The 62670-nt window shown below is 41.3% G+C and overlaps 3 protein-coding genes across 6 annotated transcripts; all 3 read right to left on the bottom strand.

The window, feature by feature from the left end:
• Positions 1-18760: 18760 nt before the first annotated feature.
• LOC129832907 (homeobox protein Hox-B2a-like) lies at positions 18761-21794 on the bottom strand. Its single transcript, XM_055897029.1, has 2 exons — positions 20967-21794; positions 18761-20031 (listed from the first exon to the last, which is right to left on the bottom strand). The coding sequence occupies exons 1-2, from the start codon at positions 21385-21387 to the stop codon at positions 19307-19309; spliced, it is 1146 nt and encodes a 381-aa protein (XP_055753004.1). The 5' UTR covers positions 21388-21794; the 3' UTR covers positions 18761-19306.
• Positions 21795-24202: 2408 nt separating this feature from the next.
• Positions 24203-49549, bottom strand: LOC129832908 (homeobox protein Hox-B3a). 4 transcript variants are annotated; one of them, XM_055897031.1, is made up of 4 exons: positions 49411-49549; positions 33624-33690; positions 27209-27809; positions 24203-26456 (listed from the first exon to the last, which is right to left on the bottom strand). In XM_055897031.1, exons 3-4 carry the CDS (start codon positions 27699-27701, stop codon positions 25693-25695), a joined length of 1257 nt encoding a protein of 418 aa, XP_055753006.1. In that variant the 5' UTR covers positions 27702-27809; positions 33624-33690; positions 49411-49549; the 3' UTR covers positions 24203-25692. The 4 variants fall into 4 exon arrangements, with proteins under 4 accessions (XP_055753006.1, XP_055753005.1, XP_055753007.1 ...); XM_055897030.1 differs by lacking the exon at positions 49411-49549 and adding an exon at positions 44084-44340; XM_055897032.1 differs by lacking the exon at positions 49411-49549 and adding an exon at positions 35702-42522.
• Positions 49550-51043: 1494 nt separating this feature from the next.
• On the bottom strand, positions 51044-55337 carry LOC129832910 (homeobox protein Hox-B4a-like). The gene is made up of 2 exons (XM_055897034.1): positions 53754-55337; positions 51044-52781 (listed from the first exon to the last, which is right to left on the bottom strand). Exons 1-2 carry the CDS (start codon positions 54175-54177, stop codon positions 52453-52455), a joined length of 753 nt encoding a protein of 250 aa, XP_055753009.1. The 5' UTR covers positions 54178-55337; the 3' UTR covers positions 51044-52452.
• Positions 55338-62670: the final 7333 nt, after the last annotated feature.

Consider the following 62670-nt stretch of genomic DNA (forward strand, 5'->3'; position numbering starts at 1 on the left):
TATTTGCTCGGTGATACATGCGGGACAAGAGGGACTAACAATACTACGCCCACAGTCATTTGTTACTTGTCAGGAATGTTACTGTTGGGCTCGCATCCACGAGAACCGGACGGTTGCATTGCGTGGCCAAACGTTCAAACCAAGTCGCTTGTTGTTTACCTTAGTGATATCTTTCCTCTCTTAAGAGTATTCCAACCTTTTAGCTACCACCCCTCAAATGTACTTATCGGTTTAGTAGAGCCAACCTTTAGAGTGTCATTCGATATGTTGCCTCACTGCAAAAGTAGTCCTCGTTTTCTAAATATCATTAATGGGTTATATAGTCTGTCTTTTATAGGTTTAGTAGTCTACTCAGTTTACAATCATTTTGTCATTGACTCCATCGGGGAAAAAAAACAGTATTTTGGTTAACCTCAGCGTGTTTCTTCAGAAAACATTGATTGCAAGTAAGTCAACCAGGCCTGTTTTTTCTCAGGAGAAAACCTCATCTCATCCTGCTCACCCCGACCATCCCCTCACGCACACAGACTCAACACACTGCCCCTGACGAGTGACGCATATCATTAGTTGAGGAGTATTGTAACGCCTTACTAACAACAATAAAATCATGCGCTATCTTGCATTTGCTTTCTTGTTTGAGTTTTAAACTAGAGCTTAATACTTTTATAGACTCTTAAAAAGGCTGTTCTTATTCTAAATGGCTTTGTTTTTGTAACTCACAATTTCTTTGTTTATTCAATGCAAAACACGCTAGATTACATTATATTCGTTATCGACTGTCAGACGTCAACTCTAATCTGTGATGTTGTCTTATTCATTCAAAATAATATGTTATGAAATAAAACACCTTTTAAACTTAGTCAAGCATTACAGTCAATCAAATCCATACATGTCTATTCTTCACTTTAATATAAAACATGAATTGGTTTTTTATCCGAACTTCTTTGGCAAAGTTATTCAAACTGGCAATGAAAAGGTTAAAAATGTCCAAGCGCTATTCAATCTACCAATGAGCAGCCTGCAAAACGATTTAAAAGCTAGGTGTAAACGAAATTGCCCACATCAGGCTGTGTTTGTTTGTGGTTATAGTGGACCTATTTCTTACATGGTCATTTTCAATAAATACTAACAATTGTTAACATGCAAAAAAAAAGTAGAACATGAAATAAAAAGCAATAGCCAAAAATCAGTTAGAAAAACCATTACACATTGTGTAATAGGCTACGCTCCAAATAAAACTAAATAGCTATGTGAAACCTTTTTTAAATATTCATTAACTATGGAAATTGTTATTGCTATTTTCCCATTGAATGGACAATTTGCCTATTGGATGGACTTTACGCACGGCCGCATCTGACTATGCGTAGGCTACGAATTCCTTCGATCGTTTGTGTTCGTTTATTTATGAAAATACTTTGTTGGATCATTGAAAAGCAATTTTTAATAGCTAATATGCTCTCCAATATATCCACGTTTGTGAGTTTATAATAAACATATCATTTACCTTAACACAATTTGTAATTTACACTGTAAAGTCTTCCAGGCCATTGAGGAAACAGGCTACATTTCTGCTGTAAACGAACTGTTGTGGTAAAATCACCAGTTAGCTGCAAGGTTAACAAAAGGTCACGGAGAAAGAAGTCTTGATCCATCTAAAGATGAATTCAAATGCAAATGTAAACAGGGATTAGAATCCAACGCTCTGATCATTTCCCCCTTTTTAACATTTCCCAGCGTGTAATCCCTTTACAGAAAACTGCTAACAAACAGAACAGATACGGCAAATACAAGCAAATGGTAATGACACTGGTAGGACCCACCTAGCGGTACGACGACGTAACAACAGGGAGTTCAATTTCTTCTTGGCGATGTTTTCCCATGAGTCCCATGTTTTCCCGATGAGTCCCATTCCAGCTTGTTTTATCTGTTCAGGAGCATAAAAGTTATCTTTGTAGTACCACTCGAAACGATAACAAGATAACATTAGAATCTATTTGATTTCACCTGTAATCATTAATAACACTATCATGACAATAGTAGGCTGGCTATATTAGTAGTTTATAAGAGAGGATAAAAGTAAGAAACAAGAAACAATAAATATGACTACAATGTGAATATACTTTTATTGATAACCCATTGAATTTAAAAAAAAATGTGCAATACTAGAAAGTGGAGAAAGTTGTGTAAATCTCTTTATGTTGTGTTTTTCATATGATTTTCTCTTGCCAAAACATTTCCCCCTGCTTTAGTTGGTCTACTGGTCAGTGAAAGAGTCCAGGGCTGACTCTAGATAAGGAACACTTAAGACCTAAGTGTAAAGAGGAATCTTTGAGAATGAGTCAGGAATTCCTATAAGACTTTCTATTGCAGCTGAAGCATAGCCCTAATACCTCTTATTTTTCCCAGACCATTATGTCTCGTTCACCATGCTCACATGATAAGTAACTTTGCTTGAGACCTGTGAAGACTTACAGTTGATGTCGGAAGTATACATACACTTAGGTTGGAGTTATTAAAACTCCTTTTTCAACCACTCCACAAATTTCTTGGGAACAAACTATAGTTTTGGCAAATCGGTTATGATATCTACTTTGTACAAGTCATTTTCCCAACAATTCTTTACAGACAGATTATTTCACTTATAATTCACTGTATCACAATTCCAAGGGGTCAGAAGTTTACATACACTAAATTGACTGTGCCTTTAAACAGCTTGGAAAATTCCAGAAAATTATGTCATGGCTTTAGAAGCTTCTGATAGGCTAACTGACATCATTTGAGTCAATTGGAGGTGTACCTGTGGGTGTATTTCAAGGCCTACCTTCAAACTCAGAGCCTCTGCTTGACATCATGGGAAAATCAAAAGAAATAAACCAAGACCTCAGAAAAATAATTGTGGTCTTCCACAAGTCTGGTTCATCCTTGGGAGCAATTTCCAAACGCCTGAAGGTACCACCTTCATCTGCACAAACAATAGTACGCAGGTATAAACACCACGCAGCCTTCATATCGCTCAGGAAGGAGACGCGTTCTGTCTCATAGAGATGAACGTACTTTGGTGCGAAAAGTGCAAATCAATCCCAGAACAACAGAAAAGGACCATGTGAAGATGCTGGAGGAAACAGGTACAAAAGTATCTATAGCCACAGTAAAACAAGTCCTATATTGACATGACCTGAAAGGCCGCTCAGCAAGGAAGAAGCCACTGCTCTAAAACCGCCATGAAAAAGACAGACTATGGTTTGCAACTGCACATGGGGACAAAGCTCGTACTTTTTGGAGAAATGTCCTCTGGTCTGATGGAACAAAAATAGAACTGTTTGACCATAATGACCATCGTTATGTTTGGAGGAAAAAGGGGGAGGCTTGCAAGCCGAAGAACACCATCCCAACCGTGAAGCACGGGGGTGGCAGCATCATGGTGTGGGGGTGCATTGCTGCAGGAGGGACTGGTGCACTTCACAAAATAGATGGCATCATGATGATAGAAAATTATGTGGATTTATTGAAGCAACATCTCAAGACATCAGTCAGGAAGTTAAAGCTTGGTCGCAAATGGGTCTTACAAATGGACAATGACCCCAAGCATACTTCCAAAGTTGTGGCAAAATGGCTTAAGGACAACAAAGTCAAGGTATTGGAGTGGCCATCACAAAGCCCTGACCTCAATCCCATAGAAAATTTGTGGGCAGAACTGAAAAAGCGTGTGCGAGCAAGGCCTCCAAATCTGACTCAGTTACACCAGCTCTGTCAACTTTATGTGGGAAGCTTGTGGAAGGCTACCCAAGTTAAACAATTTAAAGGCAATGCTACCAAATGCTAATTGAGTGTATGTACATTTCTGACCCACTGGGAATGTGATGAAAGCAATAAAAGCTGAAATAAATCATTCTCTCTAATATTATTCTGACATTTCACATTCTTAAAATAAAGTGGTGATCCTAACTGACCTCAGACAGGGATTTTTTACTTTGATTAAATGTCAGGAATTGTGAAAAACTGAGTTTAAATATATTTTGCTAAGGTGTATGTAAACTTACGACTTCCAATGTACGTATGTTGGCTCCCTAAGCTTCAGCTTAGCAGGTTAACACTGTTTGGTTGCACACAGGATACCTGGGTTTGTTACATTGGTGGTGTGGCTCGTGTGAGTCCTTATGATGAGGAGGAGAGTCAAAGGGGGGCAAATATTTCTGAGGAGGTTTGGAACACCCACTTGGGTTATTTGCAGTCTACATTCAAGATCTGAATGTGGCCTTCTATGCTGCCCGTGGATACTTGTCTGATCCCCAAAGCAGGCTGTGCCCTGTTGTTTTGTTAGCTGACTTGAATCATACAGATGCAGATGGGTGGCTAAAATCATAATCATTACATCACAATCCTACAAGCCTTGTTTTGTTAGCAATGTCACTGCAGCCAGACTCTGACTCTACAGAGTCGCAGTGGCATCCTCCTCTCTCCGATCCTCAAGTGCCCCGATGCCGCAATCTGGCATTGACCAAGGCTGTATCCCAAATGGCACCCTATTCCCTATATCCCTATGTAGTCCACTACTTTTGACCAGGGTCCATAGGATCCCATAATGCACAATATAGGGAATTGAGTGTCCTTTGAGACACAGCCCAAATGACTCTGCCGAAGTGTTTTTGCAAATGATGATGCAAATGGCACTAAGCGATTTACGTCAGTGGACGCTGCTGTTTTCGTTTCAGCTGGCTGAGCGTGGAGATGCCACCATCCCCGAACCCTTATGGACCCTTATTTTCAAACATGTCCTGCTGCCTCCAGATACGAACAACAATATTTACCTACATGCAAAGCTACTGTCCTTCAGCTCTATCCAAGCAAAGAACGTGTATTTGATGTGTTCTCTCAGGGATGTAAACTCACTCTGTGTACTACACAAATAGCTTTGGCTTTTTGCATTTAGTCTCACCAGCTTTGAGTAGGTGAAAGTAGTGTTGATCAATGTTTTTCAAGGATGGTGCTATGTGTTTTGATATTCAGAATGATATAAATTAGTTATTTTTGTTGTTGTGTCGCATGGATAAGTTAGTCTAGTAGTATTCTGGTGATATGAACCAGTTGCTTTAAGCTCAATATACCAAATCACTAATATAACACTTCTCTAATTTGCCAAATTAATTTACAGTTGTCACGTGCTGACCTTAGTTCCTTTTTTATGTCTTTGTGTTAGGTTGGTCAGGGCGTGAGTTGGGGTGGGTAGTCTATGTTCTTTTTTCTATAATATTATATTTCTGTGTTTGGCCTGGTATGGTTCTCAATCAGAGGCAGCTGTCGATCGTTGTCTCTGATTGAGAATCATACTTAGGTAGCCTGTTTACCCCATTTTGGTTGTGATTGTTTATTTTCTGTGTAGTGTCTGTTCACCTTGCAGAACTGTTTCGTTTTCTCCTCGTTCTTATTTTGTGTAGTGTTCAGTTTTCAATTAAATTATGACGAACACTTACCACGCTGCATTGTGGTCCTCTTCTCTTTCACCAGACAAGAATCGTTACAACAGTGCCTTCAAAAAGTATTCATACCCCTTGACCTTGTCCACATTTTGTTGTGTTACAACCTGAATTCAAAATAAATAAAATTTGTTTTTTTCTCACCGATCTACACACAATACCTCGTAATGACAAAGTGAAAATGAAACACAGAAATATCTCATTTACATAAGTATTTACATCCCTTTTCTATGAAACTCCAAATGGAGCTCAAGTGCATCCAATTTCCTTTGATCATCCTTGAGATGTCACTACAACTTGATTGGAGTCCGGCTGTGGACAATTAAATAGTTTGGAAATTATTTGGAAAGAAACACACCTGTCTATGTAAGGTCGCACAGTTGACAGAGCATGTCAGAGCAGAAACGAACCCATGAAGTCCAAGGAACTGTGCGTATATCTACGAGATATAATTGTGATGAGGCATGTATCTGTGGAAGGGTGTTAATTAAACCATTTCTAGAGTGTTGAAAGTTTCCAAGAGCATAGTGGTCTCCATCATTTTGAAGTGGTAAAAAATATGGAACTACCCAGACTCTGCCTCGAGCTGGCCGTCCAACCAAACTAAACAACAGTGCACGAACGACCTTGGTCAGGGAGGTAACTTAGAACCCAATAACAACTTTGACAGAACTACAGAGTTCCTTGGCTGAGATGGGAGGACCTGCCAGGACAACAATCTCTCCAGCACTTCCCCGATCTGGGCTTTATGGGAGAGTGGCTAGACAGAAGCCAATCCTGAGGAAAAGGCGCATGACGGCAAGCCTGGAGCTTGAAAAAAGACATGAAAGACTCTGAGATAATAAAGCTAAACATTCTGTGGTCCGATGAGAAAAAAAATGTAAAACCAGGCACAGCTCATCACCTGTCTAACACCATCCCCACTGTTAAGCATGGTGGTGGCAGCATCATGCTATGGGGATACTTTTCAGCTGCAGTGACTGGGAGACTGGTAAGGATAAAGGGAACAACGAATGGAGCTAAATACAGGCCAATGTTTGATGAGAACTTGCTTCAGAGTGCTAAGATCTTAGATTGGGGGGGAATTGTTATGTTTTAACAGGACAATGACCCCAAGCATACAGCCAAAGCATCACTGTCTTTTTACTGTTGTTTTTTATTTCTTTACTTACCTATTGTTCACCTAATACCTTTTTGCACTGTTGGTTAGAGCCTGTAAGTAAGCATTTCACTGTAAGGTCTACTACACCTGTTGTCTTCGGCACACATGAAAAATAGACTTTGATTTGATTTGGAATGGCTTCAGAACAAGAATGTGAAAGTCCTTGAGCGGCCCAGCCAAAGCCTAGACTTGAATCTGATTGAAAATCCGTGGAAACACTTGAAGACTGCTGTTCACCGCTGCTCCCTATCTAACTTAACGGAACTTGAGAAAAATCTGCAAGGAAGAATGGGAGAAAATCCACAAATCCAGATGTGCAAAGCTGACACAGACATACCCAAGAAGACTCAAAGCTTTAATCGCCACCAAACGTGTTTCTACAAAGTATTGACTCAGGGGTGTGAATACCTATGTAAATGAGATATTTCTGTATTTTATTTTCAATAGATTTGTTACAATTTCTAAAAACGTTTTCACTTTGTCATTATGGGGTATTGTGTGTGTAGATGGCTGAGAAAAAAATATATTTAATCCATTTTGAATTCAGGCTGTATCACAACAAAATGTGAAATAAGTCAAGGGGTATACTTTCTGAAGGCACTATTATACTATTAATTTACCCTAACAAGCTGTGGTTGATTGATGCAAATGTTGGAGGAATGTGGCCAGGCATCCTGTCACTATGGAATCCATATAGTTGTCTCCACCATTGGCTGGATCTGGTACTGCTGTAACGATCGTCGTAATCCTCCTCCTCGGACGAGGAGGAGAGGCGAGAAGGATCAGACCAATATGCAGAGTGGTTAGTGTCCATGATTATTTAATGAATGCAGACTTAATACTTAACATACAAAAACAACAAACGTGACAAACCGCAAACAGTCCCGTGTGGTGTGACATACACAGACACGCGATACAACCACCCACAGCCACCACGTGAATCACAGGCTGCCTAAGTATGATTCTCAATCAGGGACAACGATTGACAGCTGTCTCTGATTGAGAATCATACCCGGCCGAACACAAACAACCCAACAAGAAAAAACACATCGACAACCCACCCCAACTCACGCCCTGACCAACTAAAATAATACAAGAGAAAGAAAAAACAGGTCAGGAACGTGACAACTGCAAAGGGTCATGTTTTGATAGCTAGAGGTTGCTTGATGTTTTTGATTCTACGACAGTGGCGGCCTGCCCATTAGGGTGGTCCAAAAAAATAAGTAAACACATTTTTGTATAAAAATATGTACATTACCAGTCAAAAGTTTGGACAGCTACTCGTTCCAGGGTTTTCTTTATCTTAACTATTTTCTACATTGTAGAATCATGTAGTAACCAAAAAAGTGTTAAACAAATCTAAATGTATTTTCTATTTGAGATTCTTCAAAGTAGCCACCCTTTGCCTTGATGACAGCTTTGCACACTCTTGGCATTCTTTCAACCAGCTTCACCTGGAATGCTTTTCCAAAGAGTCTTGAAGGAGTTCCCACATATGCTGAGCACTTGTTGGCTGCTTTTCCTTCACTCTGAGGTCCAACTCATCCCAAACCATCTCATTTGGGTTGAGGTTTGGTGAACCACACATGTGGAGGTCACCCGTTCACCTACTCTGCATCTCACAAAGACACTGTGGTTGGAACCAAAAATCTCACATTTGGACTCATCAGACCAAAGGACGACTGTGTCTACTGTCATCAACGCAAAGGGTGGCTACTTTGAAGAATCTCAAATATAAAATATATTTTGATTTTCTTTAACACTTTTTTGCTAACTACATGACTCCATATGTGTTATTTCATAGTTTTGATGTCTTCACTATTATTCTACAACGTAGAACATAGTAAAATGAAAGTAAAATCCTTGAATGAGTAGGTGTGTTCAAACTTTTGGCTGGTACTGTATATTACATCATTCATTAATTATGTTTAAAATGCTCATAGAAGTGTGGTAAATGTGTATATTTTCCTGTTTGTTCAAAACAAGCTGTTCAGTTACTTACTACTCTGCCCCTCAGTGACTGCCAGCAGCTCCGCAGGTGCATAGGCCATGCAAACGTTGCTTGGATTGTGTTGCCAGCTATTTGCTATGAGGGGGAACTGAAAATCACAGAATTTTATAGCACAAATTGTGGCAGCACAAAGTAAATGGACTGTCCTGGGTCGCTCAAATGTGAGTCCCGTCAGAGCTTCTGGGTCTGCTCTCCCAGTGAGAGAAGTAAATAAACAATAATAACAATCATGAGAGCCTGAGACATGATAAACCGGACATCTACAACCGACAAGAGTCGAAGGACAGAGGGATACACTAGAACTTTCTCATCGCAGGTCTGGGAGGACAAAAAAGCATGATGGTGGCTGGTCAATTTTATTATTCATCAGGTTCTACTGTGGGTGAAAGGTCGACATGTTGTGTCAACTAAAACAGCATAAAACCGTTGTAGCGCAAAGGATGATCAAATGAATTAGCCAGCTCCAGTAATTTTGAGAAACATTGAGAAATAGTTCAGTAATTTTTTTTCTTCAAATTAACCAGTTGACCTTTGATAAGCAGCTAGCTAGTTGGTAGCTTTGCTAGCTAGTGAGCTCCCATATGCCAATTTCAAGTCTTTCTAAAGTAATATTTCAGTTACTCAAAAATATGAAGTTATTTCAGAGTAGAAGTTAACTGGCTAGCACATCATGCTTTGTGACATTATGTTAGCCAGCTATCCCAAGTTAGGGATATTGTGTTTTCACTTAGTGCATCTGCATGCTCGTTGAGTTCTCCATTGTGTACTCCTTCGTTCGTGAGCTGGCCGCTCATTCTGAATAGTATGATCTAATCTGTTCAAAACAGTGTCTGCATGTGCAGCAGTGGTCATTCATTTTTTATATTCATGCAAAAGTTAAATAGGTGTATTTATGCTGTTGTTGAAATGGACAGATCGCTTTATACATCTTCTCAAAGAAACTACCGGTGGTTTGAAAACAAGGCATCATTTCTGTCATGCTGCTTTATTGATGACTCCAACCACCCCGCTCCCCGGGTTTTCAGCCAACCAGCGGCTGCCACTGTTCCATGACATCACAATACCCGTATTCCCTAATGTCCTCTTCAAATTGTTTTACTGTGGGAAGGGCGTTCTTGTATTTCTCATAGATTATTTCCCTCCACACCCTCTTCTTAACTTACCCTTCAGATAGATATGTATCTTATTTTGTTCTTTGTCCTTCATTATGTCTTTAAAAAAAGATAGACATAACAGCAAACATAGTTATTCCGGCCTTTGTATCAATTGACTGTGGCTTATGTTGACTTGATTTACTGTAGTTAAACCAGATGGTAAGACATTGAAGCAAAAAAAGAATTCTTCACAAAGCGAGGATAAAGTCAGTTGTGACAGCTAGTTCTTCATTTCATAATGGTACCTGTCACACTGTGTCAATACTTCAGAGTAAGGTATTTCTCAGGGATGATTAGTCAACTGCTGTCACCACAGTTATTGTCTTTCCAGCCACTCAATGTAACAATTTGTACAGTGCCTGGTGGCATCACCATTGTCATGGGTGTTGCAGTATCTCGGGGGAGAAAATGACATCCATCAACAGGTAATAAAACACATTCGAATATTGTGATGTCATAACACATTATAACCAGCGCTACATAGACTACATCGCTATACACTGAGTGTACAAAACATTATTATCACCTTCCTATAATATTGAGTTGCACCTCATTTCTCCCTCAGAACTGTCTCACTTTGTCAGCGCATGGACTCTACAAGGTGTCGAAAGCGTTCCACAGGGATTCTGGCACATGTTGACTCCAATGCTTCCCACATTGGATGTCCTTTGAGTGGTGGACCATTCTTGATGCACACGGGACACTATCGAGCTTGAAAAAACCCAGCAGTGTTACAGTTCTTGACACACTCAAACCGGTGCACCAGGCACCAACTACCATACCCAGTTCAAAGGCACTTAAATATTTTGTCTTGCCGCTTCACGCTCTGACTGGCACACATCACACACACAATCCATGTCTCAGTTGTCTCAAGGCTTAAAAATCCTTCTTTAACCTGTCTCCTCCCCTTCATCTACACTGATTTGATGTGGATTGAACAAGTGACGTCAATAAGGGATCATAGCTTTCACCTGGCCAGTGTATGTCATGGAAAGAGAAGGTGTTCCTTATGTTTGTACACTCAGTGTATATGGCTCTGATAATACCATTATGTATTTAGTTCTATATTTTCCAAATTTGAATATTGAATATAACAAACAGATATGTGTCAAATTGGCTGATTTAATTAGTGCAATATCAGGTTAAAAAAATATGTATGTTGATCTACTGCTTTATTGCAAGTCCGTGTCTACAGTGCAATAACCTGCTATGCCATCTTCTCTCCATCGTAAATATTAACAGTTTGATTCGACCTGGTTAGAGCTCCGTCATTTGACTAAACCCACTTGGTGTGAGACACACTCCTCAAAGAGCCTGTCAGCTTCTGTGAGTGTGAGTCCTTCTACTTACTGACAGTGTATGGGCCATATCATGACACCTAGACCTACTGATTTTGATAAACAATGCCCCTGTACCGTATTGCCATACTGCTGAAGGGTGCGGCTTGTCGCCGACCTATTCCCTAAGCGCTGTGTCATCGGATCCTTCCGTTATACAGAGGGCGGTCTGAGAACCACTGAGCGGGCTCTGGGCTTTTAGACAGTCACATGACCCTCCGGCCCCATTACAGCATTCCTGGAAGCAGGCCCTGTCTTTCCCGAAAAGCGTGGAATGTGATAGGCAACTGGATGAGGAGATTTCCCTCTCGACTGCTGGGTAGGCAGCCTATTACGTTAACACTGCCGCAATGTAGAATGTAGAACCACTCTCCAACCAGGAACCAGGAAACAAACAAGACTAGAGGAGAGAAAAAAGGGTCGGTATATAGTGATATTCTCAAGTGTCACAGATTCTGGGTTTAAACTCTCCGTTGTCTTTGTGTGTTTCCTAATCACGTCAAAGTATGACACAAAAACAAACGTGATTGGTTAGTTTTCTCCCTCAGATGATGTGGATGGCCAAATGGAAGCCTTAGTTTGGATGAGGTCATCTCGTATGGCTGCTCAGGTTCTGAATGAGGTGCTGACAGAGGGGACTATCCTGGCTCACCAGCAGCACGGTTCTCCGCCCATGTTCTAGACCACAGGATATGACCCTCCCCAAATCCCCCTCCCACAACCCCCCTTTCTATAGGCCCCTCCAGGCTGGTTATGTTATAGTCAGACATATTACATTTGGTCACAATGCACTCAGCTGTAGGCTGTTGAAGTTCTCAACTTGATATGTTGAGAAAGACTAAATGTGAGGAATCTACAGTATAATTCCAACACAGTCAATTTGTGTGTGTGAGAGGTGGGGGTGGGGTGCCACTTGCAGGATATAGATATATGCATGCTTATTAGTTGCAACATGCTTTTTTTAATGTAACTACATGGAAACGATGCTGGTAGTAACAGAATCGGGTCGGTTGCCAAATCAAATGTCAAGTTGTCGAGTCTCGTTGCCTGTTACTTCTCTTCAGTTACTGTGTGTGTAGTGCTGAGCAGTTACAGATCAGAGGTTACCATAGTGGTTATAGAGTAACTGAGGGCAATGTAATGTACGGTGTCAAGTGTTACCAATGTTTATCACCGTCTTTACTGTATATTGAGAAATTCCTATTTAAATGGTGGCAGAAACCTCAGTTGTGCTATCCTCTGAACTCTGACCTGATACACGTGAGAGAGTGAATGTGTCTGTGTGTATGGGAGTCTGGCACAGCTGTGAGACTATGGAACGATGAGACACGAAGACTGTTACGGAACAATGGAGAACTACTGAATCAGTATTGTCTCTAGCTAGTCAAAACATGTGGCATAATTCATAGCCATATTTACATGGCTCTCAAACACAGCTTGTTTGTTTCTTTGCTTTTGTGCCTTTTTCTATATGGATTGCCCCAGTTGTGTTTGAAGGACATCAGCAGTCGTGGGCTGAGACAATGTGTCCGCAGGCATATTTGTTCAATGCCACATTGGATTTGTCTTATCTTTGTGAAACCATCGATGATAAGGTTCAAAAGTTATCTGGCTGTCGACCAATGTTGTCACCTCAGATTGCCACCTGGGAAAACACGGGGAAATTCCAGGAGGAGCGATGGTGACATCATGTTCATATACCGTGTGCTTTATAAGGTTAGACTTTATGTTCAATACCATTATAACCTAGGTCACTTTTTATGAGAAAGTTGCCCAAACATCACATAGAATTTCAATTTATTTGGTAATGTAACGGTCGTCCTCCTCCTCTTCGGACGAAGAGGAGGAGTAGGGATTGGACCAAAGCGCAGCGTGATAATTTGACATAATGAAGTTTAATTAAACAAAACGAAAACTAAACACACTTGAGAATTTACAAAATAATTAACGAAGTCAACAGACCTGAACAAAACGAACTTAAATATACACGAAGAACGCATGAACAGGTACAGACGACACAAACGAACGAACAAACGAAACAGTCCCGTGTGGTGCACAGACACAGACACGGAAGACAACCACCCACCAACAAACAGTGTGAACAGCCTACCTTTATATGGTTCTCAATCAGAGGAAAAGTCAAACACCTGTCTCTGATTGAGAACCATATAAGGCTAATTACAAATGACCTAAACATAGAAACACAAAACATAGAATGCCCACCCCAACTCACGCCCTGACCAACTAAACACATACAAAAATAACAGAAAACAGGTCAGGAACGTGACAGGTAATAATTGTGTAAATACCTATTATATTACAATATCGTTATACATTGAGTAGTAATATGGAGTGGAGTGTAACGTGTGTAGGCCTAATGATGATGTATTATTACATGTTAGGCCTACTTTCTTAGCAGATATAATGTAATTCTGAGTGATCGTATTCTGTCTATCAAAGATGTCATCGAGTAACCACATAATAGAAGGAGAACTACATGTGAGGCGTTACCTGTCCTATTGTGTCAAGGAGAGTCCTAGTGTAGTTCCACAAAGTGTACACCGTACAGATATGACATTACGTGTCTCCACGGCATCACTTGAGGCTCTTGCCTACCATTCTCTCTGATGTGTCAGGAGCAGCTCACAGGACCTGTCTTGTTCCAAACTGGAAATAGCTCTTTGATGTCGCTTGCTTCTAGGATCAAACCGTAAAAAGTACCAGCCAAAGTCTTGGTGTCGCTCATTTCCCATCAGTAATCCCTTTGTTTAATTCAGGCAAAACGAGAAGAAATGGGATGAGTTCTCCACTTTTCAGTTACTCTTTATTCCATTCTTGTGTGAGATTATGTTAATCCCTGCATCATACTTTAGTGTAAAATATGAAATGTATGTTGCTATGATCCTAATATGATATTTCAACTGCATATCTACTATAACAACAATGTTGTGGTCATAATGACCCATGCGAATCAAAGAACAAAGTGATGAACGAGGTCAGAGTTCGATACCTTTTACACCGTTACCTTTAGCTACAGTGCCTTCAGAAAGCATTCACACCCCTTGACTTTTTCCACATTTTGTTGTTAATGCCTGAATTTAAAAATGATTAAATGTAGATTTTGTGTCGCTGGCCTACACACAATACCCCACACTGTCAACGTGGAATTATGTTTTTATGAATTTTTACGAATGAATTCAAATAAAAGCTGAAGTGTCTTGAGTCTTTGTTACGGCAAGCCTAAATACGTTCAGTACTTAAAATTTGCTTAATAAGTTGCAGGACTGTGTGCAATAATAGTGTTTAACATGATTTTTGAATGACTACCTCATGTCTATACCCCACACATACAATCATCTGTAAGGTCCCTCAGTCGCGCAGTGAATTTCAAACAAAGACCAGGGAGGTTTTTCCAATGCCTTGATAAGAAGGGCACCTATTGGTAGATGGGTAGAAATAAAAAAGCAGACATTGAGTACCCCTTTGAGCATGGTGAAGTTATTAATTACACTTTTGATGGTGAATCAATACACCCTGTCACTACAAAGTAAAGGTATCCTTCCTCACTCAGTTGCCAGAGAGGAAGGAAACCGCTCAGGGATTTCACCATAAGGCCAATGGTGACTTTAAAACAGTTATAGTTTAATGGCTGTGATAGGAGAAAACTGAGGGTGGATGAACAACATCGTAGTTACTCCACAATACTAACCTAAATGACAGAGTGAAAAGAAGGAAGCCTGTACAGAATAAAAATATTCCAAAACTGGAGAAATGTGTCAAAGAACTGAACTTCATGTCCTGAATACAAAGTGTTATGTTTGGGGCAAACACATCACTGAGTACCACTCTTCCTATTTTCAAGCATGGTGGTGGCTGCATCCTGTTATGGGTATGCTTGTCATTGGCAAGGACTAGGGAGTTTCTATTAGAATAAAAATAATTGGAATAGAGCTAAGCACAGGCAAAATCCAAAACATGGTTCAGTTTGATTTCAACATACACTGGGAGAGAAATTCACCTTTCAGCAGGACAATAAACTAAAACACAAGACCACATATCCAATGGAGTTGCTTACCAAGATGACACTGAATGTTTCTGAGTGGCCTAGTTACAGTTTTGACTTACATCCGCTTGAAAATCTATGGTAAGACTTGAAAATAGCTGTCTAGCAATGATCGACAATCAACTTGACAGAGCTTGAAGAATTTAAAAAGAATAATGTAAAAATATCTTACAATCCAGGTGTGCAAATCTCTTAGAGACTTACCCAGAAAGACTCACAGATGTAATCTCTGCCAAAAGTGATTCTAACATATTGACTCGAAGGTGTGAATACTTATATAAATGGAATATATATATATATTTTTTTAATTATTTGAAAAACATTTTTCACTTTGTCATTATGGGGTATTGTGTGTAGATGGGTGAGAGAAAATATATTTAATCAATTTTGAATTCAGGCTGTAACGCAACAAAATGTGGAATAAGTCAAGGGGTATGAATACTTTCTGAAGGCACAGTACATACAGGTCAACCTAGTCAGGTTTCCAATGTGAAGACAGTTTGTGCATGCAGCTTCTGCTTTTCCTGGCCTACCTCCTCTCCTACACAGTCATGTGAGGCCTCATAGCCAATCAGACAATGTATAGCCAACACTCATTAGGCTCATTCAAATGTGATTGGCTATAGCGAACACTTACACATCCCACTTTTAGGTGTAAACATAACTATGTTAATATCATACTGGAAAATCTTGGGCAGTGACATTCCTCTTCATGAAATAAATATCTTCCTTGCTCCGCCTTACTAGCCTGCACCGTCCAAGAGAAACACCTCGCAAAAACTTCACAGCAATGGCCACTCTCTAAGAGGGAAATAAACAAACGTCTTGATTCTCGCTGATTGTGAGGGAACCCGACTGATAAACTCTCTCTCTTAGTAGTGGCAGGAGTCCAAAGAAAGCAAATACAGATGGACAAGCATAGACGCAGGCGCCACACCTCAAATGATCACGCACATAAACCACATCAGTCGGGCCATTACTTCCTGCTCCTGTGTTTACTGATCTAGTAAGGGCTTCAGGGCATGACTTCTGTTGTCTAAACAATGGCTGGCGTCTTCCTCGTGCTTATGTCTGCGTTATGGTCTGGTCCCAGGTAGAGTGAACTAGAAGTACCAACTGATGTTTCACATGAGAAGCTGAATGAACATGTCCATTCCCATAGCGACTCACTTCAGGAGGTTGGGAAGTGCTAGCTTGAGCTAGCTGAACTTGAGCCAAGAAGCGACTCTCTGCTGAGATGCAGCACTGAGGATACAAGTTTGGACAGTTTAGATGGTCTTTCTTTTGGTCGATAAGACACCCCAGTTGCCCTTTTCAACCTTAAACTTGACATTAATCGTAATTCTTCGCCTTCCACTAATGCTAATGTGAAGTTTACGAATGCTCCTTCTGTTAATAACATCTCACTTTGTCTCAACCCGTGTTTCAATGGCCTTCACAATTGATGTTGATCAGCTGATATATCATAGAAGGGATGAAGTGATTCTCACCCTCTTCAAATATGAACGCACACCACCTCAACCCCCACACCCCTCATCCCACTCTCCTCTATCTCCGCCACATGCACACACACCAAGGTACGCCAGTGAACTGAACTGACCCCATTCATTCCGGTGGTTATTTGAATGTTCAATTGATTCATACCTGTCACTGCTAGGGTCCCAGGGTTGTGAGTGTGCTCCGCCATTGACCAGGCAGATAGGGACCTCTGAAGTTGGGATCGATCAGGTGTCTTTGTTTTTCATTGGGGGGTGGGGGTGGGGGGGGGGGGGGTGCAGTGGAGGCTGACTGCTGATAGGCAAGTGACGATTCCTGCCACAGCCACACACACTCATCTTGGCTGAACCCTGTCTGGCCCACTCCACTTTTTTCCCTCAAGGCCCCCTGAGTTTGGTGACTCCAGAGGTCTGTGACCCGGTTCTAGTTCTCAGTTTCCTCTCCTTAAACTTGATTCCATGAACACTAGGAAGCCATTCTGGGTCTAGCTGGTGCACACTATACATTTGGTTTCCCCACCAGGAGTATAATGTAAATGCCATTACGTTGGCAGAGACACAGTAGGCTAAGTAATTGCAGTATGAAATAATGATAGTATTCATGTTTGATATAGGAAGTTAATATCAATGTCTTTAATAAAATAACTCCCTCTAAGTCAAATAATAAAAGGGAATATTGGACTAGCTAGTGAGTTATGTAGTGATGGCGTAGTAATACTGCTTGATAAGATAACATGTATGTGTGTAGACTATGTGATTATGGAGAGGCGGATAGACAGGCAGTGGTAAAGGTGACAAGGAGGAATAGTGCTTATTGGAACACCGATCCAGGAGATGCATTTCAGATAGATGGGTACAGTAGACAGGCTGAGCTTAGAGAAGAGTTTCATTTATGTCTTAGGAATACACACTATTCATTGTGAATTTTAGGCCTGCTATAATGCATGACTATTAGGCCTACCATAAAACAACGCAACACTGCACATAATAAACATTATTATAATTATTTGCATTATAATCATTCTTCTTCTTATTACGTTATTGTTTTGGTTCTGACCATGTTAATAACTGAGGGAGTAGCAACAAAAAAAAAAGGTAGAAATTGTCAATAGTCCTATACTCCAGGCCTATCTCATTAACATAAGGGACGGTTCAATTACATAACTGGTTTGTTTTTATCAATTTGGCTATAGGCCTGTGTACTACCCAATTACCATTGAACGTGTTGCAAGAGGCTGGGCTGTGAAGCCACATACACCAAATGTCCGACAATGGCTGCCGCATTATTGTTCATATCGCCCATTGTGTTCTCAGCGCCATTTTGCATCAGCATGACAGCAGCCATGAGCGCCGTTACCTCAGTCATTCCCTCATGCTACAATGCTAGCTAAAGTAAGCTAAGCTAGGTCGGCTAGCCTACCATGCACCAAATTCCCACCAGGCTAGGCTAGACAAAAACAATAACTTGGTCAACACATTGTGTTCTTTGTCAGCTCTTGATTATGACGATTTATGTTGGCAAACGTCTTCACCCAAAACGTTTTATCATACATTTACATTTTACATTTAAGTCATTTAGCAGACGTGTTGTGTTTATTTTTGCACAGAATTAATTCACAGTAAGAATGCATTTGCCCCAGCAATAGCTTATTGGAAGATAATGAAAACATGTCAATGAAATTTAAAATCGCAAATGATTCGTTTTTGTATCTGTAGTACCCCAAAATCTGAAACCAACTTTGGAGATTTCATGTGTTGCCCTATAATAGATGAAACCATCACAACATGATTGTGTGGAAACAATATTAACGACAATAATAATATTACTTATTATTATTATTATAACACGCTGCATTTTGAACATATAAACTGTGCAATAGCAAATGATGCATTTTCCAAGACCAGTAACAGATATTTGGTAGACCAATACATCTCAAACAATCCCTATTTGCATTATTTCTGTATTTTTCTTATCTGAAATCACTGTTTGAATTATCATCTATCAAAAATAATTGCACTTTTCATTTACTAGTAACTACATAATCAAAAACACTTAGGCCACATTATAAAAGTTTGTTTTTATTTCAACTATGAAAATAATGTACAATAAATAATTTGAAATTTACTATTAAAGAATCTCAATAAATAAACTAGTTCTAAACCTCATCAACAGGATCAACGCCCGTCTTGAGATAATTTCTAAAAGCAGTCCAACTATCCTTTAGGCCTATATATCTGATAGGCCTTCATTTCCTGAGAATTAAGCGATTGAGCTGCATTGAACAGTTTTGAAACATTAAGGAGACAGTATAGTATTTTACTGTAACTGCCAATTAATACTGTCAGAAAAAAAGAAGGCAATAAATACCTGAAATTTGAACAAGGGGAAATCCGTATGTGATTTCGATGGAGTAAACCAAAATTATAATGCCAGGAAAGGACATAATCGCTCCTTTTCTATCTCAGGCTCTATGTTATCTTCAAAATAAACCCAGGAATCTTTTTCATAAATGTGTTTCAGGAATGTTGCCGAGAAGCATTCATACCATTGTAATACGGTGGGACATTCTCCTTAATTCGATTGTTCTGTATTGTTGTTTTTGTTGTCGTTAGAACTGTAAATGTTGTAAATCTATTGTACAAAGTGTGCTTGTAAATAAGTCAAAGTCCGCCTCGGAGAAATCTACCGGGCTGTCGAGCGAGCTCTGCAAGCTGGGCGATAAAGCGTCAGAAATCTGGAGGCAGGAATCAGCAGAAAAGAAATTCAAATCGGGCAGGGAGGATGCGTCCTGCTGCTCTGAAAACGAATGATCCGGGCCAGATGCGCCACCGTCGCCCATTGTTGCGGGGTTATCTGCAGTGGGCGTTGGGAACCGGGTCGACCGCACAGTTGTGTCAGAGACTGATGTGGGCTCCTGGCAGCTCAGCTGGCCCTCCTCAGGCGTGGGCTGGTTATTGTCACTGCTGTTCGTGTAGGAGGCTGCCGAGTTACACGTCTCCCCCTCAGACGCAGCCGAGCCCGAGGCTTCCAGTGGCTGGCTCGAGTAAGGCGAGGACGCATCGGCACCTTCCAGGGGCTCGAACCCGCCGGGGTCGCCCTCTTGGCCTTCCCTGTGGTGTGTCGTTTGCCGCTTGTGCTTCATCCTCCGGTTCTGGAACCACACTTTGACCTGTCTCTCGGTTAGATCCAGAAGGGCAGCTATTTCCACCCGCCGGGGCCGACAGAGATATTTGTTGAAGTGGAACTCCTTCTCCAGCTCCAGGAGCTGCGTGTTGGTGTAGGCAGTCCTCAGCCTCCGGGATCCGCTGCCGCTGTCCAGTCCACCCTGCGCCTCTGCAAAAGCCCAGACAATAGAACATAAATAAGTCCAAAATAGCAAGCTAATAGGGTTGAGCCTAGACATTTGGCACGCAGCTACTGAAAACCATAAAAATGAACGAGGCGTATCAAAATCTCAATAGGCCTACCCCACGTGCATTGTTTTCAAATGACTGCAGTGCTTCTCTGATGTCAGTCTATCAGGTTTGCAGAGAACACGCGTTATTCCTCTAAACCCCATATTTTGTTTTGTCCCATTGCCTCCACATTATATACTGACATCCAAAATGGCTACCCCAAACCCGGAGACATGGTTATGAATATATATCATTAAGACAGCACTGACACTGACTGCGATTAAATCGTTATTCCAGGACAAGATTTGCAATCTGTATCTTGAGAAAGGCAACTTTATCAGCAAGAATACACACACACACACACATCCGCATTACGCATAGAATATCTGACACATACAGGCATTACAAAGACTTTGCAATATAGCTAACATATAGCCGCTTATGTGTAGGCTATATATCAATGTTTAGATGCCTGACATCAAATCACGCAATGCAAGAAATGGATATGTTACAGCGAAATACAATCGAAAATTGTGTAATAGATTAGTAATAATAAGGATTATGACGGGAAATAGCTAATTCAAAGCAACACTGCAGCATAATGCAGGTCTCTGTGACTCCTCCATGCACACGACACAGAGCAGAAGGGCACTCATATTTCAGAAATAAACGCATGCTTTCTTGTCCTTTTATTAACATCAACATGAGACAAATGCCCTGCAAAAACGATTGAGAAAGATTAGGCTTCCATAGCTGTGGCTATGAGGTGCAGCATAGACCAACATGCAATGGAACCATGCAAATAAAGAAAATGGAAAAGAAAAGAAACAGCAGAACAAATGAATAGCCTTGTCTTTTACATCATGTACCGACCTGTCGGTGATTCAAGTCCTGCAGTGGCGTACCCGGAGGATGCAGGAGAGGGGGAAGAGGAGGCTACCGTGGCATTCCCAGATTTGGGTCCCTTTTTCGAGGATTTCTTCTCTTTCATCCAGGGGAACTCGTGTGCCAGCGGGCCAGCCGTACTCGCCGGCGGGGCTGGGCCCTGTTGCGGCTGTGGCGTCCGAAGCTGGAGGCCATTGGAGGTTCGCTTTTGGCTCCTCGGTCGCGCCTGGCTGCTTGTGCAGGGACTCAAGCTGGGGATGGTGTGCTCGAAAGGAGGAGGAATTACTGTCGAGTCCTTGATTGATGAAGTTTGAAATGACTCCAGGACAGCGGGAAAAGACGTCAGGCACTCTGCAAGGGAAGGCTGGCTGTTTATGAACCCAATCTCCCTCTCAAATTCAAAATTCATAGCTTTTCTTAGTCCACAGGCGGACGGCGAGATCAAAACGAGCAAAATAAAAACAAAAACGCGTGATTATTAGCTCCCCGCTGTCCCGTATTTGCGGGCTTTAATAATTGTGTATATTGGTGATATTACTAGCGTATGGGGACCTTGGTCTACTAAACTGAAGACTATGGGCGAAATTGCAGCCAATTCCTGGTCACATGACCAGATTCAACCAATGGAAAGCCGGGGCCTGGTGGCTAAAGAAAGCATTATTTTCAGCAAATGCTCAAAAAATACCATAAGATATTGGTTTGTGTTAGCAGGGGGTATTATATTCGAAGAAAAAAAAGTGTTCGGTTGCCAACTGTCTCACCTCGCTGTTTCGAGTGGGAGGTTATGTGAGGCCCTTCATGTCAAACAATGGAGATTTGCATGCAGATATTCTGCCTGGACCCTGGTGATGTAATCCAGCAAAACGTGGTTATTGTTAAGAGCACATTTACAATATGGCAAACGGGGTGTTTATACAAAAGAGGCCCATTAATCTTAAAAGTTTGACAGGAGAAGCAGACTTAAGGTAAAATATATCTCCACCCAACCTAGATGGGAGATGTCTCAACAGAAGGCTGAGATTCGCTTGGCAAAATACTGAAGAACGGTTTCCTAGAGCCTAGCATAGTGCAGGTTAGCAGCCTGCATGGTGTAATAGTAGACTGTTATATTTTTGTTTTCATAAAGAGAAGCTACAGAGTGAAGAGAAAGGTCGGTGTGTGTAAGTGTATAATTACATTATGTTATCTCTCTATAACTGCTAGCCTAGCTCTTGATCACCTTGCGGAGAGATATGCTACTAAATTATATATTGTGCGTGTGTGTGTGTGTGTGTATGTGTGTGAAATGGTCCTAAAAATATGCAGCCCAGCAAGGCCTTCCACTGACTGCTAGCTAGGAGTTTTCTCTCACAGTGTAAAAAACGGACGGCTTGTTTACTGAGCCGACTGACTAAAGTTCACAGCGAGGTCGCGTGTACAACTGCGAATCCTAGCTTCTTAAAAACTAAACACTTAGGCTGCGTTAACACTAATGCCCTATACGAATTTGTGTTTATTGATAAGCAATAACATAGTATATTGTGTATAGGTCTAGGTTACATGTATTGATTTTGAAGGATGTTGTAGAAGTTTAAAACGGATAGTAAGTACCCTAGCTGCTAGGATATTTTTGGAAACGTAGAATTTGTGAAAAAAAGAACTGCGGTGATCAATCTTTTCCCAGGCAAAGCGCTTGACAGCATCCAGCCTCAAGAATTATTCTCTTTCCTTCAAGATCGCAACAAAGAAACGCTCTCTCTATCCCCCAGAATCTAGGCCTACTGATTTTTACGAAAAAGCCAGTAGTCTAACAAACCAAACGCAGGCCTTAGAATTGTTTTCCATTGCGCATAAAACCCTGGTGCTGAAATAGGCATCGGCATTATCTCAAAAAAGAAGAAAAAGGACCAAGATTGCAGTGCACTATTCGACTCAATTTGACTTGACTCTAGGTTTTCAAAACAAAGACGGGAGAAATGTGCGTGGGTGTTTGGCCCATTTAAAGCTAAATGCAAAGCAGTGAGTAGGCCGCGTTTCTCCCATACATGCAGGCTGTAGAATATGGAAAGGAGGTCAGAAGCACGAGCTCTCTTTGCTTATATTGGAGCTGACTGTGCAAAAACTGGGACAATTTAAGAGTATTTCTCACCATCAGGAATTTCATTTCCATTTTTTATGACTATTTGTTTCGAATTTTGAATGTGGTTTGTTTGTGCCACAAAAATCTTTACGCTTGCCAGAACATGGACTTGAAACGTTATTTGTTTATTTATATATTTATTTTGGGGGAATGTGCTCTTTCATATTTGGAGTGTGATGGGAGTGTGCTCTTTTTACTGCCTTTTTTTACAGCTAAGCAAACAATTCGAAAAACGATTAACAGACTTAACTACTGTTTAACAGACTATTAGCTAGGCTATATGTTGTCTTTTTATTATTCATGGTGGGTGATTAGTGTTTTCACACATTTATAATTAGGTGTAAGTTGATTTGGCCATTTTATGACAAGCCAAATGTGTTTTGAAGCGTAGAATAAACAGTGTATTTTATTACTATTATTATTATTACTGTTCTGTTGTTAGTGCTACTTGTGTTATTTGTGTGAGTACTGCTGTATTAATCAACTTCCTCAGTTGCAGTTAGTTTTAGCAAGAGTATTAGTCTTGCTGGTTGCCTTTCAATATTTAACAGCATCTGAAAGGGAACTTAATTGCACGGAAATGTCAATGATAATGAGTATTTTCGGTAGCAATCCAAGCTATTAAACTATATGTTCTTGTATTTAGGTATGGGCATATTCCAAGATCTGTGATTGCTTGTTTGCCAATAAATTAGATTTCTATGAAAATAAATGTTATTTTCTATACGTTGATTGTCTTTATACAGTAGGCCTACTCTCGTTAAAATAGGATTAGGTATATGAGGCGATCTATGTGTAAACGATGTACAAAACTATTTAGCTTTTTGGCAAAGATTGTGTTGCCTTGGACCACGTGACCAACCCAAGCGCATACCCGAGGGCTCTTTCGGTAGTCTGGCACTAGCACGAGGAAAGATGCTCCCAAGAAGCTGTGTGCGTGCGTGTGTGTGACTGAAAGAGAGAGAGGGGAATAGAGCCAGCGAGGGACCAATATAGTTTGTGCACGTGTCTACTATACTAATGAATACCTCTGCGTTTTTTAACAACTTTAAAAGTATGACCCTCGTTTCGTCTCAGGTGAAAACTTGAAATGACCACATAGAACTGAATAACATAACATTTTATTAAAGAATTGTTCAACAGACAACTCTTAACAATGAAATAAAAGGAGCTACAAAGGACAAAGGAAGTTCTCCAAAAGTGTTCAGCTATATTTCGTCTAATTCTCGACTATGCAGGAACGGTCTGATTCCGTCCTCGCTGACCCCTGTACAAGTCAAGACATTATTTACGTACAAGGGTAACATAAAACTATTTATTTCTAAAATACAATAACTAAAATGTATTCGTTACAATGACAAGAACACAACGTCTTTATAACAGGTAAATACTAAAAAATTACACTTTTTCTTGATATAAATACATGGGGGATAAATAATACAAAAAGAAAGTATTTAAACTGGCTATAACAAATAAATATATATTTATGAATGTTCACTTGAACATACATTGAGAAAGACGCTGATTGGACGTCTTCCGTTTCCAAAATAAGATGTATTTTTTCCCTTAACCATCAAAATGTAAACTCTAAGTGCAACAATGATGCCCAGACGAGAAAGCATTAGTGTAAACCTACACTTCAGCTTGGTTCCCGGACATGCATTTTGTTCAAATATACCCTGTTTCCACGTTAAGTCAAGACATGAGAAATTGTGAGCCTTTCGCATTAGTCTTGGCTAATGTAAGTGAACCCTATAGATTGAACGAGAGAGAGTGATAGAGAGTTGGGAGAGCGAGAGCAGGGAGCGATAGAGAAAAGGGAGAGAGCGGTGGGGGGGGGGGGAGCCTATCATAGTTGTCAAAAGAGTTCTCAACTCCTTTTTACCCTGTGATGATGATATAACAACGTAACAAATATCAATTTAATGTCCTCGCGCGTGTGTTTGTGATTGTTTATGGACGTTAGCTAGCATAGCATAGCAATGTGAACCTAAACACCATAAGTGGGGGGTGTAGGCTTACGATGCATCTGCGCGATGCTGAAGGAGCTCTTCCCTTGAAGCCACAATGTTTGGCGAGGACATGTAAAAAATAAAAAAAAATGTCACTGCACAGTGGGTTAGTGAGACATTTCCAAAGAGAGGTAATATGAATAAGGGAAGTAATCGAAAACAATCCAGTGGTTTGCTTGCACCAATTGAAGAATGCATATTGACGTCAGTCAAGGTTAGCCATTTGTGCTGACTGCAAGGACGCAGGCTTAACATAAATCCACGTTGACATAACATGTGTTTCGCCGAGTCAAAAAGGTCTGACAGTAATAAACCCCCTGCCGTGTTAGCTGTTCCATTAAACCCAACGATTACTGTTTCATTACTTGTTTTCGAGGGAGAGCTCCATATTCAAGGAAATAAAACGTTAACCAAAACGCAATTCAAGTGAATGTTACTAATACGCACAATGATAAAGACAACAGACAATACTTTTTTGGCCATGGCAAGAAACCACTGGATCATATTTTTTTTCAACCCCATTGCAGCGTCCCATGGGTTAGTTAATTGTAGTTGTCATTTAGTTTTTTCCCCAAACCTGCTACTACAGATGAGTTAACTTGGGAGCTTCCTGGATTCTACCCTGAGAAGGATGGTGGGCTGCCAGCTCTGTGTATGTCGGGTGGGGGTCGCACGGTCCGTGGTGTTGGCTTGCTGACATCTGCGTGGCACCGTTGTAGTCCATGTTCCCAGCCTGGTGGTGTGGTAGATGATTGAGGCCGTACATGGACGGCCCAGAGGTGGGCATCGACTCCACGTAGTTTCCTCCCACATACACGGGGCTGCCCTGCATGTTGGGAGTTCCATAGTTGCCACTGTTACCCTGTAGCCCGTGCGGGTCGTATTCTGGTGCTGTGTTGGCATACTTCTGTTGGGAGGGGCAGCTTTTCATGGGGTTTTGGTAGGCTGAGGACATGGCATAGGCGTTTTGATGGGACTTGTTAAAAGATGGCGGGGAGGGGGCGTCGTAGTTGCCTGCCATGGAATGCATGGAGTTCATGAAGCCAGCTGAGGACTGCATGGGTAGGGGTGGGCTTCCGGTTGGAGAGGGGCCCCCTGATGAAGAGCCCAGCCCTTTACATTTCTGATCCTTTTTGTACTTCATACGCCGGTTCTGGAACCAAATCTTGATCTGGCGCTCGCTGAGGTTGAGCAAGTTGGCCATTTCCACGCGGCGAGGCCTACACAGGTAACGGTTGAAATGGAACTCCTTTTCTAGCTCCACCAGCTGCGCGCTCGTGTACGCGGTGCGCGCTCTCTTTGAGGCTGCGGAACCCGGGGGGCTTTTTTCACCTCCGCTGCTCTCCGCTGGGGTGGGAATGAAATAAAACATAATTACTACATGCGGAAATTGAATGCATCATTTCCTAATAAAGCAGAGGCCAGGAAACGAAACTTATCCCCTTGATATTAGTTGTCAACACTTCATAACTTTGGCATTTATTAAGAGACTCGAGACCCTACATTGACCGTGTACGTAAATTGCATCATAGACAAAGCCCACAGCCAGAACTGTAGCCTTCTATATTTGAAGGAGCTGGACATGAACTGTTTTCACTTCAACTGTGTCACACAGATCTGAGGTTCAATTAAATGTAAATGCATTGGGTGTGTTTGTGTGTGCGTGCGTGCGTGTGTGTTTGTCTGTCAATATCTTCATACCAATAATATTTGACAACCTACAGTTTAGATTAAGCATTGCTCTTAGCTGCAAATGAACAAGCACATTCGCATTCCAGTCTGATGAAAAGATACACAGTATATGCCGAACACTGCCATGTTTTAATGTAATTGTTTCAAATGCTCATCAATAAAGGGAACGACTGCTTTAATCGAGGTCTCAGTTACCAAATTAATATGGTCATGACTAGAGTGCTTTTCCTAACAACCTAACTAGGAAAAAACACAGGCTTTAAATATATAAATAATAAGTTAGGTCATTAGATACAAATCCATGATTATGTTTTGTGACTGTATTGTAATTAAGCTATCCAGCTTTGAATGTGTATATAAGGGGCATGAACAAGGTAAGGGGAATTGGGGAGGGGGGGGGCACACACCGTTAGCTGAACTTGCGCTTGGAGAGCTGTTTTTTTGCTTAGTATTCTGCCTCGACTCTTTCATCCAGGGGAAGATCTGCTTGTTGAGGGTGGGGTTGGTGGACAGAGTGTACGTCTTGGGCGCTGATTTGGCGGCCCCGCCGCTGCCTCCCGGCTGCTGCGCGGTGGCACTGCTGCTGGTGGCGGTGGCACTGCTGCTGGTGGCGTTGGCGGGGATGACGGGAGGGGACACCTGGGGGGGTGGTTGGTGTTCAGGTGGCAGGCTGGGCCGCATACAGCTGCCATTCAGCTCTTTCGTCTTGGCATGCTGCTGGGGAGGAGCGCTGTTGCCACCGAGGGACTGCAGCGAGCAAGCGGACCTCTGGTAGTCGCCTTCGAGGTGAGCCGCGGACTGGAAGGCCGGTTGAGGAGCATCATAGCCGAAGCCGTTGGCCCCTTGGTACGAGTAACCTCCGAAAAGCGTCGAGTTGTCGTAGTAGGTCGTTTTCTGCATTTCCAAAAGTGGAGTTACCGGCTACCAGGGTCCTGACGACCTTCTGGAAGAACATTGGCACCAGATGTCACGTGACGGTCTCTTTCCAAATGACTCTTGGAAGCTGACCTGAAAGGTTATAAGAAGCACATAATAAGAAAGGCGCAAAATAAATCCATCTTCTACCGCTGAAAGGCGCCATGACATGAATAGCGCTTTCCCACAACACTGCTTGCAGATGCCATGTCAGGCCACGGTGCACTGGGCCTACTCTATCTCACTATGAGCAGCACTCCCCCTCTCCTAACTCTCTCTCCCTCTCTTTCTCCCTCTCTCTCACACACATACACGCAACTGCACACGAACACAAACAACATCCAGCCAGTCTCTCTTTACTCGCACCTGGGAGCAAGGACACGATTGTCTTCAAGATGTTGTCCTTGAATAAATAACGAATATAACCTCCCAAATGTGTGGTGATTGCATTGTTTTGGGAGATATAACCCATGATTTGTGCATATTGTCCGGATTTTCACATTAGAACATTTTGAATAATGTTTCAGCGTTGGCCTTTGTTATTTATACGATAATAAAACGTGTTTTCGTTATAATTGTTTTTTCATACATTGAAAGTCGTTTGAATTGCTATAGAGCGATTTGTTCGTTTTCATACGCAGGTTGCAAGTTTGCTTGTATTAAAATACTATCCTAACATGTCTTGTGTTATGGTTGTAATAGAAAAGTCATATTTATTTTCACAATTGAAAGATAAAGACAGAAACATTCTGCGTAAAGAAGGTGCATTTCGGTGTTAAAAACAAGCTAGGCTATATAATGGCTTTTATTCTTGTTTGCCTTTATTATGAATGAAAACGAGCAATATACAATTAGTGATGTTTTTTTAAAGAATTGTCTTAATAAAATGCTGTCTGTAAAATGTAGTAGAAAGCTATGAATGGGCCTTTGCCATGTTGTTGGAGGGAAATCAGTGCATATGTCGCTCTTAGTTCAATTTCCTGTCAGGATTTCTCAGGTTACACAATATTGTATTTGGGCAGCCATTAAAACCCAGAAAAACCGGCACTTGAGACTCTGTTGTGAGCGTTGCTGCACGCCCCAATAGAAGAAGAATGAGATAGGGTCCCCGGAAGCTTCAGGCGAGTTTGATTCATAACCGTAGCTCGGCCATAGAGGACTATAGCCCCTAAAAAAAGCTCGAGACCGTATATGTGCTAACTGCTGGGGTGGCCCAAAGGGCAGTGTGCGTGGCCCTGCCAAGCACCATAATGCACCTGGGATTAATTTCGTTTGGACCCTTGAAGACCGAGGTAAAACGTTGGAAAATAGGTTTGAAAGGACCATGGAAACTTTGAGTATTTTTTTTATATTTTTTTTTGTAGCAGGCAGCCTTCAGTTAGAAAGCCAACTAGCAGGTTCACTTACATACAAGTCAAAACAAAAACACATGCTTTGTGTTTGTGGTTACACTTGGTATTATGATGGCAAATTCCCCCAAATAAACACAGTCAAAAAGTGAATGTAGTTGTATCAATGGAATTGTTCTATTATTAGGATTTTTGCATAATAATATGGACATATTTTATGTTATTACCTATTAATATCTGTTATAAGTTACCCAATAGCCTACAATTACAAAAATGGTAAACTGATGACGAAAATTGAAATGATATAATCCCTAGAAAATCCCTGGACAACAATAAAACAATACTATTGCCTAAAAATAAAAGAGACAACCCGAATAATCCACATAATAACCATTATACACATTTTTTAAGGCTAAAATCAGTTACCCATAAAAACAAGATAATGCTTACATGCTATTCCAAGAAAATACAAAGCTTGTGTTCATAAAGAAATAATGAATCTTATTGTATGTATATCCTTTGTGAGACGTATAGCTCATCCTAATTATATAGGCCTACCCACTAAAACGACCAAAAAAATGGAATAGGGAGACATTCTCCAATTTGGATAAAAAGATTTGTAAGAGGTAAGGAATAGGCTAAATGAGAGGAGAGCAGTGCTATGTCTGAGAGAAGGAAGGGGATCCTAGGCTACAGCTTTACGACACCAACTCTCACCACGTCACAAATGTCGCTCATTTATCTTTCCAGTAGACGGCTGGAATCCTAATTATTTTCTCTAAGGCATTGTTCGAGGGAGAGACAGGGAGAAAGAAGGGGAAAAAATGGTTACAGGAATAATAGATATTAAATCATATCGCAATGCCATTAAATGGAACACGTAATGTCCTGGCCTGCTTGTAACACTAACGCAATAACGAACTTTCCTATAGATTCGCTCTAATACAATTATGGGGTCCAGAGCGAATGGGGGCTGGATAAAAAGCGATCCCACACAAGGACGTTAACAACAACAACATGGAGACGAGCTAGACATCAGTTTGGGTGTCCAATTTGTATTTTAGCATGGGTAAAATTACAAATGGCGCCGGTAATACACACACATAAAGACATTATGTATCGAGACATGTGTTAGCCCATTTACAGATTGAAAAATGGCAATTATTCCACCAAAACAACAAATGAGTAGTGCAATGGTCTCTCATGTAGAGCCGTCGTCATTCGCCCATTGCCTTCCTTCAATTAAAAACAATAGGCCTTCTACGTCTGAATGGCATGTCATACGAAAAACACTTTATCAAAACATTTAGAAAGATGGCCAGATAAAAGACAATCTGAGATTAGTTTAGCACGGCAGTCCAATAACATGGGGATCCATGCCTAAGTACTAGCTGAAAATAAGCGCGTACCCATGTCTGAACATCAAAGCCCACGAAAACAGATAGCCCAAAAATGATTTCCCCGCTGCTTTGTAAATAAATATCAGAGGGGAAAATGAATCCGTTGGAGAGAGATTCTAAAGGAAAAAAGGGGGGCGTCGTGGAAGGAAGCATAAAGCATTGTGAACTCTTCTTGAACCGCGATTGGAGTCATATGGTCATAAATCACCGGGACACACTCTCCGCCATTCACAAACTGATAGCCCATTTCAGACCAGCTTACCTTAGCCTCTGACGAAGGAAGGACGGGCAGGCATCATATATTTTTCACATTCGGCCTCGATGCAATCAATAAAACGGGAGCTCTCCCCTTCCCTTCAAAAACTCGCAGCGAATGTAAATCCGCCGGTATCTCGAGGACTGCTGCCCCGAGCCTGAGTCCGGGCGCTCCTGCACGGATCCCCTCGGCTTGGGAAGGGGGGAGACGGTCTGGCATGAAAGATCTGAGGAATGCTAGGGGGGCTGCGAATGGACAGGCAGCAAGCGCCTGGCTGCCCTGTCGACTGGTACGCCCTGCTCGCTGATAACAATGGCCTCAGATTTCCCTTTCTCTCACAGCGCAAACCTTAACATCATAATCCGAGCAGAGCCGCGGCTCGCCGCGAATTTTCCTCCATTGCATTTCCCCCAATGCGTGTGTTTCTCTCGGTGGTTATTCTCGTTCTTCGTAGCTCTTTCGGTGGGTTATTGTATTGTCAACACAAGGCCTTGGTGCAGCTATTTGTATATAGCGGGGTTGACTTGGAGCGCCAGTCGCGGCTGTTAATCCCCATCAAGCAGCATCACCAGTGAAAAATTATGCTAATTGCAGACGTGCTGGACAGGACAGGGGCCTACAAGCGGAGAGACAGCGCCAGTACTTTTTGATTCACGTGTTTCCTGGTTAGGTGTCAAGCCATGGTAATATTGTTAAGTATATGCGAGGAGCCTCTGTTTTTTACTCCACTGGTGCAGCCTATATTAAATGACCAGGAAGTGGGTTTCCACAGCCGTCTCTCGCTTGGCTCGAGGCAGAAACCGAATTCTGCCTGTAATTGTTAATGTTTCAACACATCTCTCCCAACACACCCAACTAGTGTAATAACTAATGGGAGAAATGGAGGCTGGTGGGGGGCTCAGGGAACAGACAACAGGCGCACTTAAAAAAAACGAGGGAGGGGTGTAAAAACAAATCAGTAAAAGGGGAAAAATAATAGAAAATCTGTGATATTTAACAGCTAGGATGAACCGGTGCTACAGAAACTTCTTAGAAAAACTTCGATAGCGAGTCCATGTTAAAAATAGAAGAAAGGGCTTCCTGTGTTTTTACTGTAAGCTATGTAGGACTTTAACACCAAACGGAAAGAGAAAAGTAAATCAGCAAGAAGGAAAACTGAGAAGGAAACGAGGAGAGATCAACATGGAAATGAAAACACGCAGCCGAAGGTGTTTTACAGGTTTTATATTCTCTCTCACTACCTCTCACCATCTCTCCCCCTCCCTCTTTCTCTCACTCTCTCAATGTTTCACTATCTTCTCTCCCTCTCTCTCTATTTTTTATTATTCAGGACACTACCCCCTTCGTTTATGGCTACGTAAGATTTATGACTTCTACCACACAGGACTAGCTGTAAACAGCTACTTTAAAAAGATGCATTTCGTGTGGGAACTGGAATAGAGAGGATCACCAACGGGGTAGGAAGAAGGTAGGAGACAAAAATGTAGGTGTCTGCAACTTTTATCTCCCTGACATTGTTCTGGATTTGCAACTACTGCTAAATGGACAAATGCAACCCACTTAAAAGATTACTAATGAACTAAAAACCCAAACGCTCCAGTATTTTGTATTTACAACTGGTATTCTTTTCACGACTAAGCACATACCGTGGGAAGACAAGTTATTATTTCAGAGTTATGGCAAGAGAAGGGTCTATACCAACATGATTTTTGTGGTTACAACATGCCGGTGTTAGAAGATTGAGGAAGAGTATTTTCGTCATTTCCATAGGATGACAGAGATGCGTCACCTTCCTGATACATTGGAGTTGGCTGAGTCATGGATATACTATTTCAACGGTGGAATATGTGGACAGATTTTGGGATGCAAGGTTTTCCTTTTTTTCCCGCAGTGAACATTGCAACCAACATATTACATAAAGAGACCACAAACTCAATGATACATTTCGTCGGAATTTCCTATTTTGTTCATGAGAAGGATAGCTTTTTAGGTGGAAAGTGTTTTGAATGTTGTGTATGGTTTTCTCAAGGGTAAATGCTTGTGTGGTGAATATGCCATTGAGTGTGAATATATTTCATTTAAAATGTATTGCGTGTTGTCCACTGTATTCATATGACAGACCCCTTACACTGAAAGACATAGCCTATCTATGTATATATATTGAAAGTGTACGTTTTCCATTTGGACAATAAGACATTGCCACCTCTTTGCCTATTTGAGTTAATCTATGATTCTTCTGTCACACATATGCCGTAAGAAGAATGCTGTTACATGGCTAATCTACATACCGCCACACACCCATACATTCATCATCCATAATATCCATCATATTTTTTCCCAGATATTACACTATGGCATTCATTGCATCATCGAAAGAAGAGAACACAAGGACACACACAAACAGGCACCACCATTTTGACAATGATTTCGATGAATATGTGGTGCTTTATGCATATAGGCAAAGAGATGTTTATTTTGTATTTATATATTTATATATTTTTTTAAAGCTCAATTGAAAAGCTCATACTTATATTCCAATGCCTCAAAAATATATCACAGGCCATTCTCACGGGCTACATGTATGCCATATTAGAGAATATTATGATACACACTCTTGGCCTAACGAAATGTTTACCGATTATGTGAATGTCATATGCAGACTAAATCATCACTGTTGAATGTATGCAATGTGTGCATACTCCATTCCAATAAAAACATATTTACTTTCAAATATTTCAAAGTACGTTTTCTTCTGTTAAAAAAATATTATTATTTCAATGGGATAATGAAAATATTCATCGAATAGATGACATTCAATAGCACATCCGTTATTCATTCATATTCATAATAACGAACAAATCATCATTTGCAATGCTTATATACTTGTAATAGGGTGACTTACCGGGATTATGTTGTTTCTTATAACTGAATTTTATGCAAGAATATAGCTTCCTGAAGGCTTGAGGGAACTGCAGAGTGGGGAAAAAGAGAAATATGCAATCAAAGGAGGTCGTAAAAAATCCAATACAGTGCATATGACCTCTTGTCTACAAATCGAACACACAGGCAACCTGAGAGTTTACCACAGGTGACAGATATCGTTAACCTTAAATTATTCTCGTGGAACCACGGAATGAATGCAAAACCAAAGGATATAATCCAGAGTGTTCTCATGAGCCCATTGTATTGATTTCAATTATCTATCAGATTACATAACATATTTCCCATTATTTATTTTGGAGATTCTGTCATCTCGCGCACTGGGCCTACATATGGAGCAAGGCAATCAATCCACACGACAGTGAGGTTCATGTTGAATAATATAAACAAAAATGTTCCCGCAATGTTAATACGTGGAAAAGCAATTGTGTGGATATTGATGTAATGTTATTTTCCTTCACGGTTGCTCGTGTAGCAAGCATGAATGAAGAATACATCAAAAAATCATCCATAATAAGTAGCCTAGTTGTTGCTATGTTGACAATTACTAATTTATTATAAATGTAGCAATTAAATAATAGCCTACCAATCAAGGCAAAAGGGATCAAAGTAATGACAATCACATTCTAATAGCCTAATAACAACAACAACAGCAATAATATCCATAGGCTAATTAAAAGGAAAATAATGAACACAATAATAATAGGGGGGAAAAGTATAATTATTATAATAAAGATAGCTTTAAAGGTGAGAAATAGCTTACAAAGTCCCAATAAACGAAACAGTTCAACGAATGAAATCGAAAATAAACGAAAGTGTAGCGTCCATTGAGAAACACCGTAAATAAAAGCCCCACCATTCTGGGAAAATAATCCCAAAGTCTAGGTAAATGTAGCACTATATCCAGTTCCAGAGTAAAAGTAGACAGAAAATGGCTTTATCCAGAGACAGGGCCGGAGCAGAAATGAAATCAAATGGCCATGATGGTCTGCATAGTAGCTCTTATTAAAAGTGGAATAAAAACGTTGGACGCTCTCGTTCGCCGGCTCCTGACAGCTAACCCAAACACATAAATCAAAACGAGGATTCCCCGACCTCCCCGACTTTGCGGCCTATAGCGATATAAAGTTATTTATTGCATCCCCGCACTCACGCACAGCATTGGCTCGCTTCCATTCCCGTTGCCCCGGTTTTTACTCCACTGCTACCCTGGTAGTTTTGAAGATTTTCAGCACCGATAGCTCGCTCGACCCGGAGCCCTACTGGACTAACGTAAAGTTACCTACAAAGTGCAGGGTGCTACAGCCCCCGCAGCCAGCAACGCTGCACGCTCAGAACAAAGGGAGGAGGCAGCTACAAACAGAAGAGCTGATGAGCCAATTTTTTTTGTGGAAAAGGGTTGAAAGAAGCCACGGGGCGAGGAAATTCAGAAGAAATGACGACTAACCAAGCACTAATTCAACGAAAATCATCCAAAAAGCCTGCCATGTGCTAAGGGATATCAGAATAACGGAGACAAACAACATAGCGATTTGGCTGGTTCGTTTCTGCACGGGTTGCAACAAAGGGCTCCTGCATAATTGATCAAAATGCATATTAAGTGGGTGCACAGGCATTAGGGGAATGGGGAATGCTTGCCTACTTGGTAATTTTATATCAAATCTACGCCAATGATCAAATCCCACAGCCCTGTAGCTCCACACTAGTGCCCCAGTACACAAATAGTTTCTCTCCAACTTTATTATCAAGTATTTTTTTCTCCCCCCCCCCCTCCCCCCTCTCTCTCTCCCCTCTCAACACTCCGTTAGCGGTCCTTTCACCAGCCTGCGTCTGGCCATGTTTCCCTCACACCCTCCGTGGCCATTCGTTTACCGAAAAACGGTTCTCCACCATCACAACTTCTACGTGCACCGTGTTAATGAACACGAGCTGGGTGCAAAACACCCGAAATGAACAGGCATGCAGCGGGGCTACATCTCGATGTGACGGATTGGCGTTCGGTTTTCCAAGTGACCTTTGCGTTGAAGAGCAATAACTCACCAGATGAATGATCAATCACCGGAAGAAGTCTACTTTGGAGTCCTCTCTTAATGTATTATATTTATGTATTAATCCGGGCCTTGCTGTCCAAGGCTTTCAAAGAGCCCGCATGGGCTTCTGGAAGTCAGCGAAACATCAACATCCCATTTGTTGTGTAATTACCAGGCAGTTGTTTAACAGCAGAGTTAGTGACTGAGCGAAAACACAGCCAGCAAGCAACAATAAGGTCCTTTCCAAATCCAAAATAATGCCCCGGTATCTTGCGCTCACGTGATGCGCGTAGCTCAACATACTCTGGTTTTCATCGAATTGTGGCTACTCTTCCCCCCTTGTTTGATGCCTCCAAAACGACGGAGAAATATATTTTCCTTCACATTTTCCGGATTGGTTGCTTCTCTGACTTTTGCCTCATTTTGCAAGGCACCACCCACCCCCAAAATTATAATTTTTCTCCCAATCTCTGGGAGGGTGTAGTTTTCATCGGGTCCATTCTCCGAATTCTGCCACCTTGAAATGCAATGAGGTCTAACGACTGGCTTCCGAAATGGCAAATGACAAATTGTTCTAAACGAAGAGAGACATGATACATCTTATTTTCTCTCCCATTCTGCCGGATGACATGAGACTTTCAACACCATGGACTTGGTGAGAGAGACCGGTGGGGATGAATCTTTGGGTGATAAAAAGGGTTTCTGCACCGCTCACTGGGCGACGGGTGGAGCAAGGGGGCATGGTTTTACACCCACGCAGATAGCGCTCCACTAAAGATCTCCGGATTACAATTCAACTCCCATTTGAGGCCCGGTGACCTGAGCGTTACGTCTGTATCCCGTGGAGCTAGTTGTGATTGCGCAAGGGAACCTACGCAAGTTCAGAAGTGGTGTGCTAGTGTTTGAATAAGAAACAATGGCAAATATGTTTATGCAAGATGAGCTCGTTGTGCTTTTAGAGTGAATGTCATTAGGTTACGTTTTGATGGTGGTGTTATAGCTACATTTACTAAGTGTTTATTTCATTTGTTCACCTCATTTGTTGAAGGTGCGAATGGAGAGAGAGAGGTGCCAATGGGGAGTGAAGAAATGGATGCCTTGCTATGGCATCAGTGCCACTGACTTCTCTGCATATGAGGGACTTTAGCTTATTGTCTTTTGGTTGCAGAACATAGAACATCTTCATGTTCTAAATGCTCAACCAGGAATCCCTTCCATCAGCTAGTTTCATTGAGAGATCAGGGTTAATCTTTATGAGAGAAGGGCTCTAGGTGGTAATCTTTAACCGAGAATTCAAAGAGGACACTGACTTGGAGACGGTTGGGGTTGGGGGCCTTTATAGGTCACAGGACCCTTTCTGTTCCAGGGAACTAAAAAGTGCCAACCTCACCAATTTGACATGTGAGGATGGGGTGGTGTGACCAGGCTTTTAGTGAATGAATGGTTAGATTTAGTCCTACAAGGTTTTACTGGAACCTGGACCTATAATTCAATAGAAAAACGACTTCAATTAAACGTTTAGATTTTCATAGTACCTTTTTGACATTTAATATGCTTCAGAGATGATGCTAATGATTGTTGTGTTGCAGAGTGATCCAAGGCGTCTTAAGCAGATGCCACTATAGCAAATAACTTGCATAAAGGTCATATGGACGCTGTCCACAGCTGTCAGATATTATATACTGACACACAGGAGTTTTACTGTCCCTTTTTCCATTGGAGCTTGCCTATATTGTCAGTGATGTATGATAAAATCAATTAAATCATGGCCACTTAGACTTTTGTGGTTTCATTCAGTTTTCCATCCCATGACGCACAAACTGCCAGGTCATGATTTCCACCCGAGCTATCCAACTAATGGTTGATATGCAGTAGAGCCTATAGACAAAGTGAGTCCATAGAAGTAAATGTGTTTTATAGAAGTATCGTGGTATTGTCAAAACATGGTCGTCATGTACTGAGATGACCAATGGACCAGGTTCAAATCAAAGTGTATCGGTCGCGTACACAGTTTAGCAGATGTTAGAGCGGGTGCAGCGTAATGCGTATGTTATTAGCTCCCAACAATGCAGTAAAATGTCAAACAGGTACACATAATAATGAAAAAAAAAGGAAAAAAACAAACAACAACAAGAACACAGGTGTCCCACATATGTGGGTGGCTATTGTCTGGCTTTCCTTTACGCGCAACTACTTCTTGTAGGTTAAAGAAGCAATAGTTGGCGTGATGTTCGTGTAGCGTCATTGCTTCCTATATAGTTGCAAGTCCACGTGCCTTGTAGAATGTCTTTCCCTGACACCTTGCTCGTGTTCATCTCGAGGGTAGTCTAGATAACGCTTGCATAGATAATGTGTTTACAACAGTGTACTTGTAAAATGGCAGTTGCAGATCATCGGTTTACAATGGTTTTACATTGTGCAAAGTTGACATTGCATGTAATAGTATGATTTAATTTACTGTATCTCTTGCTGTACTAAGTCCTTTAACACCATTTATTTTCATATTCTTGTAACATTAGCACATGTTGTGCGCCATATGCCTTTATCTATCTCAATATTTCGCGGATGTGTAATTTAGAACAGAAACAATATATTTAATCGACTCGAAGTATTTGGTGTTTGCAGATGTTCAGACCGAGACGCATGGGAAGCCAAATTAGCAATTACGGTATAGGCTCACAGAGGGCCTCTAAATGCCTATCTTACTATTATCAGTGAGCTCTCGAGGTACTCTGAAGTCAACATGTTCTATTTTACTAGAACACCTTCTATTTTACACGCCTAGAGGTTAGCAGTTACAGTATGAAAGACAATATCTCTCAATTGCCCATGAACCCTCCAGGTCGTGTTCGAATTAATAGCGCTAATCTACGTTACTTCACATAGTCTAAAACGCCATGCGTAGGTTTGTGTGGCGCACAGGTTGTTCCACAAACAGCAATAATGAAAATAATAACAACGAGAGCCCGTCGTGATGGGCTTGATAGTACATTTGGATTCCTAGGGAGACAGAAATGCCGAGGCTAAATTGGGAGCAGCTAGAGTAAGCAATCCCTTCACACGGTCATAAATCAGGAGCACATGCATCTTCTTTTTACACCTAGCCATCAGATCCATTCACGGCTCACCCCACACCGCGAGTCCCCCCACTCCACTCTCTAAACATTAGATGCACCGCACTTTACGCAATGAGTCAACTTTTAAATGGGGGTGTGGGAGCCCAGATATTAATGCTTGACAGAGAAGTAGAAAGAAGAAGAAGGGCGACAGGCAGGGAGAGGTAAAAAAAAAAATGCACTGAAAGGGAGAGAATGGAGAGCGGGTGAGGGAAAAGAGAGAGAGGGGAGCGAGTCGCCCTTTAGCCTTCCTCGGTTACCTATTCGAAGGCATCTGTCTTCGGCTATTCGAAAACACAAAAGTTTGCGAGCTCAGGCACACCCAAAGATGGGTCACACAACGGATAATTAATGACTTGTCTACAGAGAAGCATAGGACACTGGGAAGATCCCAAGCATCCGGCGTCAGTCGATGCCTGAAAACCTTACCTGACTTCCAGCACTTCTCTGGGTCTCTCGAGCTCAGTTTGACCGGCGTTTGCGGGATTATCTACTGTAAACGCGCCTGGAATATATCGTTTTTTGCTTTTTGGTGACCTTGGATGCGTTGTGCGTAATTTGGTAATGGTATCTTTCCACTAAACTAAACAAAATAAGAGAGTTTACATGGCAGCTTTGGAAAGCTATAAATCCTCAACCGCGAGCAGGACGTACTGCTCACAACACACATGCGCGCGCGCACCCATCAACACGACGGGGTCTTCCGAGCCCGAGTGCTCCCGAACATGGAGCACCCTTTGCACTTCCGAACTCTTGGAACCCTGCATGCGATACCTTCGGGCTTAGCAGTCAGCAGCAGGCGATAGATTCCACCTCTACCCTCTCCCTCTTTTTTTCCGCCTATAGCTGCTTGCGTGGAGCGGGGTGGATTGACACGGTGAACTACTGAACCAGTGGACTGACAGGACACACAGGGTGGAGAAGGCAAAGGGGTTCGTCTGTCCAATAGGGATCTGACTGCACGGCTGCGAGGCCGACACGCGGGCCATATGGCGATTACAACCTGCGGGCTTCTGCAGGGGTGAACGTGGTCAACCTCATTCCGATACTGCCATTTTGTTGTCAGAGTTAAATTCATTTTTAGGCTGGGGGTGGTTGGCGGATAACGGATAGTATGTTCTTCACGAATGAAATAGGCGTGCATTATAGCGGGGGATATAAAAAGACATGATCTCTATCTTGATGTGCTGTAAAGCTCTCACCCTGTGATTGTTTTTATTGCACTAACGTTTGTACATTTTGTAAAGATCGTTACGTTTTCGAATTTGTGACTATGTCGGATGCACTTGGCTTTGTTTCTTGGCTGATCCTTTTTTTGCGTCTGAGTGTTATCTGCCTACGCTCAGACAACACAAACACACACACACACAGAAACACACACACACAGAAACACACACACACACACAGAGAGAGAGAGAGAAAGAAATGGAGAGAGGGGAATAGAAAGAAAGGGGGAGAGAGAAAGAGATACAAGGTATGGAGAGGGAGGTACAGATACCCACACGAATAGTGGGAAGTTCAATTATACTGATGCAAATGTGCCACGATAGTATCCGAGTTATTTTGAGTCCTGCATGAAAACCTTGCCTTTCTTCTGAACATTTCCGGCTTAGTACTCTTATCGCTCCCCTGCATGCTCTTCAACCGAGTGAAAATTCTCCTTGCAGCCTCTGGATACGGTTTCACCGGTCATTTTTCATGCGCTTTTGAATTGCTGCTCTTGTAGATCATTATAAATTAGCGCGGGGCTTCATATTGATTTATTTCCGAAGGGGTAATCATTCCTGCATTACTGGAGGCCGGGGAAATACCTACCTGGCCAACCAATATCTACATGGCCCTCTGAAAAGAATTAGGAGATTGAAATAGACTACTCACAAGGATAATAATAATAATACTGGTAATATAACTTAGGGGAAATAACAGCTATTGTTTTCAAGTTTAAGACTCAAGTTTAAGACTAATCTGACCACTAGATTGATATTTTAGCTGTGTTTTCACCTGCTTTTAATAGATGGTTTGGGGAGCTAAATTATTGTGTAGCTTTTGGGCAAGTCGTTGAGTAACATTACATCGAAAATGTATTAGGCTACGTGTAATCTATTATGTCAAATTTCTGCTTAATATCATGGCTAAGGGTGGTCAATGTGACTGAAATAAAGAGGACACATATTACGCTTATGTTTTATAAGTGCAAGATATGTTAGATGGTTAGACTTCCATTTCGTAAAACTTAAACTAAAGCTTTCGATATTTGTTTACAATGACAAATATTGCAATTATACAGCTAAGTTAGATCGAGGTTAGGACAGGCTTTAGAATGAACAGTTCTCTCTTGTTTGGATATATTAAAACAATCCCATTGCTTTTTTGTGGACCTCTTGTCCTGGTTATTATGTGGTAGATACATGTGTTACTTATTTACGCGCAAATGAATGATTAATGGTACGTCTTTTGTTTTTTGTCCACAGGAAAAGTTTTGTGTTCTAGTGAATCTTTTGTCGCCTGCAGTGTTATGTACCATACATTCCGTTATAGTTTTTATACTACAATGAGTGAAGCAAGCAGTGTCGTCGTAGTCTATCTATAATTGTAAAAAGGAAGTGCAACAATCGAATTTAAGCTACCTCCAAAATACTATTATTATAGAGCCACCATTTTCTTTATGTAAACAAATGGCAAAAAAACCCGGATGGAAATACATTTATCTCGATGTGTTTGCTGTAGCACAACAAAACGAATACTTTGAGGTAAGCGAGAGAATATTCTGGAGAGAAGGGGCTATGCTTATGAATGGTGTATTCTTGGAGGGTCGCGCCTTTTTGTGAGAGAAGGGCTCAATATGGCTGCCATATATTTGTATTGTTCCCACTGCTGTTGAGCGGGAAGATGCGCTCGTGCTGCCTTGTTTCTTACGCGTGGGATTCTAACGACCTTGTCTGGGACACAAATGATAAACAATAATCAGACACACCTACGCATACATACATAGAGCCATATAGAGATATACATATACAATCTGGACGCCGTAAATCAGTTGCAGCTTGCTGAAAAGGTTTTGAAGTGCAATAGCCTGTCCTATAGAATCGAACCAAAGAGCCATTCAAACAAAGGGCCCACTTTCAGCTTTCAACCTCTAGTTATGGCAGGGAGGGGAATATAGACCATTTGTAATAGTATTATACTGATGCTATTATAGAAGCCTCATACCCCACTGTTGCTACCATTACATGCTACTTACAAGTGTTACTAATAATCTATTTGTAGCCTATGTACGTGTATTAGACCTGTGCGTAATGCTAATAGTTCGTTTTTTTACTATATGCTATTAGCATTTGTCTTGGCACCATGATTATGATGCACAATTGTTTCCAACATAATCTGAGCACCCAGCCTAGCTACCCGTCTGACTGGCATTTGCAATAATTTTTCCAACGCTGGGCTGTCACTGAAATCAGACATGAGGCGGTTTCAGTGAACAACGGTGATCTCTTACGCGCACAATGTCCCCGTTCTCATTGCCCCCTGAGCGTCCACCGAAATGAGCTGGAATATTGTTTTTGACACAGCGCCCGACAACAAGGAGCGCCGCTGGAATAGACATTTTGAAAAGTGCTGCCCCTCGCTGCTATGCCCATTAATATTTGATGGGAGCCACCGAGTTGTTCTAATTTTGTTACACAAAGGTTTACACTAGCGAGGCGAAGGGGAGGATTGTGGAAGGAGCCAGCCATGGGAATGACATTTAAGCTGCTTTTGTATTCATGAATAAAAGGAAGCACTGTATAATAAATATGTATTATTATTATTACGCCCATTATTATTATTATCCTACAAAATACTGATTTCATTATCTGTATTGTCATCCTTTTCACACCAAAATGTGAGTAAAACATTTTCAAGTGGGAAACTGCTGCAGTCTTTGTCTGTCTTTGTAGTTTCCTCTTTCAATCGCATCAATGCGTCATACAAATGTTATGTCCACACCAAAACAACGTTAGCGCGTCATATACAACATTTACTACGGTTAGCCCAGAAAATAACATACCCCCCCCCCCCCCCCCAAATGCTACCACAACCAATAAAAAGGGTGCCTGTGCTATATGACACAATAGTACAGTATACCAACAGTACACCAAATAATAAACAATACTATCTGCTGTTGACTAAATTCAGAAATATAAGCTACTGACATAAGTCATCAAATCTTGCATCATTTCAAGGTCGAAGAAAATCCACAGAAATTTCAACGAAAGAAATCTGTCGAAAAATATTCTAAAAGAAATCCTCCAGTCCCTTTAGCTACAGTGAGTCGATACTATGCTCGGTCACGCCACCCCTCTATACAACACTTCCCATCTAGCTGAATTATAGCCTACTCTTCTTCTAAGTTTGTATTCCAATTAAGTTGTGTATCTTGTCCAAAAAACGTCTGAAGCTCAGGTATTACACCTCTGGCTATGAATAGGCCTATGCTGGCGAGCTCCGGTGCTTTTATGAGATTCAAATGGCGACGAGTCGTTCCCGTTTTGCCAAATTTAAACAAATCTTCCCTGAATTGGTAATCGCATATGTAGTAACTCAAGACCTCGAGCTACTTAGCCTTCATATTAGTTGCTGATCCATTGCCGTAAATCGCCCGCGATAATCAACTGCGGGGGGAGAGAGGAGTGTGAAAAAGGCTAAAGCTTTTCTCGACCGGCGAGAGACAAGAAGCACCAAAAAAGCCAGAGTGAGAAACGAGGATCCAGGAATCTCTTCCTCATTCCCGCGTATCATCACTCGCCAATCATTTTCCCCGAGAAATGATTTATCGTGGAGACGGCCATAAACAACACAACTCCCTCACAAACACACAATGGCAGCCCGCTGCCGCTGACACACATATCACTATAAATCAAGCGAAGAAGCTGGCTGAAAAGAAGAGAGAGGGAGAGAGAGAGTCATGCAGACATGAGGAAGACCGAGATGGGATGGGGGCGGATGAGAATAGTAATACGACTGCTTTTAAAATATATACATCGCTATCATTGCATTGCAATACAGTGCAGTACTATGACATGTAACGGCGAGTATCGTTCATGTAACCAAGGCTGAAGTCAAACGATGGGATGATGGGTGCAAACACATGCATGATGTCAAAGTACGGCAAGATGAGGATTTTTGACATATTTACCACAATATAACAAACAGCATATAATTCATTGACGCGGGTAAGCCAACAGCGCAGCAATGCACTTGCGTGGAAGTGGCGTCCCCGTTTCCGCTATACTCACAATGTCCACACCACGAGAGGCTCCCGTCCAAATTTGTTTTATTGCAGCCTCTGTGTGTCTCTCCCCTCTCTTTTTTTTTCTCCGCTATAGGTCTTGTTTTTAAAAGGACAGTTGAATTTCACGTCAGACACAGGGAGACCATGTCTGCGATATTCCTGACGAATACATATCTATTCTGCAACCTCTGCATTAATTATTTAATGAATCACGTGACCAGGAGGGGGATGGGGTACCTCTCCCTGCACGCTCGCGGGACCACTCTGACCCAACACTCCAGAGCCCACGTTCCAACTTAAATCTTTTCCAGAAATATACAAGAAAGACTGGCCTATAGGCCTACACCGTTTACTCTACAGCTCTTTGTGAATGGGAGAAATACGTCTTAAGCTACGTGTGTGTTATGTAGGCTACTGAAATAAGTTATGTTAAGTGGCAATACGAGAGAGATGGCATGATACGAATAGAGGAGGGATAGTGAAACTCTTGGGTGCGTTCGTTTTGTCTTTATTCATTACCATCTCTTTTTATGTATTTCGAGATAAGGGTGTTTTTCTTTCCCTTGAAAAACAAGCACTCCTTACTTAGATATAGATTTATGCACAGAAGGCGTAGACTAAAAGCCACTTTTGTAATAGCTAAACTTGTTTGCTTGGTCTATTGTTGAGATTATTTATGTCCTATTATTCGTTGAAGTCCTTGTTGGTTTGCACAAATCTTTTGTTTACACAATAATTCAATACATTTTTGGCCATTCTGGAAGAAATGAAAACGATGCATACACTCTTTCACCCAGAGTCAATTTCCTAATAACACTATTGTTACTGGTGGTGATTCAATATGACACAATTGCTAAAAGATCAAAGAAAACAACGACCTTTTGTGGTATCCTTATTTTCGAATGACTTCGACAGGAATTGTGAAGTGATAGCACACAAAGCTGTGCCGACGAGATCTCTAAATTAGCAACCATCTAATTATGAACAAATTTGGTGGAAGCCCGTGGCACGAGGGTGATTCATTTTTTTGCAGGGACCGTTGTGGAGCGAATTAAAGACAGGTAGCACGCGGCAGATAGGAGAGAGTTGTATTGGGGAGAGACCCTGCCGCAAGCACTTGGCAACAATGGTACCAATCCTTTGGTGTGCTCTGCCATTGCACTCTCTCAGAACAATAGACCTGGGGCTGTGTCCAACAGACCCATGCAGCTATGTCTAAAGGAGAATCCTGAAGGTCAAACAATAGCAGGACTTGGTGCTGTGCCTGCGAGTAGCAGAGAACAACAGAACGCTGAAGCTGCTTCCCTTTTCCCCAGGAATATCGTACACAAGAAAATAAACAGCTTGAAGGGAAAACGGCACAAACTGGTTTGATATCAAATGTAATTACCCCGAGGAATTTAGGAAAGAAATCCACGCTGTATAGTATAGCTATTTTGCGGTGATAACTTTGCCCAGCAGGTTCGTTGGAAATATTTGCGGTCGGGGGAAAATGTGAACAATGCACGCAAGATAGGCCGAACTGCGGATGGCAGAGTAGAACAACACAATTGTGCATGTCAGATAAAATCGTTATTGTATCATTATTGTAGCTTTACTCTCTTCGATAAAAGCACAAGGGAGACGCAAAGGGACGACTGGGAAACACAGAAATCCAAAACTAACAACACATTTCAAGGAGTTGCTAAAGATTTCACCCATAATTGAAATCAAATATTTGCAGGGGTGATAGCACTGTTGATGATGGCTATAAAGTATACTAATCACAGTAGGCCCATATAATCGCAACATAGTTGACCACAATAAGAACAACAAACGAATACTACTCACAAAAGAATGACACCATATTCTGTAGGCTAAATATAATAGTAATATTACCACCACCAACAACACCAATGACTTAATGAGCATAATAGTGATGATTGGACAGGCCTAATAATAGACTATTTTTTTTATTTTTGGACGAAATACATTGCAAGAAAAGCCTTATCCTTGTAAATGATTAACCTAATCACTCTAGAATTGAATAAAACTGCACTTAAAAACTGAAGTGTCCATTAAAAAAAACTATTGAAATACTGTGTAAATAAAGAATAGCCTATCTGTGGCTTACTTTTGCTTACAGAAGACATAATAATAATAATAACAATAATACTAGTCATCATCATCATAATAGAAGTAAATGGTCAATAAACAATAAATACTCTCACCAGAAACAAAAATCAAACAGCAGTCCATGAAATTCAAAGCTGGAGTTTGGCTATGTAAACACAGCGTTTTGCTAAAGGCTAGGTTTATATGGGGAAGCAGAGATTGATTTACGAAGCCCAACGTCCCGGACTTTATTGGGGATCGTAAATCTGTCAGATCCGGCAGGACACACACAGCCTTTAAAAAAAAGAAAATTATGCGAAGGACATGGACTCCATAGGACAACATTCAGCATCCAGCCAGCATGTAATATAACCTGACATTACACTTTAGTTGTTTTAGGTATGTTTCAATCAATACTGTAAGCTTCTGATAAAAAATCTAAATCTATGGACGCCAGTCTGAAATATGATAAAACATGAAGGTGGGCATACATGATGAACGGTATCAAGCTATTGGCTTTGCGATAATAATTATAAAGATGAATTATGGATGCTGTTAGTGTATGTACAGTAGCCTTTGTATTGTATTTATGTACTATATAGCTATATAGTTTGTCTGAATGTAGGCCTATAATTATTTGTGCTATTATCATTAGTAGTATAATTAAAGTAGTATTAGTAGCAGTAGGCTATAATAATAATAATAGTAGTATCATTAAAGTAGGAGCTAGTAGTAGTAGCTAGTAGTAGTAGGCTATAATAATAGTAGTAGTATCATTAAAGTAGTAGTTGTAGTAGTAATAGTAGGCTATAATAATAACAACAGTAGTATCATTAAAGTACTAGTAGTAGTAATTGTAGTAGTAGTAGTAGTAGGCTCTAATAATAATAGTAGTAGGCTAAGTAATAAAGAGTAGCAAAGAGGCCAGCTAGAAGTACGATATAGATAGGAGCAGTGCTATTATTTATTGCATTATCCATTAGTTATCATGCATTACTACCCTTGAAACCGAAACTTATTCGCTAAAATAGTAACATGGAACTTTCTGTTTATTTTCACATTCCGCATTTGGTGATTATATGATGAAACAGCATCATACTGAGCCACACATTCAGACATAGCCCATGGGTCCACAAAGAAAAGGGAAAAGACTCCAAAGAGAACCATCACTATTCTAGGCAGCTTGTGCAAGTTATTGCGTGCAAACATTTATGCACAGTGAATGTAAGCTATTTCGGAGGCATTCGTGTACACAAAAACAACACCCTACACAGGTAATAAAGTAAAATGATATACTGTACTATGTATTAGTGGACAGTGGGGTAGAATGGGGGGAGGGTCGTTGCTGGCAGCAGTAACAACCGTGCTTTGCTTTACTTAATATCTCCTTTAAAAAAAAAAGGGAAAAAAAGAAAACCGCTTCCAGCTTTTGCACACAAAGTGCGCGTGCGTTCGCTATATATCTCTGTGACTACATGGCGCTGACCTCCGCTCAGTGGCTTTCCACAATAATAATTCATCAATGCGCGGAGGCTATTTGTTTCGCAATTAGCGGGGTGATCTAAAACAGACACCGCACCACCGCAGCTCTCCAGGCCAAGCGGTAGAGGCTTCCAACAAATCTTGGAGAGGTTTTAGGTCCAAGGAGGGAGGGAATGGGGCTGGAGGGGGACTGAGGGAGAATGATACAATGCAAGGCGTTGGCATACCATATAGTAGTCATATCTGGGGGGGGGGGGGTAAAAAGCCCCATGACTTCCTGTGTTAAGCTGAAGCTGCTGAAATGTACAGTCTCACTCATAGCGAGGCCTATCAACGAGATGTGGGACACAACCCATACGTCTCCTATAGCAACCAGAGGCTTAGCCTATATATTTGTGAATCTGAGGGGAACGAGAGAGAAAAAAGAATCCATGCAGCTAGATAGCTCTGGAGAAGGGTATGGCTGTCTGTTTTCTTAAGGCCCTGTTTGGTTTACGTGGGTGTCTGAGAGGAGATAGCACCGTGCCCCGAGGTTACAGTCACCTGGCCGCGGTGTTATGACTAACTCGCCCTGGGTCTTTGTTGGAAATGTAACATGGAGCACTGTGCAGTCTGCGAGGGGTCAAGGGGTGCCAAGGGTCAGTCTGTGACTTCGCAACGGACCTAATCGGTCAGAAAACGTGTCCCCTGGTTGAACTCGCGCTCGGCCAGGCCATTCTGTTGGCAATTCCACCCATCGATTTTTTTTTCTCTCTCTGCCTCTCCCTTCGATAGCAGTCCCTATATTTTTACCATTTGTTTCTGTTACTTTAACACGCATCATGCCACGCAGGCCCGCAGAGGGAGCAGAAGCCATGGCGCAGAACCTCTGGCCTTTTTTTTTAATACCCGCAGAGATTGATTTGGAGGGGTCAAGCGGCAGTGAATGCACTTCTGAGGCATTCGTGCTCATGTAAGCAAACTACTAAATGCAATTGCGTTGCAGAGATGTGCTACAAGTCGTTTATTTCGAGGTAAATTATTTTTTTAGCGATCGGTATCCCCCCACTACTCGTTATTTTAATTTTGGTTTGACCAATTGCTCATCGAATTACTCATAGCCAAGCCCCTGTTGCATTTACGCACCTGTATAAAAACGTTAGGACTTAGGCTTCATATTCAAATTCAAATCGAACTGCCAGTAGCACTAAGCAAGTATCTTCAGGAAGAGAAATAGGCCAATTATAGCACATTATTCTAAGAATGTAAATATCCCAATCCTGGAAGAATGCAGTGCATAGTCAAGCGTTGAGAACAAGGACGTTGTCCACTCCAAAAGGCAACCTTACGCATGGGTGTGTAGGCCTATTACAAAGCCTATATACCCATATCCATATATATATAATGTGCTAAAAACATAGGCCTATTGAAACAAGCAACACATAGAGAGAGCGAGAGAGGAAGAGGGTGAGCGAGAGAGACATTTGACATGTTAATACCATTTCAGAGGTGACGCTTGGAGCCCAAGAGAAGTAAACAGTTGCACAAATTCTCAGGAAAACGCAACTTCCTTTCTACCCTCCACACCGATCATGGATACACAACAGCGGGAATCCAAAAGTTCCCACACTATATCAAAGCGACCATAAAACCTATATAGCCCTCCCCCTCCCCCCGACCGCAACAAATGCGCCTGCTACCCGGCTGTGAAAGCAAGGGCTTTTTAAAGCAATAAAACTCCAACCAAAGCAAACCAACGAAACAAAAAGTCATTACCTTCGTCGCTGCCATCCTCGGTAATGCGAAGATTCTCAATGTCGTTGGAATTCTATGATGATTTTCCTTCAAGAAAAAAAAGTTTTCTTGTGTGCAAGACTTGGTCAAAAAGAAGGTAGTGGGTTGAGAAGGGGGGGGGGGGGGGGTGTATCTTCAAGTGTCTTCCAAGACTCCTCTCCCCTCCTAGCAGAAGGTCCGTGCAGTTGTGCCGCTGAATGACAATAGAGAGGAGAAGAAGTGTTTAAAGAGAAGAAGTGATTAATGATTTTTCTGTATAATTCTCACATTTTTCTTGGCTCTGTCCGCTAATAATGGTGGTGAACTTTTGGGGCCCCTTAGAAATCTGTTCGCTCCTATTCACCCTCCGAAGGCAGAAGGCTTCTTTTTTTAAATAAAGGATAAGAATAGAATTCTAAGGTGCATATTGTATGTGATGTCACACGCAAATTCATTTATTTTACTATGCAAGTGCTTGGGGGCTTTTTCTGTGTGAAGACACATATGCGTGGGGACCAATGATGTCTATTCAAATAAACGACGTTTGAACTGTTGTGAATATCACAACATTTGGACATAATATCACTTGCCATCTGAAAAGTATAGAGACACTGCCTAAGGGCCCTATGTGTGTGAGCTATAGACTTAAAAAGGAGCACATTCAAGAATACTGTGAACGAATTCGATAGTAGCCCTATCACATTGTATGTATTTCAATGGTACCGTGTGTGTATATTTGACTGGACTTGCTTCAATGTCTTGAGGCATAGCATAGGCCTGTAGGAAGCTGGAGGTTTTGAAAAGGCATTTCAGAAATATATGGTGAGAAAAAAATCATATAAATGGATTGGAAGAGGCTTTATGGCGCAAGGGCTTACATCAACCAGCAAGTAATAGAAAATCTCTGTTCCACGGAATGCTAGAAGACCAATTTGAGCCCACACTTTTGTTTAAAGTTCAACACCCAAACAGAATGTTATTTTCTCCTGCTCTATATTTTCGATACCTGCTCTAAGAGAAGAAAATGAAAATTAATACAAGAGCCGCGCCTTACAAAAGAAGCCATTTGTCTTCCTGATTATCTATTTGGTTGTCAAGGTTTGAGCTATGGCACCGGCCCGCTCGTTTGTAATATAAAAAACCCCACATCGAGCCAGCAAACACAGAGAAACTGTTGTGCAAAAATTAGACTCATTAAAGCATTAAAAGCCCACGAGCCGAGAACCTATTTAACATTTTTTTCAAAACGAGGATCCATATTTTCAGGCTGTTTTCAGCACGAGCGAGCAGCGGGTGTGTGAGCACCGTTAAATTAACGAGAGAAGAGAGTGAAACGAAGGGGTTCGTGATTTAAAACGAGATTACAAGGCATAATATACCAGGATCACTCATGTCCACAAGATATAAATCACCACGGAGATATTCAGTGATTTTTTAAAGACAGGCTACATAGAAAGGCAAACGAAAACCCACCATGGGGAGGGCAAAATTAAATTGAATCATTTTAGTTTTTTTTACACATCCCTTGCTATTAAAGGAGCTGGTCTGACGAGAGCGACTTATCTCAGTATCTTTTGGACCCAGAGCATGGGGGAAACAGCGGCAGAGGGAAAGGAGGACACAAAGAGGATAGATGGACGCTTTTTCAAGCATTTATTACATTTCTATAGCTATTTACAAATAAAAAGGTAGACACTGAGGAGAAAGAGCAGAAAAAAGAGCAACATTCAAATATAGAGGAAGAAAAAAATAACAGTTTGACATTATCAGCGACAGGACTGATCTTTGGAATGTAAATAAAAGGAACACGTACAAAGAAAATACCGAAAATGGCACATGGTGAGAAGAAAGCGTGAGAGAGAGGGAGAGAGAGCGAAAGGGAGGAGGGAGGGAGTGTGTGCGCATGTTTATGTGCCAAGAAAGGATACCAGATAGATAAAAGATCAAATTAATGTGTATTCAGTCATGCAATATACGCACCTTTTTTCTCTTTACAACCCTGGCCAACAAAATTGCTTAAATTATATTTCACTTACAAGAAATGAGTACGTTCGTATTGCAGATACTTGCCACAAAATTCAAATGAGCTTAACCTGTCACTTCATAACACAAGGCAAGATAATAATGAACATAAGTACAACTGAGGTAATTATAATAGCAAGGTAGTACATTGTAGTGCTGTTTCTATTTTACTTAGGTAGGTTTGTACCAGATTTTGGTTCATATATGCTTCTCTAAGTCCAGCTTTCTCATTCCACTGCAACTACTATCCTATGTTAATACCGTGATGTACCATCTTTTTTTTCCAAACGCACCCTGTCTCTGCTAGAAACAAAGAAGGGAAAATGAGTCCCTGTAAAAATGAACTAGCAACGGACCTCACAATCGTTGTCAGTCTTAATTTAATTGCATTTGATAAACATAGAATACAACTGAGAAGCAGCTATATTTTCTCTTACAAAAAAACCTTCATGTTCGGAGAACATATTCGGTGTGTTTTTTAGTATTGAGGAGAGAAAAAGGAGTAAGACAACGGCTCTTGACGAAACAAGGGGGCTATGTATTAAACAGAACGTTGGACGTCGAGGTAATGGGAAGGCCCCACGGTTCACCCTTTGTACTGCAGAGTAAACATGACAAATGGGGCCGAGTTTGGCATGATTAAAGATGAAACGCGGATCCATCTTCACCAAAATCTGAAAAGTATCTGCCGCCTTCTGTCCTAATGGAGGGGGGGGGGGGGACGAGAGAGAAGGAGAGAGAGAAGGAGAGGGGCACGGGATAAAAAAAGGGAACTGGATCAGGTTGTGAACACATCATTGGAAGTGTTTGTGTTTGAATCTTCTCCCCTTTTACATTTTTTAAGATACACATTTTCTCTTCGTTTTTCACTCCCCCTTCTCTTTCCCCCCACATGTTATATCCCTGTAATTGAATTGAAGAGGGGAGGTAAAAACATGGTGGAATCCATGTATCCCACTCCAGAAACGGAGGTTTCAAAGTGCATGGTGGGTGGGTGGTGGATGGGTAGGAGAAGGGGGGAGGCTATAGGCTCGGTGGAGGCCCGCTGGTTCGGTTCTGAGAGCTCCCCAGCGCGAGCCCGCTGCTTTGCGAGTTTGTGTTGTTGGAGATACTGTTGGAGCGGATCTTGGTGTTGGGGAGCTTGTGGTCCTTCTTCCATTTCATCCGCCGGTTCTGGAACCAGATTTTGATCTGGCGCTCGGACAGAACCAGGGTGTGGGCGATCTCCACTCTGCGTCTCCGGGTCAGATAGCGGTTGAAGTGGAACTCCTTCTCCAGCTCCAGGACTTGCTGTCGCGTGTAGGCTGTCCGCGAGCGCTTGGGCTCACCCACCCCATTGTAATTTGGGTTCACTGTGGGACAGAGAGCAATATATTACAGGCCATCACCAAAACACACATGTATTGCATTTGTAGGCCATTATTAATACACAGATCAATACATTTGAATATTATATTAAATCTGCCTCAGAACGTGTCACGAAGTAGGCCTATATAGACATAACCTTGCTGGATTATGTTATGCAAAATTCTACAAGTAAGCCTACATCCATGGATGCTCGTAGTATTTTATATACGTTCACTGTGAATGAGGGTGTTATTCGAGCCTGAATGGGTGCTGGATAATGATTAAACTAATTCAAAAATAGACAAAACACAGTGGATAGTATCCACAAAAGCCTAATAAAATACCTAATAACCTATCTAAAAGTAAGGCCCTAACTCCTTAATTTTGAATTTCTGGCGAATGACGCTGGCATTATGCACAGGGCAATGTCTTTAAACGACCACTTTACAATAGTCGCATTTTGTCGTTGTCTGAACGCATGCTCTAGTTCTCAAAGCACACACTCTCATCATTGCAGAATAGTTGTGTGGGTCTACAATAGAGTTCAACTCTTTGCCTTACCATTAGTGTTTTATTGTAGTCTCCATAAATATGAATGTTTTCGCTTCCATACAACTTTTCCATGAACAATAGAGAGGTGACAGAGGAAAGTACACGTTTGTACATCCAACCACTTAAAATCAAATTACCAAAGCATAAAACTTAACTTATGGGATAGTCGAGTCCTCTTAAAACCAATCTTGGGAAGAAACGAGAAGGGCTAGGTTACATAGACTTCAAAGGTACTTGGCGAACAAGTGCACTAAAATTTTATGGAGGATGTAATTATATTGCCCTGCAAACAGCCGATCGTAAATCTAGACCAGGGGCTACTTCACGAGGGGAGAGATTTAGCACCGAACACTAAGCTTCCCACCTTAGGTAAACTGATTCAGGCTCACAAAGACGCAGAGTAGGGAGAAGTCAGCAGCACTTACCGATGTTTACGTGGACTTTTTTCATCCAGGGGTAAACCACAGGATCCTTGCGAGAGCTGTCCGTGGAAGGGCTATGGTTGAGGGGATTCTGGCCACACGCGGGTGGAGGGCTTGGAGTTACGGAGTCGCAATGGTGGCTAGGCTCCGGGAGAGGGGTTGAGAGTCCGGCTGGGGGGAGGACGTGACCCCGTGGAGACATCACCACCGCGGGCTGCCCCGGACCCTGGCACGTCGTGTACGGCGGGTCGGCGCAGCCCGACCGCGGGTGGTAGATTGAATCATTCTGAAACGCAGGCTCTCGCCTCTGGGCGCTGTAGTAGTCCGGAGAGTGACTGGGTAGGTAGTCATTCTGGGAATATTCCTCGCAGGGTGGAAACTTGGGGTCGACATAGTTGGAGTTGATCAAATAGGAACTCATGGCCATTAATTTCTTTGAATTGCACACAAAATATACTAAAATTTATATCTATCGCTTTACTCGTTTTCCTGTTTCGTAGAACCCTCCTACTTTCTGTCAAGTGAACAAAGTTAAGAATCCATGTGACAGCGAGAGCCAATGGCGTGGATCCTGACGATTCCCGGATAAGGAAATGGGATTAGGCATAGCAGAACCCGCACATCATCCTGGCATAGTTTGTGGCATTCGAATGTTGCATACTTTTTTACACACTGGCCCGCTCCGCGATAAGCACGAATCAAAACAATAACAACCCGAAGCAGACACGCCAGAAATACATACCACCGGAGTTTTCAAACGGTCTACAGAGCAGATCAACTGGCTAACCCCCTCACCTGCCCAATTCGCTATACAGTACATAAACAAGAAAAGTGGTGCGTCCCAAACTTGATAGTCAAGCTATATTCATTTGAACGATTTTTTCTTCTTCTTTATGCTGGAGCGTTTGAAAACAAGGGCTGGGAAAGTGATGCCGCGTGCTCGTTCTTGCCAGGCTTTTAAATGCACTCGCTAATAATGGTGAGAGAATACCCTGGCGTGCGCTGCGTGCAGCAGAAGCCTGTCAGAGATGAATCTAGGCTTGTTTAGGATCGATAGAAAATTCATCAACTAATTCAGGTTACAAAGCCTCCTAAATCACAGCTAGACCTTTGCGTTAAAGCGAGTCACCGTCAGTCCCCCCCTAAACACCACGTTTATCCTGCACACCAATTTACACACCTACCTTGCATAGTAATTGAGACCATGCGCCCCTTGCATTGCTAACCGAATAATAGTTTTGGTCCTTATCAGGATTGCATTATCCTAACCCATGCAATGTTATCGTTGGAATAAAGCTCCATGCATGGTGGGTGATCATGCGATAAACCTCCTTTGTTGTCAAAATTGACTGTTTCTCAATCAATTTTCAGTGGAAGACAAGCAAATCACGGCACTTGACAGATTATCATGGCAAATAAAACCCATTATAACTTTCGGTTACCTTTTCTACTGAAATGATCAACGTTGAAAAACAATATCAAAATGTCTCACCCCATTAGCCTACATTGGGATAATAGAGCCTAATGGTACAACACAATTCAAATAAACATCAACTGGCAGTCGTCTGTATCCATCGATGGCGTGTAGTGTATACGTCAACTACATACTCCCTTAGACACGAATTTGTGACCGTGAGTCTGTTCACACAAATCCGGATCTACAGGGTATATATAGATGACAGGTATTCTCCGGACAGGTATTGAACTGGGCTTCTCACCTTGACTGCGTCATGTGAGGAATCAAGGTGCTACGCCCAAAGCAGGCTTCCTTCAAGTGTGTCAGCAATGTGCTTCAGCACTACTTAATGAAAGGTGCTTTGCTCGCAAACATAGCTCGTGATGTGTAGGGACCAACTTTACACATTCGCATTTGTTTCTGCCATGCATTTATGCTTTGAAAAAGACAGCATGACTCGCCAAAATATATTGCACAATGGGTGAATGGCACAGTGATTTTCGGTAACCACAAAAGAACAGTAAGAGCAAATCAGTGTAAATAATAGGGTTTAAAAAATATTACTATTCAGGGGAGACTGGAGCTTAGCTCACACTTCTACACTTACAAGAGAGGGAGTAGCTCGTTTATAACCGAAGCCAGCAATCTATCTGACAATGCAGAGCGAACAAACGCCAAGTGAATAAACTTGAGGGTGTACGGGATGATAAGATAGCCAGCTCCTTATCGACTACTGTACACAATATTGACAAGCAACGATACACATAGTAAGACAGATCAAGTGAGTCAAACTGCAGAAAGGTCAACCAAAGCTCGAGCCCATGCTGTATTAAAACATTCGTTTTTTATGGCAGGTCATTTTTGTTTACAAGTCGCCGGCAAACACCACTCAAACGGCGATATCCGGAGGCAGGGTATATAAAACAATAAAATATGCACGAAGGAAGAAGTGGCCAACTCCTCTCACATCCTTAAAGCAGCACAGCAGAATTTACGACCTTTTTAACAAGTTTCCCCCTCACAACAATCACAGAGTCTCTCATTTCGATTTAAAACGTCCTGGGAAAAAAGCACATATACTCAGTCTGGCTACTCAAGACTACAACCTGACGAAGAAGCAAGCATATTGACCATATACAAAAGGCTAAAATATCATCCATACTATCGAGGTAAGACCTGTGTACGACAGCATTTAGAACCACAATAATCTTCTACAGAGGAGACCATTTGATATCGACTTCATTGTGAGAGCTAAATGTTTAACGTGTTGTGAACAATACCTAATAGGAATAGGTTGCGTTGGCATTTAATATCTGTAAGTGACTTACAGAGTTATATTAAAATGCATAACAAACTGCGTCGAAATATTTCGGGTAACCTCTGATAATGATTGGCCCAGGCTACGTGTCAAATAGCCTCCGAGTATAGCTTTTGCTTTCCAAAAATTAAACAATGCACACACACATTCAACAAAGGCCTTCATCTCTAATCAACATCAAGGCATATTTCTCAAACCATCCTCTATAAGAGACATTTGTAATTAGATTATTATACAATTTTTTTTGTTTTCAATAAATTGAAATATTGATTAGGAAAATATATTTTTCCATATTCAAATAGGCTATTCATTTAATGAGGAAATATTATTTAATAATCGAACATGATACCTGTGATAGTCGACTCCTATGATGGAGAATTAAAATATTTTGAAATATCTTTTATTGTGCCATTATTTAATAGGCTACCAATAAATTAGAGTAGTAAAACAAGCAAAAAGTAGGCCTATTGATATTTATTAATCCCATGTGTTCATTTTAGTCTAAATATATTTATCTCAAAGTGTTCCTATATCAATGGGTATAGGTTATTCTTTGGATGGGTCTTTGTTTAGAAATCGCAACGGTTCTTTTTTTTAATGGAATTTGGGACCAAATTCAATTAAAGAAACTATTACTGAGCAAAAGCCAAGTCATTTCAGAAAAACAAAAAAATGGAGATGGAATCGAAGTGAACCTCTCTATACCAGAATTCTCTTTGTTCGTTTCATACTTTGTAATGAGGAAAACAACAAACCAAATCTATATTACGAAATCTTTAGCACCCCTAGCGTTTACATATTCGTTCATTCACAAATAGGCCTTAACAATGTCCTGAACACTCAAATCGTCCCATTCTTGCATTGTCTGTCTATTCTTCTATCTTACCCCTCAAAACAACTGGCATTCTTTATATCACGGCTGAATTAATCAATATACAATGTGGACAATATGAACAAATTAATCCAGCTAGTCCTAATCATACCTGTATAAGAAACTCATGTCACGCGACTAAATTCTAATGCACAAAATAGGACCAATATGTTTTCATAGCATAAGGGAGAAAGTCCAGCCCTAGTGTCCACCCTAGCCATTTCACCCCCTGGAGTCCACGACCTCGCCTTCACCCCCTTAACTACCCCCTCTGAACGGCATAGGGACCCCTGAGCCATCTGCCCCTTCGGGGTTAATGTGTACACCGACAGGCATTCAAGGAGAGCACCCACAAACTATAGCCAAGGTAAATATTCACCCCAAAACCCCACACGGTGCTCAGGGTCCTGCGCCTCAATGGGCTGAATTAAAGTCATAACTACTCGGAATATAAGGAGGGGGAACAGTGCCACTCACCGCAGTGCAAAGCACGTGGTCCGCCCAGGCAAGCACCTGCTCAATAGAGAACACCGCAATATGTAAATTAAGCGACAATTTCTTACTTACTTCGCTCCTTGGCACATTTCATCTCGTCTTCGATTGCCCCCTTTCCCCATCTCTCCTGCTGCACACAGGACGCGGTCTTGCTCCGGTTATTGTCGATTCTCCAAGCCTTTCTTTCCGTTTCGCCATACCGTGAGCCCTGAAGCGCCCTTTACCTTTCTCTAACGCCACAGGTTTAGCCCGTGACCTCTCCGTGATACCTTTCTGCGTGAAACTCCCTCTCATTTCCGCGATGTTCCCCTAAACTTCACTTCGGTAGCATAGGGCAACAATGGGCAGGCGGACATTATACTATCCAAAGGGCGAAAGCCAATCTCCGACGCGTAGACCACACACTATAAGAGGAAGAAAAGAAATACGATAAAACAGCAGGAAACCGACTTCATCAGTCGAACGAATGCGACATATTCGCTTTAACCTTGCGGTGAGCGACAAGAGATGGCTAGTCTATCCCCCGCGCAACACCACCGTATGCCACCTAATACATCTAAAAAATAAAATGCACATTACCCCTCTACTGTTGTGAACGCGACAAACCACCGGGTGCTTTAATGCATTTTTGTTGTGGACTCAAGTTTTCGTATTAATCTCGCAGTTTGGCAGTCTTTGTTAAACAGCAAGGCGTGTCAAGAGTCCGAGGACATTTTAATATTTGTTAGACGTGCTGACCTGCGTTTCACCCCTTCTTTGGGTCTCTCCCACTCGCAACTTCTATAGTAATGTATGCATAGCTTGCTCGGTCATATTGAATTGTGCCCAGGTCATTACTTTGAAGAAAAATGGACTAGGAAGGGGGCTCATTCAAAAAGGCTTTCCAAGCCCGAAAAACAACTCAAGCATAGTGATTTTCATTTTCTTTGTTGCGTATGTATAATGTCCCGTACACAAAGGGGGAACCAAATGTGCAGTTAACAAACCGCGATATACAATATTGTTGATGTAGAATCAAATTTAGAAATCTATCTTGTTTAAAAAATATATATATATATATTTTGTTTAACATTTTGTAAATTGTTCAACTGATTGTTAGTTGATAGCCTTATATATCACCACATAGGCTACATGTCGATTTAAGCGTATCAAGTAAATGCAGTTGAGGATATTCGATACCCTTTCCTTACAGTAGATTTATTGTGTATTGTGGATCTAACATGTGTGCTCACTTTTTGTCTTATTTTAATCTATATGTATAATAGGCCTACGTTGAACATTTTAGGGACGCACGCATCGTGTGTGGGCTCAAAATAAATGAAATAATCTTTGCTATCATTCGATGCTCATTCCTTTGACGTACTGAAAAGTGTGAAGCTACGACAGATAAATTCATTCTTGTCTTTCTCTAGCCGTGTGCAAACTGCAGATATTAAAATTCACGGCAATACCCTGCCAGGCAACCGCACAAGCTACAATGGAATTGAAATTAATTCAGTGAACTCCGGATGAACTCCAATAGGGACATGTTTTCTAATACAATTATTCACCACTTATGCACTTATTTGTTTGGCAAAATACCGACCAACCAGAATTATATCATCCTAAACTCTACCATTAGGCCAAATGTTTCTGTCAATAACGAAATTATTTATTTACTGAATTATCAATTTTCTCGTTTCTCCCATCTATTTTCTCCCCCCAACATTAAGCATACCTCAATAACGCACGTCCAAAGTCACCAATTCAACTTCTCGACGTTGATAAAGAGGTTTACGTAAAGAAAAATGGAGGCCTATTTGTTGATGAATTTGCCGAAGAACGGTGTTATAGGGTTCCGACTGGCAACCAGGTTGCATGATATAGCCTTATACCAGGTATGCTACTTTGATATTCTTACTTGGGAAAGTTGTCACCATGTGGATAAAACGTTGTCTTATAACATCCGTTTTCTGCCAACCACTATCCTTTACCCATCCTTTCACAGTGAAATGAAAACTGTTGTTCTCCTCAGGGTGGGGGCACGGGATGTTTTCCTTGTATTTTCACTGTTTACCGCAGTGCTTTGTGGAAGTGACAAATTGACATTTTCAACAGAGGCTGATTTCCTTCTTTGGGGTATTGAAATGATGTGCATTGCAATACGCCTTTCGTAGCCTACAGACTTTGTTGTGTTTAAAAAAAAAATGTTTCAGGGGTTACAAAATACTTTCTCATAAAATAGACGTAAACCAAAACAACCCAACACATTTGTGAGGGGGAAACCGTCATCTTCAACTGTAGCGTCTAGAAATAGAATGAACCTGCTCCATAATGATTCCAGCCTTAACTTCATTTTAATATGCTTAGAGTTAGTATGGAGACCATTGGCGAAGGATAGGAACAAACAGACGTTTTTTTTAAACTGTTTTTTTTTTTTTTTTACATACCAGTATAAGTGTAGTTTGTAGCTTGAGTGTATCCCCTTAACCTTAACCTTATTTAGAATGCCTAAAGACTCATTTTTCAAGATGTTGGTTCTGTCTCCGTGCACATTATTTTTAAGCGGGCAATCAGATAAGGTGAGTGATTTTGAAGATGGTAAGCAAGATAAAGATGTTTTTTTTTTTGACGGCGTTATGCTGATAAGCACAGCGAGAGGAAGGGAGGGCTCTGGGGTTCACAATCGCAGGTAGCATACAGGGATTTCAGATATTTCAATACATTAAAGTTTAACACAACTTCTATTATTAGCCCTATACTATAGCCTATTACCTTTATAGTTCGACCTCCGCCATGGCAGTAACACTAGCACCATCATTCTTTACTGCACATCACTACTGCCAGCTACTAATAATAATTGTAATAATAAAACAATAATAGTTGTAGTTGTTGTAGTCGTGGAAGAGTAGAATTAATAACAATAAAGCAAATCATTCATTTTAGTTTGTCCTCTCCCATGTTATTTAAACAGACAAGAAGTGTCCTCATACAGGCCAATTAGCTAAATGTCTGACACTAAAATAACGCAACAAAGACGGAAATATATTCGCCAGTGTTTAACGAAGAGTGCTTCATTGATAGGCCTATCATTATTTTGATTATCCAATGCTGGAAAGGGGAAAACTATATAATTCTAGGCCTATATGTTGAGGTTTTTAAACACACACACACACCACTAAGATTGAAGCACACATGTAGCGTAACATTTAATTGCAATATGATGAAGAAACGTGAGCTATTTTAGAGTAAATTATCAGAATTCCTCATCCTGCATTTTATGTATGGGCAGTTTACTCTCGTTCTCTTCGTAATGCTTCTGTTTAAAATAAATACGATTTTATTGCACGAGCCATCAGATATTTCCCGCTGTCCCTGTGACAGGACATTTGGGGAGAGCAAACACCTGTAATGTGCGTGAGAGACCCCCAATGTCACCAAATCTTTCAGTGTCTTCCCTCAATTTAAGCGTCCATTTTTCTCTCCATCGCGCGCTGGGGGTTGCTTTGTTACCACGAAGGTCAGCCCTTCACCTCTCCTCTCCCTATCATTTCTCTCATCTCTGTAGCCCCCCCCCTCGCGCCCCTTCTCTATTTTCCCTCCCTCTCCTCTCCCACTTTGCCATTGACACCCAGCAATTGGTCTAGAATACAGAGTCGACAGCCGACGGCAGAGTCACGCACGACGTAAACTTTTGACCCCTCAACTGTTTGACCCCATGCAGTTATACAACCAATCGACCAATACTGGATTCACCTTCCTTTATTAGCTTCAGGGGAGAAGAGAAAGACCGGGAGTGTACGATGCTAACTCTCTTATCTCAGAACTGCTTTTAGCAGACGCTGCAGGGTTATTTTCTGGTTGCCTTTCGTGTAGTCAACAAAGCGACGAAAACAGGGAGATAAGACAGTCTAACGTGAATTGTTTGTCATGTGCGCCTGGCTGTATTTTAGTAAGGCTGTTTCGACTCGTGGTCTCCACTCTGTGGAATCAAAGTACAATTTTACGTAGTTGAGATGGCTATTTTAGTAAAGAACAGTGTTTAGGTTATCGACTGTTATGTTTCAAATGGTCGAAGCGCTGGGTGGGTGGAAGATAAGCGGGCTTACAACTCTCTCTTGTGGCTATGAACTTGGTCTAAAGCGGGCTCTGCTGGCGACGGGAGAGAGTTGCATTTAAAGTGAATATTTCTTGGCACAGATCTAATTGTGTAAACATAACTACATGGGAAGATATCCAGCTTTTTGTGTTTGTGGAGAAATACTTTTAGGTTTAAAGGCCTACTCCAGAAAATAATTTAGCCTGATAAAGGTATGCAGCATGAGTAAAATTGAGAGAGAAATAGGACATAAAACATATTTCGTTGTATAAACATTTGTGAAAATAGGTAGGCCTACTTAGTGGTGTATGGTTGGATTATGGTAACGTGGTTTTTGAGGATGAATAAGATCACCAAAGTTAACTAGACTTTTTTGGAAAATACAAATGCTTTGTAATGCTGACATCAATTGGTAAGTGTGAGATTCGATATGTATTCACATGAAAACGTCAGTTTCTTTCACACATGACATTTTGATCAGCAATGGCCCAGTTTCATTATTAAACTATTATTATTATTATTATTGTGTAGATAGAATTGAAAGACGAAAACCATTAACAAATAGTTTAGAAGTGAAGGAAATGTTAAGAATCTGCAATATGAAAAAAAAATCACATACACAGGCCTACATAATAATTTGAAAAGTTTCACAAATATAAATAGCTGTTTCTGGAATGAATTAATAGCCCTTCGAAGGGAATA

The sequence above is a fragment of the Salvelinus fontinalis genome, chromosome 34 (genome assembly GCF_029448725.1).
Source record: "Salvelinus fontinalis isolate EN_2023a chromosome 34, ASM2944872v1, whole genome shotgun sequence".
Lineage (NCBI taxonomy): Eukaryota > Metazoa > Chordata > Actinopteri > Salmoniformes > Salmonidae > Salvelinus > Salvelinus fontinalis.

Bases quoted from the DNA above. Each gene is read 5' to 3' on its own strand.
- LOC129832910 (XM_055897034.1), bottom strand. From the start codon at position 54,177: ATGGCCATGAGTTCCTATTTGATCAACTCCAACTATGTCGACCCCAAG. The intron at 52,782-53,753 runs GTAAGTGCTGCT...TCTGTCCCACAG, and splicing joins AAAAGTCCACGTAAACATCG to TGAACCCAAATTACAATGGG.
- LOC129832908 (XM_055897031.1), bottom strand. From the start codon at position 27,701: ATGCAGAAAACGACCTACTACGACAACTCGACGCTTTTCGGAGGTTAC. The intron at 26,457-27,208 runs GTGTGTGCCCCC...TTCCCACCCCAG, and splicing joins AAGCGCAAGTTCAGCTAACG to CGGAGAGCAGCGGAGGTGAA.
- LOC129832907 (XM_055897029.1), bottom strand. From the start codon at position 21,387: ATGAATTTTGAATTTGAGAGGGAGATTGGGTTCATAAACAGCCAGCCT. The intron at 20,032-20,966 runs GTCGGTACATGA...GGGCTTTTGCAG, and splicing joins AGGACTTGAATCACCGACAG to AGGCGCAGGGTGGACTGGAC.